Genomic DNA, 72,089 nt, shown 5'->3' with positions numbered 1-72,089 from the left:
TTGAAAAACTCTGGTAGCCTAATTCACTGAGATCATGCGGCCCCATGTATGGGGAATCTGATTGGTTGTTTACATCACACCTACTCGAGATTGGTAGATTGTAGCTCGCGACTGCCAACATTCGGTCTGCATGGCTAGTGGCTAACATTATTTAACCAGAGTAAATTCTCTATATGACTTTCAGAAATATTGCATTGTGGGTATTTATCCGTAACAAGTGAATAAATATGTTTAAAAAAAATACATAACTTTGTTCGTAGTTATACATAGGTAACCAGATCATGACTACAACTAAGTTACTAAGTATTTGACCACATGGTGTTGTTACTTTGACAATTAAAAACTCATGCTGCCTACCCTTCGAGGTCTGAAAATGGCCCCTTAATTAAACATATCAATATTTAAATAACAAGCACACAATACAGAGGATGTTTAAGAAAACATGTAACATTTCTGCCTCAATCCCATATCAGTAGTAATGAAGGAACAAAAATCCACTACATAAAAGCTGGCTGGTCCGGCCAGCTATTATGTATAAGTCAGAGCTCACTATCCCGGTTCCTGGAAACCTACTGTCCTGTAGGTCTTTGCTCCAACCCTAATCTAGTGAATGAAATGTTTGATATGCATTATGTCCTTTAAAATATTGTGTTGTGTGCTTATTCTTTTACTATTGATATGTTCTAGGCAAGTTTGAGCGCTCAACGAGCATCAGGTACTGCTGGAATGTCCATATTTTTTATAGAAATTACACTGGTCACTCAAAACATTTAATAAGCATTTATAAAGCATAAATAGCCCACATTTTAGATGAGGCTACGTGAAAATGCTTAATTAGTAAATGGTCTATAAGAACCTATTTTAAGCATCTTATGGAGTAATGATTAATAAGCTATTTACTCATCCATTATAAATGCTTTATTATGTGGAATTATTATAGTGCTACTGTATCATATTGCGTTCAATCTTGTCATACAGTTTTCCCCAAGGCTGATAAGAAGTCAAGTGATGATGTTTCATGTCCGTTTATCATTTCTTTGTGAGATCTGTCTGTCCGGGAAGTGTATTACTAGCCCTTATTTTTTTTTATTACCAAATCTGTAAGATGTACAATGATTATATCTGTAGATTGTGTTCATTAGGCACCAAACCCGAAGAAAACCGACTGGTAAAGGGGGGACTACCTGTACTTGTCCAATAAGAAAGACCCATTTTCCATTGCAAAAATGTTTTTACAACTTTTGTGTGCCTGAACGAACACAACCCTGGTTCAGACATACTATTATTATCCCTGTGAATTGACTTGATCTGAACTGTGGCTTTGATAGTGATCTTCCTTCCTTCCTGTTCATGCAGTACAGACTATGCAAACAAGGTGGCAATATTACAATAACTACTGCATGCTCCTCTCTTTCTTGGCTGCCTCCTTCCCTCTGTTCCGTCCACCTCCCATCCCCGTGTCCCTCCCTCCCCCCTTCTCTCATTTGTGGCGTTTCTCTGCCGTTTCTCTGCTCAGCCTCTAATGGATATGGCGTCTGCTTCAGCAGGGCTTAAAAACTTGTCTGCCTCCTCTCCATCCCTCCATCCCATACTTATTTAGTAATGAGACCACACAAGGCAGTGTCTCTATTCGTAATGGGGCCGTCTCGCTGGCTGTGTAAAAATCGTGACAGACAGTGGCAATGCACTTGGATAGATCTTAATTGAGAGATGAATGCAGCTTCTCTCTCTGCAGCTGATTGACTCAGGGAGCCGCGGTGGAATCGATATAACGTTTTCAGGCCGTGCTTGAGAAATCTGTCGAAAGGCAACGGCTCCGTTACTCTTGCCGTGCCGCCTAATCCGTGTGCCATAAACAGACCACAGCACTCACTCCTAAATATGGATATCTGAACAAACGATGTTGGCGGCGTGTTTGATCTCTCTCTCTATTTACATGAGAGAGAAAGACTGTCACTGAGCTGCCCAAATTACAAGCCTTTACCAGTCCAGCTACCGACACAGCCTGTAATTACTAGTAAAAAATGACTCCCGCTTTTGTTCATAAGAGCATTTGACACAAAGGATGCGCTGCGACTGTTTTAATGTGTAACAGGGGTGTGCCGGAATAGATTAATTATCGTATCTGGAGTGGTCTGACAGCGTTGTAGGTGTGCATTATCTCTCCGTCAGTGAAGGGTCTAGAATTCCACATGTAGTCACTTGGAGTATGATAATTGCACTTTGAGGCACTGTAATGTTCTTCAGTGCAAAGCTGGCAAATTAATTGCTTCAGAAATTCAGAGTCATTCTCATGACCTCGCTCCTCACAAAAAGTTCATACTGATGTACACTGAACAAAACTATAAACGCAGCAAGTAATATGTTGGTCCCATGTTTCATAAACTGAAATAAAAAATGTAATTCGCACAATATTATTTATCAACATTTTTGTGCACACATTTGTGTACATCCTTATTGAGCATTTCTCCTTTGGCAACATTTCTCCACTTGACAGGTGTGGAATATTAAGAAGCTGAATAAACAGTATGATCATTACACAGGTGCACCTTGTCCTGTACACAATAAAAGGCAACTTTAAAGTGTTCGGTTTCATCACACAACATAATGCCACAGATGTCTCAAGTTTTGAGGGAAGTTCAATTGGCATGCTGACTGCAGGAATGTCCACCAGAGCTGTTCTCTACTAATGTCGTTTTAGATCATTTGGCAGTGCATCCAACCAGTCTCACAACCACAGACCACATTTGACCCAGGACCTCCACATCCAGCTTCTTCACTTGCGGGATCATCGGTGACAAGCCACCCGGACAGTTTATGAAACTGAGGAGAATTTATGTCTGTAATAAGGCCCATTTGTGGGGAAAAACTCATTCTAATTGGATGGGCCTGGCTCCTCAGTTGGTGGGCCTACCTGCCAAGTGGGTGGGCTTATGCCATCACAGGCCAATGTTTAGTCCATAGTGTTGCTTGATCGGTGGTTAGGCTATTAGCTGGCCAAAATTAGGCTAAATAAAAAGTGCGTTAGTGTGGTTTTTCTGTTAATTTATGTGCCTTCAGAAAGTATTCACACCCCTTATTCCACATTTTGTTCCTGGATTTAAAATGGATTAAATATAAACTCAGCAACAAAAAAAAGTCCTCTCACTGTCAACTGCGTTATTTTTCAACAAACTTAACATGTGTAAATATTTGTATGAACGTAACACGATTCAACAACTGAGACATAAACTGAACAAGTTCCACAGACATGTGTCTAACAGAAATGAAATAATGTGTCCCTGAACAAAGGAGGGGTCAAAATCAAAAGTAACAGTCAGAGTCTGGTGTGGTCACCAGCAGCATTAAGTACTGCAGTGCATCTCCTCCTCATGGACTGCACCAGATTTGCAAGTTTTTGCTGTGAGATGTTACCCCACTCTTCCACCAAGGCACCTGCAAGATCCCATACATTTCTGGGGGGAATGGCCCTAGCCCTCACCCACCAATCCAACAGGTCCCAGACGTGCTCAATGGGATTGAGATCCGGGCTCTCCGCTGGCCATGGCAGAACAATGACATTCCTGTATTGCAGGAAATAATGCACAGAACGAGCAGCATGGCTGGTGGCATTGTTATACTGGAGGGTCATGTCAGAATGAGGGAGAAGGATGTCTTTCCTGTAACGCACAGCGTTGAGATTGCCTGCAATGACAACAAGCTCAGTCCGATGATGCTGTGACACACCGCCCCAGACCATGACGGACCCTCCACCTCCAAATTGATCCCGCTCCATAGTACAGGCCTCGGTGTAACGCTCATTCCTTCGATGATAAACGCGAATCTGACCATCACCCCTGGTGAGACAGACCCACAACTCGTCAGTGAAGAACACTTTTTGCCAGTCCTGTCTGGTCCAGCAACGGTGGGTTTGTGCCCATAGGTGACGTTGTTGCCAGTGATGTCTGGTGAGGACCTGCCTTACAACAGGCCTACAAGCCCTCAGTCCAGCCTCTATCAGCCTATTGCTGACAATCTGAGCACTGATGGAGGGATTGTGCATTCCTTTGGTAATTCGGGCAGTGTCGTGGAAATATTTGGTCAATCAAATTTCACAAATTCTGGAGCATGCGAGTTCAAATAGACTTTTTATTACTTCATAATAAAACCCGAGCTGGATCATGTGTAACGTCCTGACCAGAGTTCTTATGTGTTTTGCTTGTTTAGTGTTGGTCAGGACGTGAGCTGGGTGGGAATTCTATGTTGTGTGTCTAGTTTGTCTGTTTCTGTGTTCAGCCTAATATGGTTCTCAATCAGAGACAGCTGTCAATCGTTGTCCCTGATTGAGAATCATATATAGGTGGCTTGTTTTGTGTTGGGGATTGTGGGTGGTTGTTTCCTGTCTCTGTGTTTGTATTCTGCACCAGATAGGTCTGTATCGGTTTGCCACTTTTGTTATTTTGTATTTGTTTAGTGTTCACTGTAGTTTTTGTTAATTAAACATGTTGAGCACTGGCTACGCTGCGTGTTGGTCCGATCCCTGTTGCACCCCCTCTTCTAGTGAAGAGAGGGAAGGCCGCCGTTACATCATGAAAACAACTGCCTTACAGTCTTGGCACAGAATGCTGATACATGTGTCCTCCTTATGTCATAAGCATAGTAACTCCTCTTAATGGCTCATCACCTCTGGCATTTTAGCCACCGTTATCATATTGCCTTAATATTAATATTGTCCTTTACTTCCTGTCATAGTCCTTTCTGCTTGGTCAATGCCTTACTTGTTCACTCAATTCGGTCAATGCAGCAAAGGCTGTATAGTTAAGGAATCTTTGTTCGTTATAGTAAATGTAATTTATTCAGTCTCGGTTTTTGTAAGGTGATATCCAAATAAATATTTATTCAAATCCTGACTTAAATAAAAATAACATGAACACTTCCCACGCTGCGATTTCCACACCTAATTCAACAGACGATCGTTACAATACATTTGAAAACAAAAGATAACAAAAACCCTCATTGTTAACCCCTAGCTATCATCCAGTGAGTACTCTAACAACCTCCCTGTTGGAGGAAACTTAGAAATAATGTACCAGGAGCTTCCCACAGCCTAATAAATTCGAGCAGAGCCCTCACCGTTCAAAAGCAACTATTTTCTATATCCGAATCATAACTACAAAGATTTTATAAATTATTCAATCCAAATTCAGAATGACATACCTCAGTGCTTACTGTGGGACTAAGACTCAAATTCCTGCTTCTTAACTTATCACACATCATCCCGTTTAGAATGTACATTTGTAAACGGAACCTTTTATTGTCGTTCATAACTCTTCACATTACAACCTCCCTTCGTCCCTGGTTTCCTTTCGCAAGTGGCCTAGAAATAAAAGACCAGTTATCACTATGCATCCTTAGTCTTCTTATTCATAGTGAATAGACCCCTGTTCCCCTTTAGTCTTCCTTCTATCCCGGCACATATCATTCCAGCATGTCTATTTCAGATATAGTTCACAGGTCATCTTCCCAAAGGACACAGTTGTCCCTCACTCTTCAGCCGGTTAGGGAGGGTTTGAGGTTCACACACTGGTTGTGGTGAAATTATCCCTACCATGCATTAAGGCATGATCTGACGTCACCTTCCATGATAACTCCGTTATTCTACTACCTCTCAGACAAGTTACAGATCATGAAGTTATCAACATAACCCCTCGCAGAAACCCACACTCCAGTATCCCAATCTTGCGAATTCTGTATTGAGAACAAAAACACAAAAATTGAATCATCAATACACATATCACAATCCATTCCAAGTAACTGTCATCCCTTAATTTCATATATTTTCCCTTCCTTCTTCAGATTGAACAAAGAACCTCTGTATATTTACCAAAAGACCATGACCCCCAGGGAACTGGTACTTTTCCCTTAGAATACGTTAAATCAAAATAAACAATTTGAACAACTAATCAACTCAAATTATAAAGAGTTGTAATTCTAAGGACACTATTGTACACTTTGAATAGAGACTGGTGTTTCTTAGTCATTTTATAATTAAATCCCACCTGTTCAGATCATTTCTAGTGAGGTTGATCAGTCTTCACGAGAAATTGTAGGATTCAGGGCATTTGACACCATTAAAATATTTCCTCTCCCTTTTCTTTCCCTGTCCTTCAAAAACCACTTAAATACATTTCCATCCTCATGTATATCCAGTTTAAAACTGAATTGAAAAAAGTCCATCCAAAATAAATCCCACACTCCAGTGCCACCACCGATATCACATAACTTGTGTGTCTGTGCTGGTGTGTGTTTTAAAGCATATGTCAAAAATAAACCAAAATGGTCTTCCCATGCTTTATTTAGCATGCACTACACTTAGTCACAATGCACACCCATATGGTAATATATGATTGGTCTCTCACTATCATAATCATGTACAAATATTCTGGTATTGTTAAAAGACCAATTTCCGATCAACACATTTAATAGCTGTTTCCTGTCGCAAATGTAGTCACTTTCTCAGCTGAAGAAATCAGTGATATTTGATCCTAGGCATCTAATAAAAAGTTGTTTTAGACATGGTCACCTATGTCTCCCTTAACTTCTTTGGGGTAGGGGGCAGTATTTTCACGTCTGGATGAAAAGCATGCCCAGAGTAAACGGCCTGTACAAAGCCATAAAAGCTAGAATATGCATATTATTAGTAGATTTGGATAGAAAACACTCTGAAGTTTCTAAAACTGTTTGAGTTATGTCTGTGAGTATAACAGAACTCATATGGCAGGCAAAAACCTGAGAAGTTACACTTCCTGTTTGAATTGTTTCTGAGGTGGCAGATTTTCAACCAAGCTCTCATTGAAATTACAGCGAGATATTGATGAGTATTCACTTCCTACGGCTTCCACTAGATGTCAACAGTCAATAGAACTTTGTCTAATGACTCTAATGTGAAGGGGGGCCGAAGGAGACAGAAATTAGTCAGGTCTGCCACGAGCTGACCATGCTTTCACATGCGCGTTCACATGAGGGGGAGCTCCGTTCCACCGCTCTTCTGAAGTCAATCTAATTCTCCGGTTGGAACGTTATTCAAGATGTATGTTAACAACATTCTAAAGATTGATTCAGTACATCGTTTGACATGTTTCTACTGACTGTTACGGAACTTTTGGACATTTTGTCACGTTATAGTGGACGCGCTTTGTGACTTTGGAATTGTTTACCAAACGCGCTAACCAAAGTAGCTAATTGGACATAAATAACAGACATTATCGAACAAATCAAGCATTTATTGTGGACCTGGGATTCCTAGGACTGCATTCTGATGAAGTTCATCAAAGGTAAGGAAACATTTATCATGTATTTTCTGGTTTCTGTTGACCCCAACATGGCGGCTAATTTGGCTATTTTTCTGAGCTCCTTCTCAGATTATTGCATGATTTGCTTTTTCCGTAAAGTTTTTTTGAAATCTGATACAGCGGTTGCATTAAGGAGAGGTATATCTATAATTCCATCTCTATAACTTGTATTATCATCTACATTTATGATGAGTATTTCTGTTGAAACGATGTGGCTATGCAAAATCACTTGATGTTTTTGGAATTAGTGAATGTAACGCGCCAATGTAAACTCATATTTTTTGTTATAAATATGAACTTTATCAAACAAAACATGCATGTATTGTGTAACATGAAGTCCTATGAGTGTCATCTGATGAAGATAATCAAAGGTTAGTGATTCATTTTATCTCTATTTCTACTTTTTCTGAGTGCTATCTTTCGCTGGAAAAATGGCTGTGCTTATTGTGGTTTGGTGGTGACCTAACATAATCGTTTGTAGTGCTTTCGCTGAAAAGCATATTTGAAATCGGGCACTTTGGTGGGATTAACAACAAGATTACCTTTAAAATTATATAAGACACATGTCGCTAGCGTCCCACCTAACCAACAGCCAGTGAAATTGCAGGGCGCCAAATTCAAAACAACAGAAATCTCATAATTAAAATTCCTCAAACATACAAGTATGATACACCAATTTAAAGATAAACTTCTCGTTAATCCAGCCACATTGTCTGATTTCAAAAAGGCTGCACCTAGTCACAGAAAACCATACAGCCATTTTCCAGCCAAGGAGGGCTCACAAAAGTCAGAAAAAGCGATTAAATGAATCCCTAACATTTGATGATCTTCATCAGATGGCACTCATAGGATTTCAATACATGTATATTTTGTTCGATAAAGTTCATATTTATATCCAGAAATCTAAGTTTACATTGGCGCGTTATGTTCAGAAATGCATTGTCTCAAACAAACATCCGGTGAAAGTGCAGAGAGCCACATCAAATAATAGAAATACTCATCATAAACATTGATAAAAGATACAAGTGTTAACTTCTCTGGGATAGGTGGCAGTATTTTCACAAATTAAACATGTTGAACACTAACTGCGCTGCATTTTGGTCCTCTCCTTCATCCCAGGAAGAAAGCCGTTACAGAACCACACACCTAACCCGGACCAAGCAGCAGCAGCAGCAGCAGCAGGAGAGGCTGCAGCAGGAGAGGCTGCACTATTTGGAGAAATGGACATGGGAGGACGACCTAGACGGCAAAGGACCCTGGCCAGAGCCAGGGGAATATCGCCGCCCCAAAGAAGAGCTGGAGGCAGCGAAGGCGGAGAGGCGCTATTATGAGGCGCTAGCACGGCAGAGCGGCTGGAGGCCCGAGAGGCAGCCCCAAAAATTTCTTGGGGGGGGGGACACGGGGAGTGTGGCAGAGTCAGGAGTCAGACCTGAGCCAACTCCCCCTGCTTACCGTAAGGAGCCGGTCAGGGCGGAATTGGAGGTGAGCGACGCAGAGACAGTGAGGGAGTTAATGGGGAAATTGGAGGAGAGAGTTATGAGGGAGGTGCTGGTTTGGTGCATAAGGCACGACATCCGCCCGACTGAACGTGTCGGGGAGTTGATGTCACCGGGAACAGCTCTCCATACTCGTCCTGAGGTGCGTGCTGGCCGTCTGGTTAAGACTGTGCCAGCCTCACGCACCAGGCCTCCTGTGCGCCTCCCTAGCCCTGCACGTCCTCTGCCAGCTCGGCGCTACAGCTCTCCCAGCCGTGCTTCCAGTGGAGAGAGAGGGCGTCGTACCGGGCAGGCACTGTGTTATGCGGTGGAGCGCACGGTGTCCCCGGTGCGTGTGCTTAGCCCGGTGCGCAACATCTCAGCTCCCCACATCTGCCGGGCTAGGGTGAAGATCCAGCCAGGGCGGATGGTGCCAGCCCTGCTCTCAAGACCTCCAGTACGCCTTCACGGTCCGGTCTGTCCAGTACCACCAGTGCCTACACCACGCACCAAGCTTCCTGTGCGTCTCCAAAGCCCTGTTCCTCCTCCACTCACTCTCCCTGTGGTGCGTGTCTCCAGCCCAGTGCCTCCAGTTCCGGCACCACGCATCAAGCCTCCTGTGCGTCTCCAGAGCCCTGTACGCACTGTTCCTTCTCCCCGCACTCGCCCTGAGGTGCGTGCCCTCAGCCCGGTACCACCAGTGCAGGTACCACGCACCAGGCCTATAGTGCGCTTTGAGAGTCCAATGTGCCCTGTTCCTGCTCCCCGCACTAGCCTTGAGGTGCGTGTCTCCAGTCCGGTACCACCAGTTCCGGCACCACGCACCAGGCCTACTGTGCGCCTCAGCAGGTCAGAGTCGGCCGTCTGCCCAACGCCGCCTGCACTGCTCGTCTGCTCAACGCCGCCTGCACTGCTTGCCTGCCCAGCGCCATCTGAGCCATCCGTCTGCCCAGCGCCGTCTGAGCCATCCGTCTGCCCAGCGCCGTCTGAGCCATCCGTCTGCCCAGCGCCATCTGAGCCATCCGTCTGCCCAGCGCCGTCTGAGCCATCCGTCTGCCCAGCGCCATCTGAGCCATCCGTCTGCCCAGCGCCATCTGAGCCATCCGTCTGCCCAGCGCCATCTGAGCCATCCGTCTGCCCAGCGCCATCTGAGCCATCCGTCTGCCACGAGCCTTCAGAGCCGCCCGTCTGTCCCGAGCCATTAGAGCCGTCCGCCAGTCAGGAGCCGCCAGAGCCGTCCGTCAGTCAGGAGCTGCCAGAGCCGCCAGCCAGTCAGGAGCTGCCAGAGCCGCCAGCCAGTCAGGAGCTGCCAGAGCCGCCAGCCAGTCAGGAGCTGCCAGAGCCGCCAGCCAGTCAGGAGCTGCCAGAGCCGCCAGCCAGTCAGGAGCTGCCAGAGCCGCCAGCCAGTCAGGAGCTGCCAGAGCCGCCAGCCAGTCATGAGCTGCCCTCCAGTCATGAGCTGCCCTCCAGTCATGAGCTGCCCTACAGTCATGAGCTGCCCTACAGTCATGAGCTGCCCTCCAGTCATGAGCTGCCCTCCAGTCATGAGCTGCCCTCCAGTCATGAGCTGCCCTCCAGTCATGAGCTGCCACTCAGTCCGGAGCTGCCATTCAGTCCGGAGCTGCCATTCGTCCTGAGCTACCTCTCTGTCCTGAGCTACCTCTCTGTCCTGAGCTACCTCTCTGTCCTGAGCTACCTCCTAAATCATGTGGGGGCCTTGGGGAGGATTCTTAGGCCAAGGTCGTGGGCGAGGGTCGCCACTCAATGGACGCTAAGGAGGGGGACAAAGACAGTGGTGGAGTGGTGTCCTCGTCCACCGCCGGAGCCGCCACCGCGGACAGATGCCCACCCAGACCCTCCCCTTGAGTTTTAGGGGTGCGTTCGGAGTCCGCACCTCAGGGGGGGGGGTACTGTAACGTCCTGACCAGAGTTCTTATGTGTTTTGCTTGTTTAGTGTTGGTCAGGACGTGAGCTGGGTGGGAATTCTATGTTGTGTGTCTAGTTCGTCTGTTTCTGTGTTCAGCCTAATATGGTTCTCAATCAGAGACAGCTGTCAATCGTTGTCCTTGATTGAGAATCATATATAGGTGGCTTGTTTTGTGTTGGGGATTGTGGGTGGTTGTTTCCTGTCTCTGTGTTTGTGTTCTGCACCAGATAGGACTGTCTCGGTTTTCACGTTTGTTGTTTTGTATTGTTGTAAGTGTTCACAGTTCGTCAAATTAAACATGTTGAACACTAGCTGCGCTGCATTTTGGCCCTCTCCTTCATCCCAGGAAGAAAGCCGTTACAATAGGAAACACACTGAAGTTTCTAAAACTGTTTGAATCATTTCTGTGAGTATAACAGAACTTATTTGGCAGGCGAAACCCCGAGGACAAACCATTCAGATGAATTCTTTGTTGAGGTCACTCTCTTTTCATTGGGAATCCAGATTAAGGGACCTTCTTGCAGTTCCTGTCGCTTCCACTGGATGTCAAGTCTTTAGAAATTGGTTGATGTTTTTCCTTTGAGAAATGAAGAAGTAACACTGTTCAGAATGAGGGTAGAGGGAAGTGTACTCTTTGTTAGAGGCGCGTGACCTGAAAGCTAGCTACACTTTGTTTTCCTCCGGTATTGAACAAAGTATATCCCGTCTTCAATTTTATCGATTATTTGCGTAAAAAAATACCTAAAGTTGTACTACAAAAGTAGTTTGAAATGTTTGGACAAAGCTTACAGGTAACCTTTGAGATATTTTGTAGTCACGTTGCGCAAGTTGGAACCGGTGTTTTTCTGGATAAAACGCGCCAAATAAATGGACATTTTGGATATATATAGACGGAATTAATCGAACAAAAGGACCATTTGTGATGTTTATGGGACATATTGGAGTTCCAACAGAAGAAGCTCGTCAAAGCTAATGCATGAATTATATCTTTATTTCTGCGTTTTGTGTCGCAGACCACTGGCCTCTCATTGAAAGTACTGTATCTCCCTCATTTTTCAGAGTAAAAGCCTGACATAATGCCTAAAGACTGGCCACATGTAGAGGAAGCCATTGTGAACTGGGTCCTAAGTCTTTGTATGGTGGATAGGCTTTCAATGGAAAAACAGCCTTTCAAAATAATAGTACTTCCTGGTTGGATTTTCCTCAGGTTTTCGCCTGCCATATCAGTTCTGTTATACTCACAGACATTATTTTAACAGTTTTGGAAACTTTTGAGTTTTCTATCCAAATCTACTAATTATATGCATATCCTAACTTCTGGGCCTGAGAAGCAGGCAGTTAAATTTGGGCACGCTTTTCATCCAAAATTCCGAATACTGCAACCTACCCTTGTGAAGTTAAATGGCCCCACAAACCACGGACCCAGCTTCCGTCAGGGCAGGCTTCGGGTCGAGAGCCAGAACCGATCCCCTGGTGCGAACACCGGGGCCCCACTGCGGTGACGGTCTGCGCCCACTTTCTGGCGCAGCATGGTGCGCTGAAGGTGGACATGAGCTCCTCCGCGTGCCGGAATGTGCCCATGTCTCCTCCGAGTGCCGGAACCACCGCAGGAGCCTCGGTCTGACTCTGATGCCAAGGAGCCAGAACCGACTGATACCCCAATACACACTGGAAGGGGGTGAGGTTTGTGGAGGAGTGGCGGAGTGGCGGAGCGAGTTCTGGGCCATCTCTGCCCAGGGCACGAACGCTGCCCACTCCCCCGGCCGGTCCTGGCAATAAGACCTCAGAAACCTACCCACATCCTGGTTTACTCTCTCCACTTTCCCGTTACTCTTGGGGTGAAAACCTGAGGTAAGGCTAACCGAGACCCCCAGACGTTCCATGAACGCCTTCCAGACCCTTGAAGTGAACTGGGGACCTTGATCAGACACTATATCCTCAGGCACCCCGTAGTGCCGGAAGACGTGTGTAAACAAGGCCTCCCTAGTCTGTAGGGCCGTAGGGAGACCGGGCAGAGTGAGGAGATGGCAGGACTTAGAGAAACGATCCACAACGACCAGGATAGTGGTGTTTCCCTGTGAAGGAGGAAGATCAGTCAGGAAATCCACTGACAGGTGCGACCATGGCCGTTGTGGAACGGGTAAAGGTTGTAACTTACCTCTGGGCAGGTGTCTAGGAGCCTTGCACTGAGCGCACACTGAGCAGGAGGTAACATAAACCCTCACGTCCTTAGCTAAAGTGGGCCACCAGTACTTCTCACTAAGACAGCGCACCATCCGACCGATACCAGGATGACCAGAGGAAGGTGACGTATGGACCCAATAGATTAGCCGGTCGCGGACAGCAGACGGAATGTACATACGCCCAGCCGGACACTGAAGGGGAGCGGGCTCTGTACGCAACGCCTGCTCAATGTCCGCATCCATGGGAGTGGCATCCATGGGCCGCTCCTCTGTGTCATACAGCCGGGACAATGTGTCTGCCTTCACACTTTGAGAGCCTGGTCTGTATGAAAGGGTAAATACAAAACGGGTGAAAAACATGGCCCACCTTGCCTGGCGAGGGTTCAGTCTCGTCGCCGCCCGGATGTACTCCAGATTACGGTGGTCAGTCCAGATGAGAAAAATATGTTTAGCCCCCTCAAGCCAATGTCTCCACGCCTTCAAGCCCTTGACGACAGCCAACAGCTCCCGGTCCCCCACATCATAGTTTTGCTCTGCCGGGCTGAGCTTCTTCGAGAAGAAGGCACAGGGGCGGAGCTTCGGTGGTGTACCCGAGCGCTGAGAGAGCACTGCTCCTATCCCAGCCTCGGACGCGTCCACCTCCACTATGAACGCCAAAGAGGGATCCGGATGGGCCAGCACCGGAGCCGAGGTAAACAGAGCCCTCAGGTGACTAAAAGCCCTGTCCGCCTCAGCTGACCACTGCAAGCGCACCGGGCCCCCCTTCAGAAGTGAGGTAATTGGAGCTGCCACCTGACCAAAACCCTGGATAACTCTCCAGTAGTAATTGGCAAACCCTAAGAACCGCTGCACCTCCTTTACCGCGGTGGGAGTCGGCCAATTACGCACGGCTGCAATGCGGTCACTCTCCATCTCCACCCCTGAAGTGGAAATGCAATACTCTAGGAAGGAGACGGACTGTTGGAAGAACAGGCATTTCTCAGCCTTGACGTACAGGTCAAGCTCCAACAGGCCACCAAGCACTCTGTGCACCAGGGACACATGCTCAGCGTGTGTAGCGGAGTATATCAATATACACCACTACACCCTGCCCGTGCAGGTCCCTGAAAATCTTGTCTACAAAGGCTTGGAAGACTGATGGCACATTCATCAACCCGTACGGCATGACGAGATACTCATAGTGCCCAGAGGTGGTACTGAAAGCCGTCTTCCACTCGTCTCCCTCTCGGATACACACCAGGTTGTAAGCGCTCCTGAGATCTAGTTTGGTGAAGAAGCGCGCCCCGTGCCTTGACTCTATCGCTGTAGCTATGAGCAGTAGCGGGTAACTATACCTCACAGTGATCTGATTCAGACCCCGATAGTCAATACACGGGCGCAGACCCCCATCCTTCTTCTTCACAAAAAAAAAACTCAAGTAGGCGGATGAAGTGGAGGACCGAATGTACCCCTGATGCAGGGATTCGGAGACATACAGCGGGGAGAACAAGTATTTGATACACTGCCGATTTTGCAGGTTTTCCTACTTACAAAGCATGTAGAGGTCTGTAATTTTTATCATAGGTACACTTCAACTGTGAGAGACGGAATCCAGAAAAAAAATCCAGAAAATCACATTGTATGATTTTTAAGTAACCCAGATAAAGGTTCAACTGCAACAACAACTCCTGGCAGTTCGCAGCCCTCCCGTCGTACTCCTGGGGTAAGGAGAGACGGATTCCACTTGGTTCAGGCGGGAAAGTGGCGCTCAAGAGAGACTCCGGTTGGGCTGGTGGAGGCGCTGGAAAAACTCCCTGTCTCTCCCAGCGGTCCATAGTTTGGACAACGCGATCCATGGCGGTGCTAAGTTGGTAAAGCATTGCTGCATGCTCCTGGATGCGCTGCTCCAACTCAATGGCCAGGGTATCCTCTCCTGCTGACTCCATAGTGTGGTCAGAGATTCTGTAATGCGATGCGTGCTGGTGGCAGGGAAGTCAGGCGCAGGAGAATGAACTTGGTAAAAACGGAGCTGTTTAATAAACATTCAAAAAACCTCAGAAAACCAAAGTATACAAAAAATAACATAATAGGGTGCAAAACCTGTCGCACACCAGAAGAAAATAACACACCTACATGCAACAAACAATCTCTGACAAGGACATGAGGGGAAACAGAGGGTGAAATACACAAAATGTAATGAATGGAATTGAAACCAGGTGTGTAGGAAGACAAGACAAAATCAATGAAAAATGAAAAATGGATCAATGATGGCTAGAAGGTCGGTGAACACCACCCGAACAAGGAGAGGGACCGACTTTGGCGGAAGTCGTGACACCGGCAATATTCAATCAGACTTCGAGCATTTGTAAACTCATCAGTTATTCTCCACTCTGGTACACCCAAACTAGTGCTTTGAAATCCAACCAAAATAGCCAGAATGTCATTACCAAGCACCCCATTTTACACTATCCATTCTCAAAATAGTCCTGTTAGCGCAATGATGCTGATAGAACGCTAACTTCAATACGCTTAAATATTGAGCTTCTTATTCTGGTTTTATGTGATTGTTCCAATTCATAATTACCTCCCTGAAATCTTTATTTGATTTGAATTCCCCTGTTAATAGGGTAATGTTGCCCTACATTATCTAGTTTGCTCTTTCATATTCGAGCCAAATTGGTTGAATTTATGTGCGCTTCTTTCAGCATCACCATGGTTTTAAAATAACCATTTTTCAAGCTTCTCACTATTTTCCTGTGATGTTCATATTTATTCTTTGCTCCCTAGTTTTGCCTTATTGTGCTATTCCCTTTATTAAAACCACTTTATCTTATTCTTATATTACTCCCTACAGATCCTAAAAACTTTGACCAGACATTATTCTCTCCTATTTATATCCACGTTATTTTCCTATCTCTGATTATTGTACTCAGATTATTAGTTATTGCCGTTTCTAGGTTTTTATAATTGTTCTCGCTTTTTGAGTATATACTTACTACAAACGTTCCAATTTCTATAGACTGTACATTCTTGCAATTTTCAATGGCATTAACAGGCAATCGCTGATGTCTTCTTGGCATTTATTACTATAATATTCATGTATTTTACAATTGTTCAAACGTTTAGTATCATATTCCTTCAATGGGTATTTATGTACACATCACATTCACCTCCCCTAGGTCAGGACTGGTTGCGTCCCCTCCGTCAGACCAAGAGAGGCGCAAAGTTTTCATCCCACAACAGCAGAGAACTGTCACACAACTTTCACGCTTTCCTAAGCGACCTGAGTATACTCTTATTTCAGGGCGGTAACCACAGCTTTTTATCTAACTGTCTGAGCTGACCCCTATCTTCATTTTCAATGGCGGTATTCACTGATTTGACTTTTCAATACACTTTCCTAAGCGACTTTATTTCAGGATTGTATTAGTTATCTATCTATTTAAATGGCGGTATTCACCCTTATCTTTTCAGTCCCATTATCAAACTATCTGTCTATTTAAATGGCTGTATTTATGGATATGACCTTTCAATACGGTGTACTTACTATCCATCTATTTAAATGGCGGTATTTATGGATATGACTAGTAAATATCCATCTATGCAGTCCCATTATCAACTAACCGTCTATCCAGTCCCATATTGTTCCTTATCAAACACCTGATTATACAGCCTTTTCCTGATTCACACAGAAAAGGCAATATTACCCAGGATGTTGACCCATCCAAGCGTACCCTATCGATTTACATAAACAATAAGCGGTATTACAGGATTTCTATTTCATTTTATTCGACCCTACAGATGGACAGTTGCCACCTCAAACTAGATTGAACAGAACAGTTCAACAGGGAAAACAGATAACCTGAACGAGACCGATCACCCACCCCAGCTGAGCGACTGCGTGAGCCGGACGAATTGAATGACCCGCTGTCAAGGACAAATTGAATCAGACAAATGGGTTGTGTTTGGCACAACTCACACAGGTATAATCAAATATATCCCAGCCATACGAAATCAGACAACACAGTGACAACATAAACAGACTGAACAACTGGTCAGATGAACAATCTGAACAAATCAGATGAATAACCCCACCCAACTGAGCCAGTCAAAACAGATGGTGCACACAAACTCTCCCTGTCCAATGGTCACACACCAATTACTATACTTATATTCACACCAACAGGTGCATGTCTAATGGTGTCCAATGACATAGAGCACATAGAGTGTACTAGTTTTGCTGGCTCCTTCTGAAATAAATAATTGCCACATGTACTGAAGAATTCACAATTGCAGTTGTCATCTTGTACTTGCCCCGCAGGTGTGATGTTCAGATGTACCGATCCTGTGCAAGTGTTGTTACATGTGGTCTGCCACTGCGAGCACGATCAGCTGTCTGTCCTGTCTCCCTGTAGTGCTGTCTTAGGCGTCTCATAGTACGGACATTTCAATGTATTGCCCTGGCCACATCTGCAGTCCTCATGCCTCCATGCAGCATGCCTAATGCAAATTCACGCAGATGAGCAGGGACCCTGGGCATCTTTCTTTTGGTGGTTGACAGAGTCCGTAGAAAGGCCTCTTTAGTGTCCTAAGTTTTCATAACTGTGACCTTAACTGCCTACCGTCTGTAAGCTGTTAGTGTCTTAACGACCGTTCCACAGGTGCATGTTCATTAATTGTTTATGGTTCATTGAACGAGCATGGGAAACAGTGTTTAAACCCTTTACAATGAAGATCTGTGAAGTTATTTGGATTTTTACGAATTATCTTTGAAAGACGGGGTCCTGAAAAGGGACGTTTCTTCTTTTGCTGAGTTTGTTTTTCTTACCCATCGACACACAATACCCCATAATGACAAATTGAAAACATGTTTTTAAGAAATGTTTCCAAATGTATTGAAAATGAAACACAGAAATATCTAATTTATATACAGAGCCTTCAGAAAGTATTTTCGCCCCTTTACTTTTTCCACAGGTTTTAAAAACCTTTTAAAAACCTTTTTTTTCGCATTTTCGCAAATGTATTTTAAACATTGAAATAACAAATTTACATAAGTATTCAGACCCTTTACTCAGTACTTTGTTGATGCACCTTTGGCAGCGACTACAGCCTTAAGTCTTTTTGGGTGTGACGCTACAAGCTTGGCACATCTGTGTTTGGGGAGTTTCTCCCATTCTTCTCTGCAGATACTCTCAAGCTCTGTCAGTTTGGATAGGGAGCATTGCTGCACAGCTATTTTTAGGTTCTCCAGAGATTTTTGATCGGGTTCAAGTCTGGCCTCCTGCTGGGCAACTCAAGGACATTCAGAGACTTGTCCCGGCTTTGTGCTTAGGGTCGTTGTTCTGTTGGAAGGTGAAACTTCACCCCAGTCTGAGGTCCTGAGTGCTATGGAGCAGGTTTTCATTAAGGATCTCTATGTACTTTACTCCGTTCATCTTTGCCTCAATACTGACTGGTCTCCCAGTTCCTGCCACTGAAAAACATCCGCACAGCATGATGCTGCCACCACCATGCTTCACCATAAGGATTGTGCCAGGTTTCCTCCAGACGTGACGCTTGGCATTCAGGCCAAAGAGTTCTAACTTGGTTTTATCAGACCAGAGAATCTTGTTTCTCATGGTCTGGGAGTCTTTAGGTGCCTTTTGGCAAACTCCAAGCAGACTGTCATGTGCCTTTTACTGAGGAGTGGTTTCTGTCTGGCCACTTTAGCATAAGGCCTGATTAATGGAGTGCTGCAGAGATTGTTGTCCTTCTGGAAGGTTCTCCCTTCTCCACAGAGGAACCCTGGAGCTCTGTCAGAGTGACCATCGGATTCTTGGTCATCTCCCTGAAGTAGGCCCTTCTCCCCTGATTGCTCAGTTTGGCAGGGCTGCCAGCTCTAGGAAAAGTCTTGGTGGTTCCAAACTTCTTCCATTTAAGAATGATGGAGGCCACTGTGTTCTTGGGGACCTTCAATGCTACAGAAAAGTTTTGGTACCATTCCCCAGATGTTCATGTTTATCCTACAAAAAATCTCTAGTCTTTGCCGATGACAAACATACCCATAAAATGATGCAGCCACCACCATGCATGAAAATACAAAGAGTGGCACTCAGTGATGTGTTGTACTGAATTTGCTCAAAACATAACAACTTGTATTCAAGACAAAGTTAATTTCTTTGCCAATTGTTTTTGCAGTTTTACTTTAGTGCCTTACTGCAAACAGGATGCATGTTTTTGAATATTTTTATTATGTACAGGCTTCCTTCTTTTCACTATGTCAATTAGGTTAGTATTGTGGAGAAACTACAATGTTGTTGATCGATCCTCAGTTTTCTCATATCTTGGCCATTAAACTGTGTAACTATTTTAAAGTCACCATTGGCCTGATGGTTAAATACCTGAGCGGTTTCCTTCCTCTCCGGCAATTGAGTTTGGAAGGACGCCTGTACATTTGTAGTGACTGGGTGAATTGATACACCATCCAAAGTGTAATTAATAATTTCACCATGCTCAAAGGGATATTCAGTGTCTGCTTTTTAAAATTTACCCATCTACCAATGGGTGCCCTTTCAGAGGCATTGGAAAACCTCCCTGGTCTTTGTGGTTGAATTTGTGTATGAAGTTCACTGCTTAACTGAGGGACCTCACAGATACAGTTGAAGTCGGAAGTTTACATACACTTAGGTTGGAGTAATAAAAACTCGTTTTTGAACCACTCCACAAATTTCTTGTTAACAAACTATAGTTTTGGCAAGTCTGTTAGGACATCTACTTTGTGTATGACACAAGTCATTTTTCCAACAATTGTTTACAGACAGATTATTTCAGTTATTTCACTTGTATCACAATTCCAGTGGGTCAGAAGTTTACATACACTAAGTTGACTGTAACTTTAAACAGCTTGGAAAATTCCAGAAAATTATGTCATGGCTTTAGATGCTTCTGATAGGCTAATTGACATCATTTGAGTCAATTGGAGGTGTACCTGTGGATGTATTCCAAGGCCTACCTTCAAACTCAGTGCTCGTTGCTTGACATCATGGGGAAATCAAAATAAAATCAGCCAAGACCTCAGAAAAAACATTGTACACCTTCACAAGTCTGGTTTATCCTTGGGAGCAATTTCAAAATGCCTGAAGGTACCACGTTCATCTATATAAACAATAGTACGCAAGTATAAACACCATGTGACCAAGCAGCCGTCATACCGCTCAAGAAGGAGACGCATTCTGTCTCCTCGAGATGAACGTACTGTCGTGTCTTTGGCTATGCCGGATTAATTGCTATGACATGCTATTCTATAAAAATACTTTCTCCGTAATTAATATCACCTGCTTGAGCTAATCGGGTACATGTAATTAACTAGAGAGTTGGGCACCACGAAATAATATTTATAGAGACGTTATCTTCCGAATAAACTCTTAAAGATTTAGCAATATTTTACATCAATAGCAGTCAACATCGTCATCTTTCTTCAGTCTCATATTCTGAAAGTTGTAAATTCTTGGTTATCTGCAAGAATCCTGGCTAACAAGTTGAATCAGCAATACAAAATTGGGTTTAATTATTTATTTACTAAATACCTAACTAATCACACAGAATCACACATACACAATTAAATCATAACTTGATTACAAATTGCCGTCATAAAGGAAAACGTCCCTAGCGGGCGGAACAGATATGACAGCTTGTTACACAAAGGAAAGGGGGCTGGCTTTTAGTGAAAGAGTGGGAGACTGGAACAGAGGCGAAGCTGTGCTATCGTAAATACAGTATCTTATGCATCTTATGCAGTATCTTATGCAATAAATATTTACTCTGAGCTGCGCTTCAGTAGGTTGGTGGTAGATGGAAGACCGTGTTGCCAAACCGAGTCCTCTGTCCTTTGAAGAATGTCTCTGGTGGTCACTGGATACGTTGTAGTAACGTCGTTGTGTAGTAGACGGGATACTCTGACTGTCCTTCCTAACCTGCGTTTGTAGCAGCTGTTGATAACTCAACGGCTAGGAGGTATCACTTCTGTAGTGAATACGAGTTCAAAGTTCATACCATTCACAACCAAAGTTCCTGCTGATGTTGACTTAGTTCTGTAGTTATTATCTGAACCATTCTGACATGGGATCGTCACCCTCATATCCTCGGAACAGGAAGTTATATTTTTGTCAATGGCTTTATATAGTGGAGGGAGAGGGGTGTGTCTGAAAAGTTTGTAACCCATGTCTCTTCACAGGGGCGGGCCACTGGTTGAGCAGAGGCCCAAACTTATGAAAACCCAAATCTCTCATTTGGAAGCTAAAATTACATTTAATCTCTTCACAAATAATTTCATATTCAAACATTTGAATTAAACAACAATTCCATGTGAATCCGATACCTCTGATGTTTAGACTTTCCACAGTAGAGTTTGTCATCCTATCATTGATGAGAATGTCTCAGATGACAACCGAACTGACATAATATACCTTAAGTACCACCGCATATGTTCAGTTGGTCGGATTACCAGAATATAGTTCATTTCCCCCCAACTTCTGATGTTCCCAGAATCTCTATGTTAACCAAAGGGTTTTCTTATGTCACATCAGTATAGTAGGGAGAGGGAAAAAGGGGGAAAGAGGTATTTATGACTGTCGTAAACCTACCCCCTGGCCAACGTCATGACAGTACTTTGGTGCGAAAAGTGCAAATCAATCCCAGGACAACAGGAAAGGACCTTGTGAAGATGCTGGAGGAAACAGGTACAAAAGTATCTATATCCACAGTAAAACGAGTCCTATATCAACATAACCTGAAAGGCTGCTCAGCAAGGAAGAAGCCACTGCTCCAAAACCGCCATTAAAAAGCCAGACTTTGGTTTGCAACTGAACATGGGGACAAAAATCATACTTTTTGGAGAAATGTCCTCTGGTCTGATGAAACAAAAATAGAACTGTTTGGCCATGATTACCGTTGTTATGTTTGGAGGGAAAAGGAGGACGCTTGCAAGCCGAAGAACACCATCCCAATCGTGAGGCATGGGGGTGGCAGCTTCATGTTGTGGGGGTGCTTTGCTGCAGGAGGGACTGGTGCACTTCACAAAATAGATGGCATCAAGACGTAGGAAAATTATGTGGATATATTGAAGCAACATCTCAAGACAACAGGAAGTTATAGCTTGGTCGTAAATGGCTCTTCCAAATGGACAATGACCCCAAGCATACTTTCAAAGTTGTAGCAAAATGGCTTAAGGACAACAAAGTCAAGGTATTGGATTGGCCATCACAAAGCCCTGACCTCAATCCTATAGAAAATGTGTGGGCAGAGCTGAAAAAGCATGTGCGAGCAAGGAGGCCTACAAACCTGACTCAGTTACACCAGCTCTGTCAGGAGGAATGGAAAAATTCACCAAACTTATTGTGGAATGCTTGTGGAAGGCTACCAGAAACGTTTGACCCAAGTTAAACAATTTAAAGGCAATGCTACCAAATAGTAACTGAGTGTATGTGATGAAAGAAATAAAAGCTGAAAGAAATAATTCTCTCTACTATTATTCTGACATTTCACATTCTTAAAATAAAGTGGTGATCCTAACTGACCTAATACAGGGAATTTTTACTCTGATTAAATGTCAGGAATTGTGAAAACTGAGTATTTGGCTCAGGTGTATGTAAATTTCCGACTTCAACTGTACATTAGTGTCTAGTTGGAGAAACAGACGTCTCACAAATCCTCAACTGGCAGCGTCATTAAATAGTACCCCGCAAAACACCAGTCTCAACGTCAACAGTGAAGAGGCGTCTCTGGGATGCTGGCCTTCTAGGCAGAGTTGCAAAGAAAAAGCCATATCTCAGACTGGCCAATAAAAATAAAATATTAAGATGGGCTAAAGAACACAGACACTGGACAGAGGACCTCCACTTTGACGTTATGGGGTTCTTTAGGTGGGCCAGTGATTTAAAAATAAACATTTAATACATTTTAAATTCAGGCTGCAACACAACAAAATGTGGAAAAGTGGGTGTAAAACATTCTGAAGGCAATGTAAGTCATGAAGCTCATCAGATTGATCAAATTCAAATCAATATTTGTGTCTGGTCAATTGACAAACAGATACTGAATGCTGCTTACATGCGAACACAAACAGTACAAGTTTGCAGGCGAACACATGCGCACAAATCACTTACTGTCTCTCATGGCGAGCTCTGTGACCGCATTACAGTTGTCTAATTTAGATTCCTTCACTTCAGTATCTGTGGTAAATGAAACCGACAGAGGAGAGGAATTTGGCTTTCCTTGGGTTACGCATGCCATCATCTTTCTCTCATCTTTATCAATGTAAATGGAATGTACTGGAATGAGACTTCCTTTGTGCAAGCTTTTAGCTAGAAACAGGTTCCACCACCAGACAACTCTACAAGGACACGGAGCAGAACATTTTAAAAAACATTTTGCAAAAGAACAAACTACAAAAGGAAAATTAGTTTTTTATTGTACAAGTCCAGGTCGTCCCTCCATGTTATAGTCAGTTGTCTTCTGCTTGATGCCTAATGAACATGACCCGGCTCTGCCCTAATTCCTGCTAGAAACCCCATGCATGTTAACGAGGCCAAGGAATTGGTAATCAGACAAAGAGAAGGAGGGGACTCTGTTTAGAAAGCAGGTGCTTCCAGGGGGCTTGCTAAGGGAAGGTGAAGAAGGCCACAGGCAGTCTATGGGGATGTTAAAGTTTTGATGATTTTACATTGACCTCGGGCCAACCTCGGAGACTGGCAGAAAGAAAGCAGGGATCCGGCAAACAGGCGATCAATTACTGTTTTATAATTGGACAGGCCTTTAATGAGGCTGGCGGATGCAGCCTTGTGCCCCTCTGTCAACCCAGAGCCTCGCACAAGGGTGGCACTATCGCTTAGCATAAGCCCCAGCATGCAGCGCTCGGCTTGGAAAAGGACAACGATCCCAATGGAGAGCCCTCCAGAACTCTTCATTTCTATGTATGCTGTGTATTTTAGGAAAACTCTTAAGTGTAGGCATGTTTTCTTGTATTCTCTATGGTACAGCTTTTTCAAGTTGCCAACTCGAAAACAGTTTGTGGTTCCCAGAGCTTTCCGAGCACAAAATCTCTAGCAAAGCTTTCACAACTCCAGGGGGACATTCCTTGAGTGTTGAATTATAACACTGGAAATGTTAAAGTTATGACATATTCCTTTGACTTTGTGAAACCATTTCTGGAACATTGACTATACAATTATGATCAGGGAATCTTGCAATGTAATTTCTTGCAAGTCAGAAAGGTGGCTTTGGAGTTTTATTCCCCTCATAATGCATGCTGTTTCTTGAAATCAAATGTGCCTGTCTCATAGCAATAGGTCTTGCTCTCTGAAAGTACACAATGTGCAGTGGCGGCAGGTCTCTCTCTGTCTTTCCCCTTCTCTTGCTCACTCTCTTTCTGATAGACACACACACAGCTCAAAGTGAATGCTAAATTAATGTGCAAATGGATCTTACTGAATCATCCTCAGACGGACTAATGTTTTATCATTATGCCGTCATTAATTCCGGCCTAATGCAGACGAGGCCATCAAGTGGGTTGTGTTCCCTTCCATACGCAAGCTAGTGATCATGAGGAGGAAATAAGCTTCCTATAATTTCTGTGCCTTTCAGAGACTTGATCTGAGCTTCAAACAAGTCCGTCAGAGTCAGTCGAGAGAGAAGTCGGTTGGGTTTATTGTATGATTCATGGATTCACCACATGGCCTGACTGCAAATTGCCACCAACCTGAACCTCCTGCTCCCTGCCAAGTTTTTACAATCACATTCAGTATCTAACCTGTGTCATTAGAGTTGAAGTTTTACATCAGGCTTAGATAGATCACTTAAATACTATTTAAAACCATAATGTGCTCCACAAGTAAGAGCAGACAGACACAGACTGATTGTATATTTATGGGTGCTTTTAAAATATAGTCTGTTTTCTACAGTCTGTACCTTAACGTTAAACCAAAATAAGTTGACACGTTTTCAGTCTCAAAAGCTTAAACTACATTATGTCCAAGGTCAAAGACAACTGGTGTCACTCCTACCTGCTTTATTAATATGAAGCGCACCACCCTGTTTGACTGTCAGACATTAATGGTAATGGACAGGGATATTTGCAGAGCTTAACAGCAGAGCCTAGGTGTAAAAAATGCATAAACAGAACAGCGGAACAAAGTGAACAAAATGCAAATGTGACACACTTAGTTGCAAAGTACCAAATTCCCAGAATCTTAACCGAAGCTTCCATTGGACAAATACCTTTTAATCCTTTATTTATGCATACAATCAAGCTGATTAAATATCACTTGTCTATCAAGCCCGGAAAACCTGAAATCGTAGATTTGCAGCCTGGTGCACACTAGGTGTTTTTTGTTAGGTTTAACAATGAAACCTCAGGCTCATTAGCTTGTCTTCTTGAATCTTCTCCACTGCTGCTAAAGGGCATCTGCGAATCATATCTGAAGTGGCAAATAAGACAAGGGCTATTAAACATGGGGGATTCAGTCGACTCTGTGATAAAACTTTGCTCCAGAAAACTTAGAGGAAGTACCAGAATGTTTGATGTCCAGAGAGAGGGGTGGTGGTGCACACCACCATGCTGCCTCCAGCCCCCGGGAATTGTGGGTTGTCTCCTGCTGGATCCAGGTAAACTGATAGGGCAAATCATTACCGACCCGGCACTACACTCTGGGTAGAGGGACAGATAGAGGGAGTTGTGCCTTGAGTCATGCCTCTGCTTGGCTGTCCGCATCTGCAATTCAGATGGTTGGCTTCCTCATGCTCCTGCGACATGGGGGTGTGTCGGGTGTTGCACATCTGTTTTGTATCTCTCCCGGACGCTTCGTGGCGTGACAGCAGGTGAGGATGCAGCCCAATTAGAGGAGGGATGTTGGGGGATGATGAATATGCTTGCCTTGTGGGGGACAGGGAGGACGATAGGCAAAGGCGAAAGCAGGCAGGCACTGGGCTGGGCTGCCCCACAGCTGTCTCGCTGAATGAGACTAAACATGCTGAGGGCCTCGTCCATACAGAATAATGTATCCAGCATCGCCAGGGCCTGTTTGTGCTCTCCTGTCTCCTCTCGCCTGGCTCTCTTCTCGTTCTTATAGATTCTGACAGCTACGCTCTTCACCACCTATGACTGGCAGGCAGGGCCCTGAACTAAAGTTAGAGGTTCATACAGGCTGACACATGTCCCCATGTTGATTGCGGAAGGAGAAACGTAAATACAGTACATTTTCTCTGCAGAGTGACTGCATGTATGAAAGCCTAATGCAGGGGTATGGTGTGGAGAGCATAGAATTTTATTAAGGTTGTGCTATAGGCACATCTTTCACCTGATGCTAGGGGAAATGGACATCCTGCCCATGTAATGACAAGCTACTATGTTCTCTTATGAAGAGTTGGAGGGTTCAGAAATAACATGAAAAAAAGGTACAGCAAAGTTTTGATTCTCTTTTAGAACCTTATACCTGCTTCAATAATAATTTTTCCATTTTCTTATCGCTTTTTGATGCCGATTTTGTCTCGAAAAAGGAAGAATTTAATCAGTGCTTACTAAGAACCTTCTTTCAAAACAAGTCGAGGTATAAAATCAATTTGAAATCTCACTGAGGCAACAAAGCACACTTGGAAATAGGATTCAGTAAAATGGCGTGTGCAGGGTTGAATCTTTGATTTGACAAAAAAGGGGATTATCAAACTCTATAAGATGTTGAAACCTGAACTGAAAAAGAGATAGAGATATCAGGGCCCCGGCACAGCATCGACATCAGGAATCCATTCAAACTTTTCATCAAAGAGAAGATTAGGACTGTTTTATAATTACATTCTTTACTGTATGAAATACGAAGGGACTATTGGAGACCATCAGTCTTTCCCTGTTTCCGTACTTTTACCTTAATCCTTCAGAGCCAGGAAAGAAAGACACTTAGCTTACGTTCCCCCCCATAGCCTTGGTTGGCTTCAAATGTTAATTTATTTACTGTTGTATATGAACCCATTGATCTGTGTAGTGAGAGAGACGTTTCAATTTAAGATGGTTTGAGATTTTAGTTGAAGAGTCATACAATAGTGGTGCCTGAGTGATGATTTTCACCTGCTGATTCCCACGTTACCTTGCGTTGCATCATAGAGCGAGAGAGAAAGAAAAACTATCAACTGCCTAAAAAAACGTTTGAGTATTGCCTGTGCCTTATCTCAATACCTGCTGAGAAGAGTATGCCTAGTCTGTCTAAATTCATGCAAGGACAACCGCAGAATGGATGAGAAACAAAGACAATCATTATGTAGATTCTGTCCACTTATTATCTTGTTCCTTAAAGAGTGTGAAATGTACACTACCCACATTCACCAAATGGCAAAAAAGGACACCTTGTGGAGGATGCATTAAGAACAAACCATAAAAGATACTAGTATTAATAATCATGTTTATGATTTTAAATATCACGACATAGCTAGTATATGATTGCCACAAAATATACACTGAGTGGACAAAACATTAGGAACTGCTCTTTCCATGACATAGACTGACCAGGTGAATCCAGGTGAAAGCAATGATCCTTTATTGATGTCACTCGGTACCGGTACCCCCTGTATATAGCCTCGTTATTGTTTTACTTTTTACTTTAGTTTATTTGGTAAATATTTTCTTAACTCATCTTGAACTGCACTGTTGGTTAAGGGCTTGTAAGTAAGCATTTCACGGTAAGCTGTACACTTGTTGTATTCGGCGCATGGGTTTTTCACACTCAACAGTTTCCCATGTGTATCAAGAATGGTCCACCACCCATAGGAGATCCAGACAACTTGACATAATTGTGGGAAGCATTGGAGTCAACATGGGCAAGCATCCCTGTGGAACGCTTTCAACACCTTGTAGAGTCCATGCCACAACAAATTGGAGGCTGTTCTGAGGGCAAAAGGGGGTGTAACTCAATATTAGGAAGGTGTTCCTAATGTTTTTGTACGATCAGTGTATACTGTACACTATTCCCTACTATGGAATTTTAACATTAGTCCACTCTATAATGAGCCCCACCACATACCCACCCAGTCCCCCCCACCTGCAGACACTTCCACAGGGGTGAAGGTCGAGGCCTTGCCTCGTCTGACAAGCCTAATGCCCTCTCCAAAATGTTTGTGTCCAGACACTAATCAGAGCCAATGGCGTGATTGAGTGACCCGTCTCCAACCCCGGCTAATTTATGTGCGCAGAGAGGAGAAAGCTTAAGAACAACTGGAGGTGTCATCAAAGTGATGCATCTCTCACCTCACATTCCCTGCACCCTTTGCCGTGCGTGAGCTTCATGTACTGAAGTTACAACCCCTAGCTCGTGCACCCCACCCTCTGCACTAATGAGCTTTAGCGTCAAGTGGCCTATTCCTAACCAAAGGGCTTTGTCCACTTCCTGGCTCGATGCCACCGCTCTGGACTCCCGGGCCTATCTGCTTAAGTAGAAAATAATGATTTGCCAAGCTATTTACAGTATGTATGGTGGAGGAATCTGTGCTGATAGTAGCTAGCATCCTGATATGTTATGACATTTGTGTAGAGTAATATTTTCCATCTGCAAAATTGCACTGGCAACATGGAAGTCAATCTTTTCAGAATGGACATCAGGGTGTGTATAGGTAATTGGCTAATTCTAATCATTTTAGCACAGGGTTATGTTTACTTGTGTACAGTAGTATGCATGAAGGCCTCTTCCATCTGGTAAGAAGCCTTGTATCACTATCATCACATAGTGGTTCATATTACAGGTCATTGTGCTGTTCCTTGTAGCCGAAAGCAAAGGTTGTTTATTTATCTTGTTCTAACGGGGACAGCACCAAAACGGACAGCACCACCTGGTGGTAGACTAGGACCTGAAATCACGAAGCGGGTCACCGTAGTAGTGTTGATCTGGTCATAGATCAGTTCTCCTACTCTGAGACACTTTTTGAATGAGCCATGATGAGATGACAGATGAGCCCAAGGTCCCATCCCCAATGGCATTAAATTCACTCTGCAGTGCACTACTTTTGTCCAGAGGATAAGAAAGTGGTGCACTATATAGGGAATAGGGCGTGCTTTCATATTGTGTCCCAAGATAAACAATTCTCAAGTAACGTTCACCAAGCATAAACACCAAAGGCAAATGTCAACCTGCTCCAGAAGTGACTGTTTGCAGAATTAAATGACTAATGAAACTACAAAGCAAAACAGTTTCCTCTCTCACATCCTCAGTTGCATTTCTCATCAATCACTGCCACCTGAAAACAACTCGTGTGTGTTGTTGTTGTAACTGTATTTTGAGCATGATTGATTCGACCGCTTTCCGATTGCAGGAGAATAAAAAAAAAAAAATCACACAATTCAACGGTAGCGTGTGATATTAGCGACCATATCAGACAAATTGTTTTCATGCACTCTTCAAGTGGCATCGCATTCCTACAACGACACAAATATAATTGGTTTAATGGAATCAACATTATCCCCCCCAACCAAGGGCTTAAATAAGCAAAAGCTTTGAGAGACACTGCACAAATAAACCAGAGAGACAAATAACTTTTGGACAGCGGCGCTCCACCACAATCACCACCACCAACAACAAATACAGTATATACTGTGGCGGCGACCAGTTGCACAGAAAAAAAGTGAGGCGAAAAAAAATCCCTGTACTTGTTTCAGCCCAGTGGGGTCCCTTCTCCCGTCCTGCTGCTCAATCTTTGTTGATAGCAACCGCTTTTTAATCCAGCAGTAAGAAAATCATCCCAATTCCCCATTCATGCTCCTTCAAATGTGAGTGTCTGGTAGCTGCTAATGTAAATAATTATGATGTTCCCTAGCAAAAAGCCCCTAGCTGTGAACTTATGAAGAGGAAGTGCTGGGTATGGATACTGTACAATTTTTCTCTTGACATAGAGAAAATAAGACTACAGAGATTAAGGATAAAATACCTACACGCTGTCAATGCAAATTGCAAATGAAATGAGCAATGTATATTGTACAATGTACATACAATTCACAGCAGGTGAGCGATATGCCGCAATAAAGAGCTTTTTACCATCAAAGTCTCTATTTTGGGACATTTCCAGGTATGTATTTGATAGTGTGTAGGTTTCCAGTCTCTCAATTCAGTGTACATATGTCAAATACATTGTATGCACCTGAGGCCAAAATTGGTTAATCGAAAACAAAGCAACAGACAGCCTCCAGCCCTCCACTGTCGCCTACCACGCACGTGCACACACACACACTTGCTAAAACACAGGCCAAGGAGCAGCGGTGGCTCTGCTACAGCTCATTCTACAAAAGCACTGATCACTGCTGCAAAAATGTATATAACATTTACAGTTGAAGTCGGACATTTACATACACCTTAGCCAAAAACATTCAAACTCAGTTTTTCACAATTCCTGACATTTAATCCTAGAAAAAATCTCTCTCTTAAGTCAGTTAGAAACACCACTTTATTTTAAGAATGTGAAATGTTAGAATAATAGTAGAGATAATGATTTATTTCAGCTTTTATTTCATTCATCACATTCCCAGTGGGTCAGAAGTTTACATACACTCAATTAGTATTTGGTAGCATTGCCTTTACATGTTTCAACTTGGGTCAAACATTTTGGGTAGCCTTCCACAAGATTCCCACAATAAGTTGGGTGAATTTTGTCCCATTCCTCTTGACAGAGCTGGTGTAACTGAGTCAGGTTTGTAGGCCTCCTTGCTCGCACACGCTTTTTCAGTTCTGCCCACAAATATTCTATAGGATTGAGGTCAGGGCTTTATGATGGCCACTCCAATACCTTGACTTGGTTGTCCTTAAGCCATTTTGCCAAGTATGCTTGAGGTCATTGTCCATTTGGAAGACCCATTTGCGACCAAGCTTTAACTTCCTGACTGATATCTTGAGATGTTGCTTCAATATATCCACATAATTTTCCTACCTCATGATGCCATCTACTTTGTGAAGTGCACCAGTCCCTCCTGCAACAAAGCACCCCCACAACATGATTCTGCCACCCCCGTGCTTCACGGTTGGAATGGTGTTCTTCGGTTTGCAAGCCTCCCACTTTTTCCTCCAAACATAACAATGGTCATTATGGCCAAACAGTTCTATTTTTGTTTCATCAGACCAGAGGACATTTCTCCAAAAAGTATGAGCTTTGTCCCCATGTGCAGTTGCAAACCATAGTCTGGCTTTTTAATGGCGGATTTGGAGCAGTGGCTTCTTCCTTGCTGAGCGGCCTTTCAGGTTAAGTTGATATAGGACTCGTTTTACTGTGGATATGGATACTTTTGTACCTGTTTCCTCCAGCATCTTCACAAGGTCTTTTGCTATTGTTCTGGAATTGATTTGAACTTTTCGCACCAAAGTACGTTCATCTCGAGGAGACAGGATGCTTCTACTTCCTGAGCGGTATGATGGCTGCATGGTCCCATGGTGTTTCTACTTGCGTACTATTGTTTGTACAGATGAACGTGGTACCTTCAGGCGTTTGGAAATTGCTCCCAAGGATGAACCTGACTTGTGGAGGTCTAGAATTTATTTCTGAGGTCTTGGCTAATTTCTTTTGATTTTCCAATGATGTCAAGCAAAGAGGCACTGAGTTTGAAGGTAGGCATTGAAATACATAAGCCTTGGTTTCATGCATGTTGACATCAGAAGCCTCCTCCCTAAGTTTGTTTTACTCACTGCTTTAGAATGCACCGCTGACCCGGATGTCCTTGCCTTTGTGTGAATCCTGGCTTAGGAAGGCCATTCTGAGAATTCTGAGAATTCCATTCCCAACTACAACATTTTCCATCAAGATAGGAGTCGCAATCTACTCCAGAGATAGCCTGCAAAGTTCTGTCATACTTTCCAGGTCTATGCCCAAACAGTTCGAGCTTCTAATTTTAAAAATGAATCTCTCCAGAAATAAATCTCTCACTGTTGCCGCCTGTTATAGACCCCCCTCAGCTCTCAGCTGTGCCCTGGACACCATATGTGAATTGATTGCCCCCCATCTATCTTCAGAGATCGTTCTCTTTAAGTGACCTAAACTGGGATATGCTTAACACCCCGGCAGTCCAACAATCTAAGCTAGATGCCCTCAATCTCACACAAATTATCAAGGAACCCACCAGGCACAACCATAAATCCGTAAACATGGGCACCCTCATAGATCCTGACCAACTTGCCCTCCAAATACACCTCTGCTGTTTTCAATCAGGATCTCAGCAATCAGTGCCTCATTGCCTGCATCCACTATGGGTCCGTGGGTCAAACGACTACCCTTCATCACTGTCAAACGCTCCCTAAAACAGTTCTACGAGCAGGCCTTTCTAATCGACCTGGCCCGGGTACCCTGGATGGATATTGACCTCCTCCCGTCAGTCAAGGATGCCTGGTCGTTCTTTGAAAGTAATTTCCTCACCATCTTAAATAAGCATGCCCCTTTCAAAACATGTAGAACTAAGAACAGATAAAGCCAATGGTTCACTCCAGACCTGACTGCCCTCGACCAGCACAAAAATATCCTGTGGCGGACTGCAATAGCATCGAATAGTCCCTGCGATATGCAACTTTTCAGGGAAGTCAGGAACAAATACACACAGTCAGTCAGGAAAGCAAAGGCTAGCTTTTTCAAACAGAAATGTGCATCCTGTAGCTCTAACTCCAAAAAGTTTTGGGACACCGTAAAGTCCATGGAGAATAAGAGCACCTCCTCCCAGCTGCCCACTGCACTGAGGCTAGGTAACACCACTGATAAATCCACGATAATCGAGAATTTTAATAAGCATTTCTCTACAGCTGGCAATGCTTTCCTCCTGGCTACCCCAACCCCGGCCAACAGCTGCGCACCCCCCGCAGCTACTTGCCCAAGCCTTCCCGGCTTCTCCTTCACCCAAATCCAGAGAGCAGATGTTCTGAAAGAGATGCAAAACCTGGTCCCATTCAAATCACCTGGGCTAGACAATCTGGACTCTCTCTTTCAAAAAGTATCCGCCGCCATTGTTGCAACCCCTATTACCAGTCTGTTCAACCGCACTTTCGTATCGTCTGAGATCCCTTAAGATTGGAAAGCTGCCGCGGTCATCTCTCTCTTCAAAGGGGGTGACACTCTAGACCCAAACTGTTATAGACCTATATCCATCCTGCCCTGCCTTTCTAAAGTCTTCGAAAGCCAAGTTAATAAACAGATCACTGACCATTACGAATCCCACCGTACCTTCTCCGCTGTGCAATCCGGTTTTCGAGCTGGTCACGGGTTCACCTCAGCCACGCTCAAGGTACTAAACAATATCATAACCGCCATTGATAAAAGACAGTACTGAGCAACCGTCTTCATCGACCTGGCCAAGGCTTTTGACTTTGTCAATCACCGTATTCTTATCAGCAGACTCAACAGCCTTGGTTTCTCAAATGACTGCCTCGCCTGGTTCACCAACTACTTCTCAGACAGAGTTCAGTGTGTCAAATCGGAGGGCCTGTTGTCCGGACCTCTGAAGGTCTCTATGGGGGCACCACAGGGTTCAAATCTTTGGCCGACTCTTTTCTCTGTATATATCAACGATGTCGCTGCGGGTGATTCCCTGATCCACCTCTACGCAGACGACACCATTCTGTAAACATCTGGACCTTCTTTGGACACTTTGTTAGCTAACCTCCAAACGAGCTTCAATGCCATACAACACTCCTTCCGTGGCCTCCAACTGCTCTTAAACGCTAGTAAAACCAAATGCATGCTTTTCAACCGTTGGCTGCCCGCACACGCCCGCCCAACTAGCATCACTACTCTGGACGGTTCTGACTTAGAATATGTGGACAACTACAAATACCTAGGTGTCTGGCTAGACTGTAAACTCTCCTTCCAGACTCATATTAAACATCTCCAATCCAAAATTAAATCTAGAATCGGCTTCCTATTTTGCAACAAAGCCTCTTTCACTCACGCCGCCAAACATACCCTCGTAAAACGGATATCCTACCAATCCTCGACTTCGGCGATGTCATTTACAAAATAGCTTCCAATGCTCTACTCAGCAAACTGAATGCAGTCTATCACAGTGCCATCCGTTTTGTCACCAAAGCCCCTTATATCACCCACAACTGCGACCTGTATGCTCTAGTCGGCTGGCCCTCGCTACATATTCGTCGCCAGACCCACTGGCTCCAGGTCATCTATAAGTCTATGCTAGGTAAAGCTCCGCCTTAACTCAGCTCACTGGTCAAGATAACAACACCCACCCGTAGCACGCGCTCCAGCAGGTATATCTCATCCCCAAAGCCAACAACTCCTTTGGCCGCCTTTCCTTACAGTTCTCTGCTGCGAATGACTGGAACGAATTGCAAAAATCGCTGAAGCGAGACTTATATTTCCCTCACTAACTTTAAACATTAGCAATCTGAGCAGCTAACCGATCGTTGCAGCTGTACATAGCCCACCCAATCTACCTATCTCATCCCCATATTGTTTTTATTTACTTTTCTGCAATTTTTGCACACCAGTATTTCTACTTGCACATCATCATCTGCTCATCTATCACTCCACTGTTCATTTGCTAAATTGTAATTATTTCGCTACTATGGCCGATTTATTGCCTTACTTCCTCACGCCATTTGCACACACTGTATATAGACTTTTTTTTTTCTTTTGTGTTATTGACTGTACGCTTGTTTATTCCATGTGTAACTCTGTGTTGTTGTTTGTGTCGCACTGCTTTGCTTTACCTTGGCCAGGTTGCAGTTGCAAATGAGAACTTGTTCTCAACTAGCTACCTGGTTAAATAAATGTGAAATAAAAAAAATAAAAAACATCCACAGGTACACCTTCAATTGACTCAAATGATGTCAATTATCCTGTCAGAAGCTTCTAAAGCCATGACATAATTTTCTGAAATGTTTAAAGGCACAGTCAACTTAGTGTATGTAACCTTCTGATCCACTGGAATTGTGATACAGTGAATTATAAGTGAAATAATCTGTCTGTAAACAATTGTTGGAAAAGTTACTTGTGTCATGCACAAAGTAGATGTCCTAACCGACTTCCCAAAACTATAAATTTGTGGAGTGGTTGAAAAACAAGTTTTAATGACTCCAACCTAATTGTATGTAAACTTCAGACTTCAACTGTATGTTAATGCTGGTGAAAAGCTTTTGAGTTATCGCTTGAGCGGTCAAACGGCTGCAAGAGATGAGGCTAAGCTAAGAACATAAATGTTTAACAAGAAGTCTGTATAGTTTCACCTCCCTTCAAGCCTCCAGCTGTCCACTGAATTATTAAGCTAGAAAAAGATTGCTCAAAGTTCTCCCCAAGATGCTATGTTTTTGGCATCCCTTGATCCGAAGCAATGGGATCTACCAATGTGAAATGTCATAATACCCTGCACTGGTGCGTTGAGTGCCAAGATCTGAGGACAATTTAATTTACAACAGTCACAAAAGGGGAAGAAATCTTTCACAGCATATGGCAACAAATCTAATCTGTTGTGAGTTATGTAGGTCTATGACAGCTAACTGAGCAATTAATAATTGTTCTGTTAAACTACAATTAGGCTGTTGGGACAAAGACTCTTGGAGCGTGCAGAGCGCACACTGGACACTCTGGCTGAGGAGTATGGTTGATCCGAGCGTTCTGACTTCACAATGGCAAGCTAACCGACTAACGTTGGCTAGCTTGCTTGCTACTTCCAGACACAAATGAGAGAACACCTCACTCTGACCATTTTACTCGCCCTAGGAGAGCCGGTTAGGCTGTTTTCACGTTAGCTAGAGCTTTGGTGACTATCTGTGCTGCTGGCAACAATTAAATTACCTTTTTTTGCCTACGTTTACTGACACTGGTCATATTCAACGGGTGTTGCGCTCTCGTAAATTCATCAGTTATTCTGAGAGTGAATTTAAGAACACACCCAAAGTTACAAGGTGTGCTGTCTCATATTGTATTCTAGAATGATGCTACATTGAGATCCCTATGCCTCTCAGAAAACTTATTGTGAGCACCTGTGAGAACAAGCTCAAGGTCGAGCCTCAATATATTTTATGTCCAGTCTAATATAATGAGGTTATCTGTCACTATCAATAATTTATATGCAACCTGGATTACTGATGCTATGTATTGGCCAGTGAGAGGCTTTGAAGCAACCATTTGGCCATTTTGGCACTCCCCAGAAGGAGCAGTTCTCCATAGGACTTAATGTAATTATAATGTCAACTAAATGTCTCAAGGGCAAAATTACATTATTTAAGTCTTTTTTTGTTGTTGTAGTGGGGACGTAATATTATACAATTGTGTTTAGGTCACATAATAACATTTTAAAGTCTGCATTAAGGTGTCTATAATATAATATATAATGGCAAAAACAAATGTAGTCATTAATAAATACATTTCTATAACTTAAACAATTTTTTACAATGGTGGGAGAATGCCAAGATGAAGGCGCGGTGGCTTTAAATCAGCACACTCTGTCAGACATCTAGCATATACAGTGCATTCGGAAAGTATTCAAACCCCTGGACTTTTTCCACATTCTGTTACATCACAACCTTATTCTTTTCTCATCAATCTGCACACAATGACCTATTGTCATGATGAGACCAAGGCGCAGTGTGCATAGAGTTCCACATAATTTTTATAAAGAGAAACTCACTTAAACAAAAAACAACAAAAGCACAAACGAAACTACTGGAGTGCACAAAGGCAACTTACTGTAGACAAGATCCCAACAACACAAACGAGGAAAATGGCTACCTAAATATGATCCCCAATCAGAGACAACGATAAACAGCTGTCTCTGATTGGGAACCATATCAGGCCAACATAGACATACAAAACCCCTAGTTATACAAAACTAGCGTACCCACCCTAGTCACACCCTGACCTAACCAAAATATATAGAAAAACAGATATTTAAGGACAGGGCGTGATAGTACCCCCCCCCCCCCCCCCACAACAGGTGCGGACTCCCGGTCAGGGCGTGACACCTATAAAGACAAAGCAACATTAAAAAAATATGAATTAATAAATAAAAAAAACGAATATTGAAATATCACATTTACATAGTGGCAAGAAAAAGTATGTGAACCCTTTGGAATTACTTGGATTTCTGCATATATTAGTCATAAAATTTGATCTGATCTTCATCTATGTCACAACAATAGACAAACACAGTTTGCTTAAACTAAATTATGTATTCAATAATTTGTGTGTTATTAGTTTAAGCAAACTGTTTGACTATTGTTGTGACATAGATGAAGATCATAGATGAAGTTCACATACATTATTCAGCCTACACTGTGAATGTTTAAATGATGTATTCAATAATTTGTGTGTTATTAAACATTCACAGTGTAGGCTGAATAAAGTATGCTAAAGTAGGCTAATGACTTCTACAAAAGCTAATTGGAGTCAGGAGTCAGCTAACCTGGAGTCCAATCAATGAGATGAGATTGGAGATGGTGGTTAAAGCTGCCTAACCCTATAAAAAACACTCACAAAATTTGAGTTTGCTGATGTTGCCTGATGTGCATTGCCTGATGTGAACCAATGCCTCGAACAAAACAGATCTCAGAAGAAGAATTGTTGACTTGCATAAAGCTAGTAAGGGTTAAAAAAGTATCTCTAAAAGCCTTGATGTTCATCAGTCCATGGTAAGACAAATTGTCTATAAATGGAGAAAGTTCAGCACTGTTGCTACTCTCCCTAGGAGTGGCCGTAAGGGAAAGATGACTGAAAAAGCACAGCGCAGAATGCTCAATGAGGTTAAGAAGAATCCAGCTAAAGACTTGCAGAAATCTCTGGAACATGTTAACATCTCTGTTGACGAGTCTACGATACATAAAACACTAAACAAGAATGGTGTTTATGGGAGGACATAATGGAAGAAGCCACTGCTGTCCCAAAAAAACATTGCTGCACGTCTGAAGTTTGCAAAAGTCCACATGGATGTTCCACAGCGCTTCTGGCAAAATATTCTGTGGACAGAAGAAACCACAGTTGAGTTGTTTGGAAGGAACACACAACACTATGTGTGGAGAAAAAAAAGGCACAGCACACCAACATCAAAAACGTATGGTACGGTGGAAGGAGCATTTATTTTTATTTAACTAGGCAAGTCAGTTAAGCACAAATTCTTATTTACAATGACGGCCTACCTAAAGGTCTGCTGCGGGGACGGGGGCCTGGGATTAAAATAAATAAATAAATACAATATAAATATAGGACAAAACACACATCACAACAAGAGAGACAACACTACATAAAGAGAGACCTAATACAACATCATAGCAAGACAGCAACACAACATAACAACAATTCCTGACAACAACACATGGTAGCAGCACAAAACATGATACAAACATTATTGGGCACAGTCAACAGCACAATGGTCAAGAAGGTAGACAACAATACATCACACAAAGCAGCCACAACTGTCAGTAAGACTGTCCATGATTGAGTCTTTGAATGAAGAGATTGAGATAAAACTGTGCAGTTTGAGTGTTTGTTGCAGCTCGTTACAGCGAACTGGAAAGAGGCGCGACCCAGGGATGTGTGTGCTTCGGGGACCTTTAACAGAATGTGACTGGCAGAACGTGTGTTGTATGTGGAGGATGAGGGCTACAGCAGGTATCTCAGATAGGGGGAGTAAGGACTAAGAGGGATATATAAATAAGCATCAACAAGTGGGTCTTGCGACGTGTATACAGAGATGACCAGTTTACAGAGGAGTATGGAGTGCAGTGATGTGTCCTATGAGGAGCATTGGTGGCAAATCTGATGGCCGAATGGTAAAGAACATCTAGCCACTCGAGAGCAAACTTACCTGCGGATCTATAAAGGATGGTCATCTGAATCAGGGTTAGTTTAACTTTAACCTGCTGAGAGAAGGACAGTGAACCGTCTAGCCATACTCCCAAGTACTTGTATGAGGTGACTACCTCAAGCTTTAAACCCTCAGAGGTAGTAATAACACCTGTGGGAAGAGGGACATTCTTCTTAACAAACCACATGACCTTTGTTTTGGAGGTGTTCAAAACAAGGTTAAGGGTAGAGAAAGCTTGTTGGACACAAAGAAATCTTTGTTGTCGAGCATTTATCACAAAATCCGGGGTTGGGCCAGCTGAGTATAAGACTGTATCATCTGCATATAAATGGATGAGAGAGCTTCCTACTGTCTGAGCTATGTTGTTGATATAAATTGAGAAGAGCGTGAGGCCTAGGATTGAGCCTTGGGGTACTCCCTTGGTGACAGGCAGTGGCTGAGACAGCAGATTTTCTGACTTCATACACTGCACTCTTTGAGAGAGGTAGTTAGAAAACCAGGCCAAAGTCCCCTCAGAGACACCAATACTCCTTAGCCTGCCCACAAGACTGGAATGGTCTACCGTATCAAAAGCTTTGGCCAAGTCAATAAAAATAGCAGCACGATATTTCTTAGAATCAAGGGCAATGGTGACATCATTGAGGACCTTTAAGGTTGCAGTGACACATTCATAACCTGAGCAGAAACAAGATTGCATACCGAAGAGAATACTATAGCTTTCAAGAAAGCCAGTCAGGTTTTCCAACGCTTTTGATAAACATGGCAAAATAGAAATAGGCCTATAACAGTTAGGATCAGCTTGATCTCCTCCTTTAAATAAAGGACAAACTGTGGCTGCCTTCCGAGCAATGGGAAGCTCCCCAGAAAGGAAAGACAGGTTAAAAAGGTTGGAGATAGGATTGGCGATGATAGGGGCAGCAACCTTAAAGAAGGATCTAGGAAAAACAAATTCCCAAGGTTATCAAGACATTTTGCTGGAGAATGTAATGCTATCTGTCTGCCAATTTAAAGCTCAACAGAAGTTGGGTGACGCAACAGGTCAACATCCCAAAACACAGAAGTAATTCAACAATAGAATGGTTTCAACAGAAGAAAATACACCTTCTGGAGTGGCCCAGTCAGAATCCTGACCTCAACCAAAGTGAGATGCTGTGGCATGACCGCAAGAGAGCACCAGACATCCCAAGAATATACTGTACTGTACAGTTGAAGTCGGAAGTTTACATACACCTTAGCAGAATACATTTAAACTCAGTTTTTCACAATTCCTGACATTTAATCCTAGTAGAAATTCCCTGTCTTAGGTCAATTCGGATCACTACTTTATTTTAAGAATGTGAAATGTCAGAATAATAGTAGAGCGAATTATTTATTTCAGCTTTTATTTCTTTCATCATATTCCCAGTTGGTCAGAAGTTTACATACATTCAATTAGTATTTGGTAGCATTGTCTTCAAATTGTTTAACGTGGGTCAAACAATTTGGGTAGCCTTCCACAAGCTTCCCACAATAAGTTGGGTGAATTTTGTCCCATTCCTCCTGATGTAGCTGGTGTAACTGAGTCAGGTTCGTAGGCCTTGCTCGCACACGCTTTTTCAGTTCTGACCACACATTTTCCATGGGATTGAGGTCAGGGCTTTGTGATGGCCACTCCAATACCTTGACTTTGTTGTCCGTAAGCCATTTTGCCACAACTTTGGAAGTATGCTTGGGGTCATTGCCTATTTGGAAGACCCATTTGCAACCAAGCTTTAACTTCCTGACTGATGTCTTGAGATGATGCTTCAATATATCCACATAATTGTCCTACCTCATGATGCCATCTATTTTGTGAAGTGCACCAGTCCCTCCTGCAGCAAAGCACCCCCACAACATGATGCTGCCATCCCCGTGCTTCACGATTGGGATGGTGTTCTTCGGCTTGCAAGCCTCCCCCATTATGGCCAAACATTTCTATTTTGGTTTCATCAGACCAGAGGACATTTCTCCAAAATGTACGATTTTTGTCCCAATGTTCAGTTGCAAACCGTAGTCTGGCTTTTTTATGGCGGTTTTGGAGCTGATGAAACCAAAATAGAAATGTTTGGCCATAATGGGCTTCCTTGCTGAGCAGCCTTTCAGGTTATGTTGATACAGGACTAATTTTACTGTGGATATGGATATTTTTGTACCTATTTCCTCCAGCATCTTCACAAGGTCCTTGGCTGTTGGTCTGGGATTGATTTGCACACCAAAGTACGTTCATCTCTAGGAGACTTAACACGTCTCCTTCCTGAGCGGTATGATGGCTGCGTGGTCCGATGGTGTTTATACTTGTGTACTATTGTTTGTATAGATGATTGTGGTACCTTCAGGTGTTTGGAAATTGCTCCCAAGGATGAACCAGACTTGTGGAGGTCTACAATTAGTTTTCTGAGGTGTTGGCTGATATCTTTTGATTGTCCCATGATGTCAAGCAAGAGGCAGAGAGTTTGAAGGTAGGCATTGAAATACATCCACAGGTACACCTCCAGTTGACTCAAATGGTGTCAATTAGCCTATCAGAAGCTTCTAAAGCCATGACATCATTTTCTGGAATTTTCCAAGCTGTTTATATGTCAGGAATTGTGAAAAACCAAGTTTAAAATGTATTTCGCTAAGGTGTATGTAAACTTCAGACTTCAACTGTATATTTTGAACAAGCTCACCTGAGACGGTTTATGGGCACCTCTGAGACACAGGTCCCGACGACAACCCAACCTAGGTCTAGCTTCTGGGCGAATGGAGCGTCGTCTGAACCGTTGATTTGTTCCTGACTTTATGTACTCTCAAGACATCTCTGCCTAAGAGGAGAAGTATGTCTGTGTCAGGATCCAAAATTTGGGATCTCGTCTATAATGCATCTTAGGTGACTGTGGTGGCGAGCTGCGTATGGAGTGGGAATTTCTGAGTGGAGGGAAACTGGGTGGATTATTGACTGAAGCGCGCCAGCTAAACTCAGTTATGGATATAAAGAAGAACATTATCGAACAAAATAACGATTTGTGATGTAACTGGGACCTTTTGGAGTGCCAACAGAAGAAGATCATTAAAGGTAAGGCATTTATTATATCGCTATATCTGACATTCGTGTCGCACTTGCCTGGTGACGCTACCGTCCCACCTGCCCATAAGAAGTTAACTTCCATGGAGCTGGGCCGGGATGTACTGCTGAGAGGTGCCGGCCGCTTTCTCTGCATTTCACCATTACCTTACAGTTCTAGGGACATGGTTTGTGGAAGAGTAGCACTGAAAACACAGAGTTTTCTTTGAGGGACTGTTTGCGGTCTTCCAGGGACTTCTCTCTGAAACCTCTACTCTTCTTTAACGGATGAGGCTTGTTGTGGATGGGGCAGTGCTTATTCAAATCCACTGGTTTCTTCTGATACACCGTGTTTTCATTTGAAAAAACGTGTGTCTTGTGGACAGATATTGTCTTCCCATGTAACACTATGTTCTAGCTAGCTATTTGTGTAGGTAGCTATCAAGTAAACACAATGATATAGTAACTTGTTGACTTAACTCTAGAATGCCTACTTCAAGTTTTTTAGTACTAGTCTGTAATCTCAGGACTTAACCTATGCCTTTTTTTCCCTGCAGGCCATACGGGAGCTTCTCTACGATAGGGCTCATCCCTTGGGATGTGTCCAGGTACGATAGGCCAGGTAGGTAGCCATTACTTTGCAGCTTCGAGCTCCAATAGTAGATCTCCAAGGTCACAGAGTCTCTGGGGTCCTGTATTTGTTACCTTGGGGAAGTTCTCCAAATTGACAGAGGGTCCTTTCAATGGCTTCGGGTGAGCCATAGCATTCCTCAAGTCTCTCCCAGAGCATCGTCAGCGCAGCTGGCAGATATCTGACATGGATTGCCTTTATCCTGCGTGCCTGCTGGGAAGACTTGACGAGCAGGTCAAGCTCTTCTCCTGCTGAAAGGCCTAGCTCTGATGTGGTATTATGGAAGGAGGCTTTCCAAGCTCCTTGGTAGTTCTCAGGTTTGTCATCGTATCTGGTTAACCCCGTAGTGACCAACTGTCTGCGGGCAAGGTACTTGGCAAGGTCGTAGGTGGTGGGGGTTACGCCATGGTCACCTTGAGTAGGGGTTCCCATGGGAAAGAGTAGGAGACTGCTGGTGACTTTCTTCTTTTATCCCTCCATTCCTCTGGTTGTTGGCCTTGGTCGTGCTGGCGAGGGTCGTATGACCTGGTGTAGGCTGTTCGTCTGTCTGTGTTTGGTTGGTGGCACAGAGCACGTTACCTGATGTAACTGTGTCGGGAGAGTCACGTGGTTCTTCATCCCTCACTCTGTTGAACTGCTGACTTGCACTAAGACTAGCATGGTCTATCACAGTCTAAGGTGCGCTGAAGGTGTTTCTGACGTGGGACTGGGGGTGAGACCCTGCCGGCCAAACCAAGATCTACTTCCTGTAGAGCTGCCTCCAGTATTTCTGCCTCAGTTAGTGCAGCATCTTTCTCTTCCTGCAGGGCATCAAAGGTAGCTTCGAGGCGGGCCTTCTCAACCTTAATGTCTATCTCTCTCTTAGCATAAGCTGCTCTGGCTTGGGCTGCTTCTGCTTTGGCTCTCGCTTTGGCGATGACTATAGTATCCCTTGACCTGGCTGACGATCTCAAACTGACTGATGATTTGTAAGAGCGAGAACTTATAGACTGTGCATCAAATGCGCCATGTTTCTCTTCAATTCTTTTGTCTTGCTGCGTAGCATTTTCCTTACTACTTTCTGCCATGATGATGTGAGGTAAGTGTCCCACGTAGGGTGAAGACTTAAGCTGGGGATGTTGTGATGGCTTGCTCTGTGCCAAGATAACAGCCCCGTAACTCTAGAATCCTTGCTGCTCCATGTGGAGGGTCCTCTCTCACGGGTAGCTGTTCCTGTCTTTTCACTATACTGGACTCGCTAAACGTACAGTAGCCCTTATCCAGCTATCCAGTTAGTTAAACACTCATTCAAATAACTCTGAGAAGCAGGGTGCCATTTTAGAAGTTTACTTGAATCACAGTGTGAAACTGCAGCAAACACAAAAGTACATGTTTTCAGTTACAGTAATATAGAGCACATAATGTCTCCCACAACAACTGCACTACATGTACGATATAAGGAATTTGAGTACTCAATCTAGAGTTAAATCTAAAATACATTTACTAGAATGCAACTGTTTGCTTGATATTGCTCAGCTACGTGTCCCTAGGGAGAAATAGCACTGAAGCTAAAGCAAAGTAGCTAACAGCTAACTAAATTCTTCATATTTTACAGAAACATGAAATTATATGTGATAAGCATGTATCTTGTGTTAGTAAACAAATGTACTTACAGACATTGTGTCTGACAAAGCAGGATGTTGAAGGATTGTAACTACTCTATCACCCTTGCACATCTTACACATTGCTTCACTTCTGAAACTGCTTCCTGTCACATAAAACAGACAGGTAAATGCTACGCTGCTGCACTTAAACTGACACTAGGGGGTGCTAAACAACTAACAGGTCCAGAACATTATCAGCATCAGCCCAAATAAATGCTTCACAGAATTCAAGTAACAGACACATCTCAACATCAACTGTTCAGAGGAAACTGCGTGAATCAGGCCTTCATGGTCAAATTGCTGCAAAACAAACACTACTGAAGGACACCAATTAAGAAGAAGAGACTTGTTTGGGCCAAGAAACACGAACAATGGACATTAGACCTGGTGAAATCTGTCCAAATTGTTTTGATTTTTGGTTCCAACCACTGTGTCTTTGTGAGACGCAGAGTAGGTGAAAGGATGATCTCTGCATGTATGGTTCCCACCGTGAAGCATGGAGGAGGAAGTGTGATGGTGTCCGTGTGCTTTGCTGGTGACACTGTCTACAATTTATTTAGAATTCAAGGCACACTTAACCAGCATGGCTACCACAGCATTCTGCAGCGATACGCCATCCCATCTGGTTTGTGCTTAGTGGGACTAATATTTGTTTTTCAACAGGACAATGACCAAACACACCTCCTGGCTGAGTAAGGGCTATTTGACCAACAAGGAGAGTGATGAGTGCTGCATCAGATGACCTGGCTCCAATCTCAAACCAATTGAGATGGTTTGGGATGAGTTAGACCGCAGAGTGAAGGAAAAACAGCCAACAAGTGCTCAGCATATGTAGGAACTCCTTCAAGACGGTTGGAAAAGCATTCCAGGGGAAGCTGGTTGAGAGAATACCAAGAGTGTGCAAAGCTGTCATCAAGGCAAAGGGTGGCTACTTTGAAGATTCTCAAATATAAAATATCTTTTGATTTGTTTAACACTTTTTTGGTTACTACATGATTCCATATGTGTTATTTCATAGTTTTGATATATTCACTATTATTCCACAATGGAGAAAATAGTAAAAAATAATGAAAAACCCTGGAATGAGTAGTTGTGTCCAAACTTTTGACTGGTACTGTATGTTTTCTCAACAACAGGTTATGGTCAATAATATCAAAGGCTGCACTGAAATCTAACAGTACAGCTCCCACAATCTTCTTGTTATCAATTTCTTTCAACCAATCTTCAGTCATTTGTGTCAGTGAAGTACATGTTGAGGACCCTTATCTTTAAGCATTCTGAAAGTCTGTTGTCAATCTGTTTACAGAGAAATAGTGTCGTATTTGATCAAACACACTTTTTTTCCAACAGTTTGCTGAGAGCTGGCAGCAAGCTGATAGGTCTGCTGTTAGAACCAATAAAGGCTACTTTACCACTCTTGGGTAGCAGAATGACTTTGGCTTCCCTCCAGGCCTGAGGACAAACACCTTCCTCTAGACTCAGATTAAATATATGACTGATAGGAGTGGCCATAGAGTCAGCTATCATCCTCAGTAGCTTTCCATCTAAGTTATCAATGCCAGGAGGCTTGTCATTATTGATCGATAACAATAATTTTTCCACCTCTCCCACAGTAACTTAACAAAACTTACAATGCTTTTCTTTCATTACTCATTTTTTTATGCATGAATACAATGGCTCACTGTTCGTTGTTTGGGCACTTTGTCAATTAAGTAATCATTAAAATAATTGGAAACATCAAATGGTTTTGTAATGAATAAGCCTTCTGATTCGATGGAAGATGGAGTTGGAGTTGTCCATCATTTTTAATACAGTATCATTGATCTTGGCTTCATAACAGTTTTTTCTTCTGGCCACTTTTGTTGAATGGGAAAACTGAAGTGGTATCAGGGGTATGTGTCACGGCGGGAATCGGAGATGGAGTGCACTACATGGTGGGGAGAAGTACAGTGTCACACACACACTGTGCTTGGCACTCAGCAGTGAGAGCATTGTAGACAGTCATAAATACACCCAGCTTCCCCAGGCACTGGTCCAAGTTAAATATGTTGGTGGCCTGCCTACCTCTGCTGCAACAACAGAGCAACACATTTCAATTGGCATGGATTGTACTTGCTATTGGATTGGCTGTCTACTTAGTGTTGTTGCCTAAGGGGTTTGCATTGATTTTTAAATATCTACAATAAAGACATGTGCATGGCTAAACGTTGTATCATTCACCTTGTTGTAAAGGTCCAATCTCATTTAGGTGGAACAGCAATGTGATGTACTGGATGGAAAGGAGTTAATTCACAGTTAGATGTGCACAGTATAAGGAATTGACTGAAGCACCGCAATTAATGTGATTTAATGTGATGTTTTACTGAGGAAGAGTAATGGGTGTCACTTATAAGGGTCAGTGCTATCCGGAATCCTTGGGACGTCTCTACCCCCAACCCTAAACCCTAACTTTACTCTAACCCCAGAGGCACAACTTTCACTGGGGACGGGGGGGGGAGGGGCATAACCCTCCCACATTCTGAAATTGCATTTTTATCATTGCACTGGGATATTAAACCTGGCACCGTGTGGTTTAGGACCATGCAGATGCCTCAGAGCAGTTGGGGTAGGCTGTTTTCTGGTTTCAGGAACGCACTGACAACACAGAGTGTGCAGACAGGCTGTGTGAAGGCAAAGCTTCTGAAGGGCTGGCCTATAGAACCAGCACGGGAGAGATGAACAGAGGCAGCTGCTGTCTGTGTTGAGCTTTTTCTCAAAGTTGTAAAAGCAAGCAGAGCAGAAACTGACAACTTTTGAGTTGACTGATCTAGCTGGCAAAGTATCTGCTGTTTGACAGAAACAAAAGTTTTTATTAGTGCTGAACTAGTAGTGTAACTGACACGTTATGTTAGCCAATGTTTCATCCCCTCTCGATTGAAGTGAATTAGCGACTAGCAGCTAGTTAGCTGGCTAGTAGCTACCACAGCCAGTTCAGCTCTAACCTCTAGCTATCTTTCAGGTAACAATATCTAACAGCTGTTGTGTGTATGGAAATGTTTTGTAGCCTTTGTTTTGTCCCATTTCAACAGAAGTAAATTTGATGATGTCCCATTGTACCATTAGCTAGAGCTAGCCAAAAGTTCGCTAACGTTAGCTGGCTAGCTCACTAACTTTAGCTATTATTTTTGCCTCAATCACACTACACCTGAATCAAATGATGAAACCAGCAGACAAACGATTGAAGACTGAGTTTTTATTGGTCAGTATAGCAATGCAACGTTATTGATCTGTCAGTTTCCCATGCCATAATTTTCACACTGACAGTATACACGCTCTACAGCCTTCACTGTCATGGTGCACAGTCAGTACACAACACTATGCTTATCATGTCTTAGCAGGATCAGATGGTGACAGGTCTCCCTGCAGTGCATGACAGCTAGGTAAGACCATGTTACAAAGCTCATGTGAATTTTGCAGTACAGTGCATTCAGACCACTTTACTTTTTCCACATTTTGTTACGTTACAGTCTTATTCTAAAATGTATTTTCTTTTTTATTCCCGCATCAATCTACACACAATACCCATAATGACGAAGCAAAAACATGCATTTTGTATTTTTAGCAAATGTATCAGAAATAAAAAACTTAAATATCACATTTACATAAGTATTCAGACCCTTTACTCTGTACTTTGGCAGTGATTACAGCCTAAAATCTTCTTGGTAATGACGCTACAAGCTTGGCAGACCTGTATTTCTTCTCTGCAGATTCATCCAAGCTCTGTCAGGTTGGATGGGGAGTGTCACTGCACAACTATTTTCAGGTCTCTCCAGAGATGTTCGATCGGGTTCAAGTCCGGCGCTTTGGCTGTGCCACTCAAGGACATTCAGAGACTTGTCCTGAAGCCCCTCTTGCTTTGTCTTGGCTGTGTGCTTAGGGTCGGAGTTTCATCAGACCAGAGAATCTTGTTTCTCATGTTCTGAGAGTCCATTAGGTGCCTTTTGGCAAACTCAAAGCGGACTGTCATGTGCCTTTTACAGAAGAGCGGCTTCCGTCTGGCCACTCCACTACAAAGACCTGATTTGTGGAGTTCTGCAGAGATGGTTGTCCTTCTAAAAGGTTCTCCCATCTCCTCAGAGGGACCATCAGGCTCTTGGTCACCTCCTTGACCAAGGCCCTTCTCCCCCGATTGCTCAGTTTGGCCAGGCGGCCAGGACTAGGAACAGTCTTGGTGATTCCAAACTTCTTCCATTTAAGAATGTTGGTGGCCACTGTGTTCTTGGGTACTTTCAATGCTGCATAATTTTGTTGATGCCTTTCCCCAGATCTGTGCCGCGACACAATCCTGTCTCGGAGCTCTATGGACAATTCTTCCGACCTCATGGCTTGGTTTTTGCTCTGACATGCACGGTCAACTGTGGGACCTTATATAGACAGGTGTGTGCTTTTCCAAATCATGTCCAATCAAATTAATTTACCACAGGTGGACTCCAATCAAGATGTAGAAACATCTCAAGGATGTTCAATGGAAACAGGATGCACCTGAGATCAATTTCAAGTCTCATGCAAAGGGTCTGAATACGTATGTTAATAATGTATTTGTTTTTGTTTTTTAAATATTCCACAATTTCTAAATATCTGTTTTCACTTCGTCATTATAGGGTATTGTGTGTCGATTTATGAGGATTTATATTTATTTAATCCATTTTAGAATGAGACTAACGTAACAAAATGTGGAAATAGTCAAGAGGTCTGAATACTTTCCGAATGCACCATATATTATAACAATCAGTGAATGGATACAAAGTTCCATCTTGAGTTGATAGGTAGGCTACAGTCTGGGTGTCACGCCCTGACCTTAGAGATCCTTTTTATGTCTCTATTTTGGTTGGTCAGGGCGTGAGTTGGGGTGGGCATTCTATGTTTTGTTCTGTGTGTTGTATTTCTATGTGTTTGGCCTGTTATGGTTCCCAATCAGAGTCAGCTGTCAATCGTTGTCTCTGATTGAGAACCATACTTAGGTAGCCTGTTCCCACTTGTGTTTGTGGGTAGTTGTTTTGTGTATTGCACCTTGCAGAACTGTTCGTTTGGCGTTTTTTGTTCTAGTATTCGTTTTTATCAAAAGGATTATGAATACTTACCACGCTGCACCTTGGTCTTCTCCTTCTCCCGACGATGTTCGTTACACTGGGATCTGGGAATAATGGTTCTTTCAAATATTGAACCATTGATTTTATTATTGGATATTATAATGTATAAACGTACACCAAGGTTATTCTTTGTCATGCCTCATCTGAGGAGGACCAGATTGTGAAAAGTTCAGGCAGCCAGGGAAGACCAGTCTGTGATGGCACAGAGGTGAACTTTTGCAGATAAACTGTCTTCTTTGTTGTCCAGCAAACACTGGACAAGCCAGAAGCTTCAATGAATTAAACTATTTTAAGGCAGTCTGACAAACCTCTAAAGTTGATTTCCAAACGGTTTCAAGGGTTGATCGTTGTTTTCAAAGCGTTAAAAAAAATGTGAGGAAGACCTGGGAGACGCTATTGATCATGGTGAATGGATACAGATATGTTAGAATGCCCAGTAATGTTCATATAATCTCAGACATAAACTACCGTAATTTAAGACAATCCATAGAACATACAATATGCCAGTTAAACGGAATATCATGCGCTCAGAAATGCCATTAGTCTGGTAGAGGTGTAAAACACAAAAAGGGACATATTTGCATATGTTATGATCTGATGAAGGCTGGGTGAATTCTGGGAAAGAGTGTGTTCTTTTATCTCAGCATGTCTACAGATTCTCCCTGTTTTTGTTGGCTTGGAAATGTTGATACTGGAGACTGTCATCAGAAGAAACTATGTAAGCTTTTATAATAGCTAGGAAATGCATTGCCATTAATTGGAAGGTTGTTTATCCTCCCACAATGTCACAAAGGATGGCAGAAATGTCAAGTTATGTATCACTAGATTTGATTTATTACGAGATTAAGGGTATACTGTGCAACTTTCATAAGGTCTGGATTCCTTATATGGAATAATGTACAACATAAGGAGTCTGTATTAAAAACATGCCCACGTCAGGGGAAATACCTATTCAGGCAATCCCTAGATGCTGGGCTGCTCATTCCTGGCCCTGGGGTCTTTTGTAATGTTGGTTGTCACACTGGCCTTGGCCTAACACACCTGACACCAATAATGAATGTTTCATTAGGATCCTAAAGCTGAGTGGGGTGCTTTGGGTTGGGGTGCTGCATGTCAGTGGACACTTAGGGGCAGGACGGGGTGACCCAGCTTTATTGTGTGCAAGTAAAAAGAGCTCTACAGTACTAGGCCTATGATATGAAATATATGAAGGATTGTCACGCCTTGACTTTAGTTATATTTGGTTAGGTCAGGGTGTGACAAGGGTGGTTTGTTTAGTTTTTGAATTGTCTAGGGGTTTTTGTCTTGTCTAGGTTTTTTTGGTTATCTATGGGGATTTTTGATTGTCTAGGGGTATGTAGGTTTATGGTGGCCTGACTGGGTTCCCAATCAGAGACAGCTGTTTATCGTTGTCTCTGATTGGGGAGCCTATTTAGGTTGCCATTTTCCATGTTGGTTTTGTGGGTAGTTGTCCATGTTTAGTTGCCTGTGAGCACTATGTTGGCGGCACATGTCGGTTGGTTGTTTATTGTCTTGTTGGCGGCACATGTCGGTTGGTTGTTTATTGTTTTGTTGGCGACATCGTTTAAACAAGTATGTACGCTCAAAACGCTGCGCCTTGGTCCACTCCTTTAAACGGCCGTGACAAGGATGTAGTGTTGCTGTGTGTAGGAGGTGTGTGTTTTCATTAAACTATTGATTTCTATTGACTATTGACTTTTCACTTGAGACATAACATTTTTAAAAAGATGGAAAGGAATTTGTGTTGGGGAGAACGTTGAGTTATTGACTAGACTGGTTGGTCTTAATAAAGACAATCAAAATTAAGTCTTGGTACTTTTTGTAAGAGTTGATCATTTGTTATGCTATTGGTTAAAGGTGCAAAGCAATATTGATTATTGAAATATCATTGATCTACTTCAGTCTTATCAATCACTTAAACATATTTAATAATTGTCTCTTACAAATCAAATCAAATGTTATTTGTCACAGCCGCGGAACAGGTGTACTACACCTTACAGTGAAATGCTTACTTACAAGCCCTTAACCAACAATGCAGTTTTAAGAAAAATACAACACAAAAAATAACTAATGTAACAAATAATTAAAGAGCAGCAGTAAAATAACAATAGCGAGGCTATATACAGGGGGTACCGGTACAGAGTCAATGTGCGTGGGCACCGGATAGTCGAGGTAATTGAGGTAATGTATACATATGGGTAGAGTTATTAAAGTGACTATGCATAGATAATAAGTGAGTAGCAGCAGTGTAAAAGAGGGGGGGCAATGCAAGTAGTCTGTTTTGATTAGATATTTGATTAGATATTCAATAGTCTTATGGCTTGGGGCTAGAAGCTGTTTAGAAGCCTCTTGGACCTAGACTTGGCACTCTGGTTCCACTTGCTGTGCGGTAGCAGACAGAACAGTCTATGACTAGGGTGGCTGGAGTCTTTGACAATTTTTAGGGCCTTTCTCTGACACCGCCTGGTATAGAGGTCCTGGATGGCAGGAAGCTTGGACCCAGTGATGTACTGGGCCGTACGCGCTACCCTCTGTAATGTCTTGCGGTCGGAGGCAGAGCGGTTGCCATACCAGGCAGTGATGCAACCAGTCAGGATGCTCTCGATGGTGCAGCTGTAGAATCTTTTGAGGATCTGAGGACACATGTCAAATCTTTTCAATCTCTTGAGGGGGAATAGGTTTTGTCGTGCCATTTTCACGACTGTCTAGGTGTGCTTGGACCATGTCAGTTTGTTGGTGATGTGGACACCAAGGAACTTGAAGCTCTCAACTTGCTCCACCACTTCCCCGTCGAAGTGAATGGTGGCGTGCTCAGTCCTTTCCTGTAGTCCACAATCATCTCCTTAGTCTTGATCACGTTGAGGGAGAGGTTGTTTTTCTGGCACCACATGCCCAGGTCTCTGACCTCCTCTATGTTGTCTCGTAGTTGTTGGTGATCAGGCCTACCAATGTTGCGTCATCGGCAAACTTAATGATGGTGTTGGAGTCATGCCTGGCCGTGCAGTCATGAGTGAACAGGGAGTACTCACCTAGTTTGATATGTTCTTTTGTTCTAAATAGAGACGACTGGAAGGTCCATGGGTCATATTAGATTGTGTAGAAATTCAGGAAATGAGCTTTAGATGCCCCAAAAGATAGTTGTGCCCCTGCCTAACCTTAACCCTTACCTTAACCCTTCCCTTAACCATTTTAAATTTCAACTCTAATGGGGTAGGGATTTCCCAAGGATCCCTGATAGTGGGAACCCACTTATAAGGGCACCTACAGCCAGTTTGTTTTTTAAACAATTCAACGTTTCGATGACACTTTAACAGAGAGGATTGATATGTACATCTGCCAATACAGTCTGAAATACCAAGTGTCGTCTAATTACTTGGTCTTAATTGTAATTACACACAGCCTTCCTTCTCCAGGGTTCTCAGAACACCAACTCCCAGAAGCCTCTGTGGCTGCAGATGTGGCCCTGTCATGTTGCAGTGCCGCATGGAGCCTGTGTAGCAGTACCTGTCTGTTTGGTGAGGGCTTAGGGTGCAAACAGACAGGACTAATCTCTGACAAATTGCTGCACTGCCAAAACAGCTGCAGCAGCAAGCAATACATGACACTGGATTTAACTTTATGGGACTTTAATTGAAAGAAAGTAATTTAGTTGATTGAAACGCCAATTTTAGACAACATGCTTCTTTTTGCGCCATTCTCAAATTGACACAGTAGTTAGTTCCTTGCTGTTTGTTGCTATTTTCATTTGTCTTAAGGATGTTTTAAGGCTGCTTAGAGCTTTGCCACATCTAAAAACTCAGCAACAGATACAGTAGGCTACACACACACCAAACTCCCCAAAAGGGATAATGCCCCTTAAAGGGATGAGACACAAAAATGTTTTGATTGCCACTGAAAATAACGCTGTAAGAAATATCAGATAATCTACATTACATCAACAGTAAAAAAAAGAATGTAATTATTAGTTTAAGAATTTGAATGAGTCCAATCAAAGTTTGAACCACTCATAACCATTTCCACACCACTCCATGCAGCTTAGTCATCGTCGTGAGTCATTTGAAATAAAAATCCAGAAAAGACTGCCTGCTGTGCATATTTAGATTACCATAAACAAGGTTCATATGACTCCATTGACCATTATCAAGACATTGGTTAACCATTGTGTTGTCTTAAGGGTCAAAAATGTTTAACAGCAGAGAAAACCCCCTAAATGATATTTTTTAATTTTGATGACTTTTCCTAGAGTGACCCCAACATTAGAAAAAGTGAAACATCGCCTTTGTTAATATTTCCATGAAAGCTGTATAGCACCAGGGTACAAAGATTGTTTTAGGGTCATTTTTGACCCGGCAGTTACAAAATCATTTACACACCACAAAGACACACACACACACAATGAGAAATTGAGATTGCGTGCTACTGATTGAACCCCTCCACGACCTCAGACATGACTCAAGTTCACAGAGAAAATAAATATCTTGAAAGCATTGTTTACTAATAGGGAATGCAGTCAGAGTCTATAAAGGTGCTGCAGATGACAGTCCCCCCAGTTTTCTCTTTGCTGAAGCTATGAGTGCATGTTTCAGGTCCTTGTCACCATATGACAACCAGGGCAGGATGGCAGCACAATATGTCATAAGGATGACCCCAGGGCCCACAAGACATGAGGTTGCCAATGCCCAGGACATTCTACATGTTCATCTCACCAGCCATCGAAAAAAATCATCCTGGAGATGACAAATTTGGAGGGTTTCCGTAAATAAGGAGACAACTGGAAATAAATGGATAAGATTGACCTTTGTGCCTACATAGGGCTGCTAATCTTAGTGGGTGTGTATAGGTCCTGAGGCGAGGCTACATGTAGTCTCTGGGATGCAGAGAGTGGAAGGGCAATTTTCCGTGCCACGATGCCACTGAAAGTCTTCCACACTTTCTCAAGAATGCTAAGATTTGATAACCGTGAGTTAAGACCTGCAAGACGTGTGAAAGCCAATCTGGCGGCCATAAGAGTGGTCTGGGAGAAGTGGGTGGAGTGTCTACCATACTTCTACAACCCTGGGCCTGAAGTAACAGTGGATAAGCAACTGGTTCCATTCAGATTATATTTTCATATCTGTAATGTAAAAATAAAACAGAACTTGAGCGTGCATAACTATTCACCCCCCCCCCCCCCAAAGTCAATACTTTGTAAAGCCACCTTTTGTAGCAATTACAGCTGCACGTCTCTTGGGTATGTCTCTATAAGCTTGGCACATCTAGCCACTGGGATTTTTCCCCATTCTTCAAGGAAAAACTGCTCCAGCTCCTTCAAGCTGGATGGGTTCCGCTGGTGTACAGCAATCTTTAAGTCATACCACAGATTCTCAATTGGATTGAGGTCTGGGCTTTGACTAGGACATTCCAAGACATTTAAATGTTTCCCCTTAAACCACTCGAGTGTTGCTTTAGCAGTATGCTTAGGGTCATTGTCCTGCTGGAAGGTGAACCTCCGTCCCAGTCTCAAATCTCTGGAAGACTGAAACAGGTTTCCATCAAGAATTTCCCTGTTTTTAGCACCATCCATCATTCCTCCATTCTGACCAGTTTCCCAGTCCCTGCCGATTAAACACATCCCCACAGCATGGTGGTGGCAGCATGATGGGATGAGAGGTGTTGGGTTTGCGCCAGACATTTTCCTTGATGGCCAAAAAGCTCAATTTTAGTCTCATCTGACCAGAGTATCTTCTTCCATATGTTTGGGGAGTCTCCCACATGCCTTTTGGCAGACACCAAACTTGTTTTCTTATTTTTTTCTCTAAGCAAAGGCTTTTTTCTGGCCACTCTTCCATAAAGCCCAGCTCTGTGGAGTGTACAGATTAAAGTGGTCCTATGGACAGATACTCCAATCTCCTCTGTGGAGCTTTGCAGCTCCTTCAGGGTTATCGTTGGTCTCTTTGTTGCCTCTCTGATTAATGCCCTCCTTGCCTGGTCCGTGAGTTTTGGTGGGCGGTCCTCTCTTGGCAGGTTTGTTGTGGTGCCATATAGGGTTAGGGTTAGGGTTAGGGTTAACCCTAACCCTAACCCTTTTTGAATAATGGATTTAATGGTGCTCCATGGGATGTTCAAAGTTTCAGATATTTTTTTATAACACAACCCTGTCCCTGACCTGTTTGGAGACCTCCTTTGTCTTCATGGTGTCGCTTGCTTGGTGGTGCCAATTGCTTAGTGGTGTTGCAGACTCTGGGGCCTTTCAGAACAGGTGTACATATACTGAGATCATGTGACACTTAGATTGCACACAGGTGGACTTTATTTAACTAATTATGTGACTGAAGGTAATTGTTTGCACCAGATCTTATTTAGGGGCTTCATAGCAAAGGGGGTGAATACATATGCACGCCCCACTTTTCCGTTTTTATTTTTAATTTTTTTATTTTTTAAACAAGTAGTTTTTTTAATTTCACTTCACCAATTTGGACTACTTTGTGTATGTCCATTACATGAAATCCCAATAAAAATCCATTTAAATTACAGGTTGTAATGCAACAAAATAGGAAAAACGCAAAGGGGATGAATACTTTTGCAAGGCACTGTATTATCTCTTTTTATTTGTATTTATTGTATTGTTTATTCACCTTGTGGGTGGGGGCAATGGTTCAGAAAATGTAGTATTTGTAGTTCAATTCCTCATTGTACAGTATATATGAATATATCATTATGTGGCCAAAAAAGTTCAAGACTTATTGTTTCCCTTCAATAAAATGCATTCAAAACTACTTCCTGCACATTTATTCTACTTTCTTAGGCTATACAAGTGCTATCTCTTGCTAAAAAAATATGTTTACACCTATGCGGTACCTTTAGCAATAATAATAAACTTCTACTTTAGTAAAGAAAACAATTATGGCTGGTGTGTTGTAATAAAAATGAGTGTTGTCCACTGGTTAAATGCAGTCTTTCTGCATTGTGAAGAGGGAAAACACAGATATTCACAAAGTTTGTGATGAATGACAGGTTGTTTCTTCATGCAAAATAGATTTGGGGTTTAAAATTCAATTAAGCTGCTTTATTTTAGGGGTTTAGTGAAGGCGGGTCATTTTTTTACCCTTAGGACAAGGGAGGTATACAGAATGTTAAGACTACACAATTAAAACAAGCCTATTGGTATGAGAGGAAATTAAATAATGGTACAATGATATGTAAAAGCAGTGTGAGGTGCATAATACAGTACAGGTCGTGACATTTGTATTAGCATTGCTACACCTATCCTCCCTATCATGATATCTAAAATTATAATGAGTTCTTTTATATATTTTTCAACATTTATGACTATAGGGACAGGATCTTTTCCTGACCTACTTGGTGTACAGCAACCAGGGAGAACTCCAGGCCCTACGCAATACACAAGTGGGGAAACTATATGGTAGCTACCAGTATAGCCATCTGGCTGTGTTCATTTTTGATGTTCAGAATTTTCCAAGTTTAGACTCTGATTTACATTGTCAAATGTGTCTTCCTACACGGATACATCCCTTTAACAGTTTTTAAAAGCAGCACACTGTTAAAATCTTTGCCCTTCTTTTTGAGGATAATTAGGGGTGAACATTTTACAGAATATTCCATGCACCGTGTGTTAAACCGGGACATCCCTAAATTATTCTACTTGTGCTGCATAGTTAAGGATAAGCAGCAAATTAGTTGCGATTGGTGTGGGAGATGAAAAGCGGGGTGAGGAGGACTGAGCGTGAGATGCAGTTTTGATACCTAGGGATACAAAGGGGCCTGAGGCCAATGGTGCTCCAGCACTGCAGTTTACAGGGGAGATGAAGTCAGCATTAGAGAGAGGGGTGAGAGAGAGCAAGAGCGAGGGAGAGAGGAGGCCTCAACTCCAACTCCACACTCTCATGATTCTCTTTCAACTCGCGTCCAATTTCTTTGCTACGCACGCTCCGCGCAGAGCTGAGCCTCTGAGCCCAGACTGGTGTCATAGACTAGACCAGCGGTTCCCAAACTAGGAGTCACAACCCCATGTGGGGTCGCCTGATATGAAAATGGGGTCACGGTAGGTTTTCCAAAATCCTGGTAAAAAAGAATAATAATAATGATAATAATATTGTCTTTGTCTCTGAAAATCATTGTAATGTGGTTAACCTTAAAAACTAAATAAATTATTCATATAAAAAAAGTAAAAATTCAACCAGAGAGCTTCCTTAGATCATGGGAAAAGTCTGCGCGCTATGAAACCACACAGAGACTTTGATATTACCGGCCACAACTTATATGGTGAAAACAATGTGTGAGGAGGCAGAGGCACAGAAACTCACATCAATATCTTTGACAGATAACACAGTGAAGCTAAGAATTAAAACTATAGCTAGCAATCAAGAGGAAACTGACAGAATTACTCAAACCCCCCACCTCATGGTCTCCAAATGGATGTTAGCTGTGAGGGCCGTTATGCCCATGCATTGACTTTTATTTGCTACACGTTGGGGGATGCTATTCTCAGGGATATATTGTTCTGTCTTTCCCGAGCATGAAACGGCACAGGGGATGTTCAGTGTGCAGCGTGGCTGTATTGACGAAAAACAGATTCCAGATCCCACTGTCTATCACGGGACTGCGGGCAGGCCTCTGCACTCTAGTTATGAATGTGTCTCCCTCTGCCATGTGGATGCATTGTATGATACACCCACTGAGCTATATGGATACACCGAGGGTAACTGGCGGCAAAAATAGCTGATTACAGAACTCAGAGATACTGTATGCAGCAGGTAACTTTGATTGTAAACTACATCACACACACATGTTCGTAAATCTATGTGGAGATATGGGATCAGAGCATGACAATGTTCTATTTCACACAGAGGCTTGGTGGTTATCGAGGGGGATTGTTGGAGAAAAAAAAATAATCGAGAGAGGAACTGCATCCAAATCTGCAATGGATGTAAAAAAAAACAGACTTTGTTGACTTTCTGTATAATGAAAATAAAATGTGTCTCCTTGCCTATGTAACAGACTTAACTGAGAAACTGAACGCACGGAACTCAAGCATGCAGGGGAAATACAAAAGAAATCTACGGATGAGTGACCGAATCAGCAAAATCCATTTTTACTGTGATCCTGAAATCGAACAGCTGATTTAGTTGTCATGTGACCGAATGCTGCAGACAATGCATTCACTGGTCACGAAGAATGAGTTTTTGTTCCTGACTTCAAGGGAATACTGTGCTATCTCCCTCTGAGCATTAAAACTCATGGTATGCTGATTCAGTGCTCTCGTCTACATTTAAAAACAAATATCGATCCAGGTTGGATGTGACAGGAGAGATGAGGTGCGCACTGTCGACCACACCCACTGACTTTGAGATGCTCCGACGGGACATGCATCAAGGATGGTGGTGAGATAAGAGAAATGATGTCAGACTCATTTGCAATTGACTGTCATAGCCCCACCTTAAAAGTATATGACGGTGAGTTGAGAATGCAATCAGAAATACTATTAGAATGTTTTGGAATTGACTGCCATATCCCCAATTAAAAAATGTAACATTGGCTGTTATTACATTTTTTTTACATGGTTGGGTCAGGAGAATTTTCAGATATCAAAATGGGGTTGTGGGCCAAAAATGTTTGGGAACCCCTGGACTAGACATAACATAGTAAATGTAAATCTGGGACACTCAAATTAGTATGATATGTTACGTTTGGTATGGTTACTTAAGGAAAAAAAACGAAAGGATGGCTGTTGGTCGGAGTGGATTGGTAGTTTTATAAAGCCAAGTTTGAGTGTTCGAATTTCATCACGGACAACGTTTGCATTTTAGTTAATTAGCAAATTTGCAACCACTTACTACTCTTTAGCTAATTTGCAACTACTTACCCTAACGCTAACCTTAACCCTTTTAGCTAAACCTTTCCCTAACCCTAATCATATCCATTTAACCTAACTCCTAAACATAACCTTAACCCCTAGCCTAGCAAACATTAGCCAGCTATCTAATGTTTGAGTTAGCCAACGTTAGCCACAACAAATTGAAATTTGTAACATATCATATGTTTAGAAAATTTGTAACATATTGTAATTCATAACATATACAAAATGGATGATGGACATCCACAAATTAATAGATACAGTACCATAACAAATCTAACATGAAATGAAGTGTCTCGGATTTTCATACATAATAACATGAAATGCTCTGAGAACACGTTACAGAGCCAAGAGAGAAAGCAGCCGCTTCCTAGATCTGGCCCTATGCTCAACCTTTTCAGCTCACCACTGATTGCGTTTCTCAACAGCCTGCCTCAGAATAGAACCAGGGACCAGGAGGACAGATAAAGTCCTTCTTTTGACACACCCCTGAGCTCAAGTTAGCTCGTGTCCAGTACCCTTCCCTCCCCCTCCCCTTTTCACCTCCTCTCCACCAATTCTACATAGTGTACCAGAGGGGTATCCTATGAAGCAGGTTTGAGGAGTTAGCGAGGTAACTCTGAGTTCGACTCGGGATAATCGGTCATACGAAAGTGGCTCACCTTTTAGTCAAGTACATTTCAATGGCAATGAATCCTTCAGAGCTAACCTGCTATGGGGCAAGCTAACTCACAGCTAACTCCACTTACCCTGAATGAAATGACTGAGTCACGAGTTGAGGACCAATGAAATCAGATGTTTCAGCATTGTCTCAATGAAAAGTCCAGCGTTTGACTAGCCATGAGTGACATGCACGTGCAATTACAAGCCTGCTAGCGTTAGCGGAATGTGTAGTAGGGATGAAGCCTGAGCTGGAAAGTAAACAGGAGCTGGTTAGCTTTAGAAAACCCTGAGTAGATCTGGCTTGCTTCGTAGTATACCCCTCTGGTATGGTGCAAATATAATTGGGCCTGTAGAGGCTGCTGCATGTCAGTGTAGCTGAGTGGAACTTCTCAAACAGAATTTACTGAATGGCATATTCAGGACCCATGACTCATACTTTGTTGTATTATGAACAAACCATCTGATGCCTTCCTTCACCACTATTTTTTACCAACTACTTTCAAAGTTGCGATGGGTCCTTCCCGATCACAATTACGCTTCAAGGCACCTAACTTGATAGCTTTTTCAGGACTGATAGCTCCTGATAGCTATTTCAGTCAATACTGTCAACACTGATTTGTACCCCACACTAGTTGTAAAATAATCAAAATTGTTTCCGTTGTATCGGAATTCCCTGTCTGATTTACGCAGACAGTTGGCATAAGTCCATTCATGACTCAGTTAAAGCTGTGATCACTGGACCTCCAAATGAATTTTTGCCACTCCACTAAAATAATAACTTTGGAAGACATTGTAAATTGATGTTGGAAATTGGCCAGTGTATAACGTGAAGCAAATGTTGGCTAATGCATCAGCCTAAGGTAAAATATGAACGTTGGGATTTATATACACATAAAACACTTCTCTATAAGATTTAATGGGCATTACAGTACACTTTAACCATTAGAATAATTGTAACGGTTTAAGTGCTAAATGTTATGATTCAGAGAGTTATAGACACCTTTCGTAGCCATATATACATATGGACGAGCGATGTCAGAGCGGAACAGACTAAGATACAGCAGAAAAGTATGTAAAACAGTATATACATATGAGATGAGTAATGCAAGATGTGTAAACATTATTAAGTGAATGAGATACTGGAGAATTGTATAGAAAACAGTATATATACATGAGATGAGTAACGGCAGATATGTAAACATTAAGTGACTAAGATATCGTAGAATAGTATAGAATACAGTATAAACAGTTTGAAGTCGGAAGTTTACATACACCTTAGCCAAATACATTTAAACTCAGTTTTTCACAATTCCTGACATTTAGTCCTAGTAAACATTCCCTGTTTTAGGTCAGATAGGATCACCACTTTATTTTAAGAATGTGAAATGTCAGAATAATAGTAGAGAGAATGATTTATTTCAGCTTTTATTGCTTTCATCTCATTACCAGTGGGTCAGAAGTTTACATACACTCAATTACTATTTGGTAGTATTGCCTTTAAATTGTTTAACTTGGGTCAAACGTTTCTGGTAGCCTTCCACAAGCTTCCCACAATAAGTTGGGTGAATTTTGGCCCATTCCTCCTGACAGAGCTGGTGTAACTGAGTCAGGTTTATAGGCCTCCTTGCTCGCACACGCTTTTTCAGTTCTCCCCACAAATGTTCTATAGTACTGAGGTCAGGGCTTTGTGATGGCCACTCCAATACCTTGACTTTGTCGTCCTTAAGCCATTTTGCCACAACTTTGGAAGTATGCTTGGGGTCTTTGTCCACTTGGAAGACCCATTTGCGACCAAGCTTTCACTTCCTGACTGATGTCTTGAGATGTTGATTCAATATATCCATCTATTTTGTGAAGTGCACCAGCCCCTCCTGCAGCAAAGCAACCCTACAACATGATGCTGCTACCCCCTTGCTTCACGGTTGGGATGGTGTTCTTCTGCTTGCAAGCCGCCCCCTTTTTCCTCCAAACATAACGATGGTCATTATGGCCAAACAGTTCTATTTTTGTTTCATCAGACCAGAGGACATTTCTCCAAAAAGTAAGATTTTTGTCCCCATGTGCAGTTGCAAACTGTAGTCTGGCTTTAATGGCGGTTTTGGAGCAATTGCTTCTTCCTTGCTGAGCGGCCTTTCAGGTTATTTCGAAATAGGACTCGTTTTACTGTGGATATAGATACTTTTGTACCCGTTTCCTCCAGCATCTTCACAGGGTCCTTTGCTGTTGTTCCGTGATTGATTTGCACTTATCCAAAGTATGTTCATCTCTAGGAGACAGAACGCGTCTCCTTCCTGAGCGGTATGACGGCTGCGTGGTCCCATGGTGCTTATACTTGCGTACTATTGTTTGTACAGATTAACGTGGTACCTTTAGGCATTTGGTAATTGCTCCCAAGGATGAACCAGACTTGTGGAGATCTACAATGTTTTTTCTGAGGTCTTGGCTGATTTATTTTGATTTTCCCATGATGTCAAGCATCGAGGCACTGAGTTTGAAGATAGGCCTTGAAATACATCCACAGGTACACCTCCAATTGACTCAAATGATGTCAATCTATAAACAATTGTTGGAAAAATTACTTGTGTCATGCACAAAGTAGATATCCTAACCGACTTGCCGACTTTAATCATTCTCTTGTTACGTCCGTCGTTAGATGGATTGGACCAAGGTGCAGCGTGGTAGGTGTACATCTTTCTTTTATTGATGACACAAAAAAATAAAAAATTCAAAACGAAATGCACAGTTCTGTAGGGCTGGAAAGCAACAGTACAAAAACAAGATCCCACAAACTCAGGTGGAAAATAGGCTGCCTAAGTATGATCCCCAATCAGAGGCAACGATAGGCAGCTGCCTCTGATTGGGAACCATACCCGGCCAACAAAGAAATAGAACACATAGATTGCCCACCCTAGTCACACCCTGACCTAACCAAAATAGAGAATAAAAAGGTTCTCTAAGGTCAGGGCGTGACATCTCTCTACTATTATTCTGACATATCACATTCTTAAAATAAAGTGTTGATCCTAACTGACCTAAGACAGGGAATTTTTACTAGGATTAAATGTCAGGAATTGTGAAAAACTGAGATTAAATGTTTTTGGCTAAGGTGTATGGAAACTTCCGACTTCAACTGTATGTAAACATTATTAAAGTGACTATTGTTCCATTCCTTAACACCTTTTGTCAATAGGGGGGCACTATTTTAACTTTGTAAAATATCGTGCCCAAATTAAACTGCCTCGTACTCTATTCTTGCTCGTACAATATGCATATTATTATTACTATTGGATAGAAAACACTCTCAAGTTTCTAAAACCGTTTGAATTATATCTGTGAGTAAAACAGAACTCATTTTGCAGCAAACGTCCTGACAGGAAGTGAAAAATCTGAAATCGAGGCTCTGTTCCAGGGCCTTCCTATTCATTTGCTTGAAATCTATGGATATACATGCACTTCATACGCCTTCCACTAGATGTCACCAGGCAGTGGGAGGTGGAATGGGGTGTCTAGCTTGATCTGAGGTCAAACAAGAGCTCTTGGAATGACGTGACCCCAATTTCCTTTGTCTAGCAAGGCGCGGGAAGGACATCGACATTGGCTTCTGAAAAGCGTTCGGTATAGACGTCTAATAACTTCGGCTTTGATTTTATTTGATACATGTGATAATATCATCGTAAAGTATGTTTTTTCAATATAGTTTTATCAGATTATTGAACGTTTATCGGGAGTTTTGGCGTTTTCCGTTCTCTGCGTTTGGTGAAGATGGACATCTTCGCGCCACTTGGCTAGCTAAGGTTGCTAATTCGACAGGCGAAGAGGACATTCTAAAACCAAACAACGATTTATTCTGGACAAAGGACTCCTTGTACAAGATTCTGATGGAAGCTCAGCAAAAGTAGGAACCATTTATGATGTTATTTCGTATTTCTGTGGAAAATGTTTAGTTCTATTTTCCGCCCTCATTGCAGGCGCTGTCTCGCTATAACGTAAGCTGTATGTCGTACTAAAGTTATTTTTAAAAATCTAACACGGCGATTGCATTAAGAACTAGTGTATCTTTCATTTGCTGTACAACATGTATTTTTTAGTAAAGTTTATGATGAGTTCTTTGATTAGATTAGGTGACTGTCCAAAATATCTCCGGATAATTTTGTGCAGTTTGGCTACGTATTCACATTGTAAAACCACGATTTGTACCGCTAAATATGCACATTTTCGAACAAAACATATATGTATTGTGTAACATGATGTTATAGGACTGTCATCTGATGAAGTTTGTCAAGGTTAGTGAATCATTTTATATCTTTTGCTGGTTTTTTGCGATCGCTACCTTTGCGGTGAATGAATGCGGTTGTGTGGTTGGCTATTGTGGTAAGCTAATATAATGCTATATTGTGTTTTCGCTGTAAAACACTTAAAAAATCTGAAATATTGGCTGGATTCACAAGATGTTTATCTTTCATTTGCTGTACACCATGTATTTTTCATAAATGTTTTATGATGAGTATTTAGGTATTTCACGTTGCTCTCTGTAATTATTCCGGCTGCTTTGGTGATATTTTTTATGGTAGCTGCAATGTAAAACTATGATTTATACCTCAAATATGCACATTTTCAAACAAAACATAAATTTATTGTATAACATGTTATAAGACTGTCATCTGATGAAGTTGTTTCTTGGTTAGTGACTAATTATATCTCTATTTGGTCGGTTTTGTGATAGCTACCTATGCGGTAAAAAAATTGCGGTTGAGTCTTTTGCTATTGTGGTTAGCTAATAGAAATACATATTGTGTTTTCGCTGTAAAACATTAAAAAAATCGGAAATGATGGCTGGATTCACAAGATGTGTATCTTTCATTTGGTGTCTTGGACTTGTGATTTCATGATATTTATATGCTAGTATTTACTTGTGGCGCTATGCTAGGCTATGCTAGTCAGCTTTTTTACTGATGAGGATGCTCCCGGATCCGGGATGATGACCAAGTAGAAGTTGAAGTGGCCAGTGATTCCTGGTCTATGCCTTTAGGCAGCAGCCTCTAATGTGGTAGTGATGGCTGTTTAACACTCTGATGGACTTGAGATAGAAACTGTTTTTCAGTCTCTCAGTCCCAGCTTTGATGCACCTGTAAAGACCTCGCCTTCTGGATGATAGTGGGTGAACAGGCAATGGCTCGGGTGCTTGATGTTCTTGATGATCTTTTTGGCCTTCCTTTGACATTGGGTGCTGTAGGTGTCCTGGAGGGCGGGTAGTTTGCCCCCGGCAATGAGTTGGGCAGACCGCACCACCCTCTGGAGAGCCTTGCGGTTGTGGGCGGTGCTGTTGCCGTACCAGGCGGTGACACAGCCCGACAGGATGCTCTCGATTGTGCATCTGTAAAGATTTGTGAGGGTTTTAGGTGACAAGCCAAATTTCTTTAGCCTCCTGAGGTTGAAGAGGCTCTATTGCACCTTCTTCACCACACTGTCTGTGTGGGTGGTCCATTTCAGATTGTCAGTGATGTGTACGCCATGGAACTTGAAGATTTCCCCCTTCTCCACTGCGGTCCCAGTGAGTTAGATAGGGGGGTGCACCCTCTGCTGTTTCCTGAAGTCCGCGATCATCTCCTTTGTTTTGTTGATGTTGAGTTTTCCAGGCCACCCTTTGCCTTGATGACAGCTGTGCACACTCTTGGCATTCTCTCAATCAGCTTCATCAGGTAGTCACCTGGAATGCATTTCAATCAACAGGTGTGCCTTAAAAGTTAATTTGTGGAATGTATTTCCTTCTTAATGTGTTTGAGCCAATCAGTTGTGGTGTGACAAGGTAGGGGGGTATACAGAATATAGCCCTATTTGGTAAAAGACCAAGTCCGTATTATGGCAAGAACAGCTCAAATAAGCAAAGAGAAATGACAGTCAGTCAATACGGAACATTTCAAGAACTTTGAAAGTTTTTTCAAGTGCAGTCCCAAAAACCATCAAGCGTTATGATGAAACTGGCTCTCATGAGGACCGCCAGAGGAGAGGAAGACCCAAAGTTACCTCTGCTGCAGGGGATAAGTTCATTAGAGTTACCAGCCTCAGAAATTGCAGCTCAAATAAATGCTTCACAGAGTTCAAGTAACAGACACATCTCAACATCAAATGTTCAGAAGAGACTGTGTGAATCAGGCCTTCATGGTCAAATTGCTGCAAAGAAACCACCACTAAAGGACACCAATAAGAAGAAGATACTTGATGGGGCCAAGAAACATGAGAAGTGGACATTAGACCGGTGGAAATTTGTCCTTTGGTCTGGAGTCCAAATTGGAGATTTTTGGTTCCAACTGCCGTGTCTTTATGAGACATGGTGTGGGTAAATGGATGATCTCTGCATGTGTATTTCCCACCGTAAAGCATGGAGGAGGAGGTGTTATGATGTGGGGGTGCTTTGCTGGTGACATTGTGATTATTTAGAATTCAAGGCACACTTAGCATTCACAACATTCTGCAGCGATAAGCTATCACACCTGGTTTGGGCTTAGTGGGACTAATATTTGTTTTCAACAGGACAATGACCAAACACACCTCCTGGCTGTGTAAGGTCTATTTTACCAAGAGGGAGAGTGATGGAGTGCTGAATCAGATGACCTGGCCTCCACAATCCCTGACCTTAACCAAATTGAGATGGTTTGGGATGAGTCGGAACGCAGAGTGAAGGAAAAGCAGCCAACAAGTGTGGGAACTCCTTCAAGACTGTTGGAAAAGCATTCTAGGTTAAGCTGGTTGAGAGAATACCAATTGTGTGCAAAGCTGTCATCAAGGAAAAGGGTGGCTACTTTGAAAAATCTCAAATAGAAAATATATTTTGATTTGTTGAACACTTTCTTGGTTACTACATGATTCCATGTGTGTTATTTCATAGTTTTGATGTCTAAAAGTGAAGTAGAAGTGGAGGAAGCGCTCACTCAGGTCAGATACAGTATACTCCATAGGGAGTTGGGGCAGGAACACAGTATTACCGAATTAGAATACCACTACTGGCGGCAGCGTAGCCTAGTGGTTAGAGCATTGGACTAGTAACCGAAAGGTTGCAAGATCAAATCTCCGAGCTGACAAGGTACAAAATCTGTCGTTCTGCCCCTGAACAAGGCACTGTTCCTAGGCCGTCATTGAATATATGAATTTGTTCTTCACTGACCTGCCTAGTCAATTAAATAAATAAAATGTTTCCTTTGCTTAAAAATATGGGTTAGATACAGTAGCATAATATAGATTCGCTGTTGAATAAAATGAACAACACGGTTAGGTCACAATCTCATTGGTTGACTACTCATACAAGGAACAGAACAGATTTTTACGGTGAAAATGTCAAGCCCACTGGGCAGACACTGGTTGAATCAACGTTGTTTCTACGTCATTTCAATGTAATTACGTTGAATTGACGTCGTTGCCCAGTCGGTAAACTTCAAATTGACATTTGGCATCGATGGTATTTGATATTGAATAGAATGACAATTTCAAAAGGTGAGTTGACAATCACACCAAAATATTGAAAGCCATGACCATGCCATACTACTCATTCAAAATGAGTGTGAATCCTTTTCACCGTAAAGCCAATGAGCTGGTTTAGGTAGAATATAATTTTAAGGATCTGGTAGAAAGGGGACACTTTGATAGGGGTTTAGGCACAGACTATAGCATAGTAGACTTGGGCCAAATACTTAAACACTTGAGGTTTAGTTTGCTTGGTACAAATTAAATCCTTAAAGTCCCCTGTTTTGGGGACCTGCATGGATCTAGTACCAGTTAAAACTGCTATTTTTGATTATAAATCAATCTATGGACACCATAGATCGAAATGGCTTGCATTGAGCAGTAGCCCTGATTCTCACGGACACAGGAGTATGTATCTTTTGCCTGTGTGAAGCAGAATGTGAAATCTGACACCACTTGAACCTGGGATGTCCCTCATACCACTTCATTAGCTCTTCCAACTGTCCATCAACTCCTGGCTGAACCCTACGTCACAGCCACTAATAACGCATATGCCTGAAGTCCTTACATTATAGCGCAGCAGGAGAGAGCTATTGCACATTCAGAGATCGATTTATAGCCAGTAATCTAAAATAATTCATACATTTTAAACACAAAACACTTTCTGTATTAATATGAGATGAAAAGCGAGTTCCTAACATGTTCAGGAAGCCAAGCTGGAGCTTTGTGAGACGTTCACAGCGATGGGGGCAGACGTGTTGATCAAGAGAGACCTTTCAAAAATATGCACATTTTCTCAAACACATACAAACATCTATTTTACAGTTATAAGGAAGGTGAAATCTTTATAGTTAGGTGTTTTATAGATTGATTATACTATATATGGAAAGCATATCCTTAATTTCAAGCCTTACTCATACAGTTTTGTTGAATAGGAAATACATCAAATAAAATATTTTACTGTTCTATATTTCTAACATATTTGTACTGTGTTCTTGAGCTTGTGTCCTTGAAAGTGACTACACCTCAGCATTTTATAACTATTTTTAGCAGAAAGGTGAGATTTTAACCTTTCTTGGAGTATGCAGCATTTTCGAGTTATTGTTTATGGCCCTCTCATGATAAATAATTATTTGGGGGGGATTATGTAGAATACATTTTCGATTACATTTAGTTACATTTAACTGGTTTGGAGAAGGTAATAGTCCCAAAAGTGCAAAGTCCAGCACACCTCAAATAATGATGAGTTCATTTCACCCAGGTCTGTAGCCTGCACTCTTAGAAAATAGGGTTCCAACAACCATCAAATTCTCTGCAACAGTGCACTCTTAGAAAAATGTGCTATCGTGAACCAAAAAGGGTTCTTCAACTGTCCCCATAGGAAACCGTTTGAAGAACCGCTTTTGGTTCCAGGTAGAGCCCTCTGTGGAAAGGGTTCTCCTAGATAACATTTGTTTGTACTGTTGCAGGAGAATTTGACGGTTGTATAAATACAATTATATTTCTATTGCACACCACCAAATGGGGTACTGAACAAAAGCAGAGGCGACGTGTGTTATCGACATTCTGTACAGCTCATATAATGACTTTAGAAAGGGCTTCTTCCAAAATATTCTCTACTATACAATCAGTCCCAATATCATGCTGTTGATGCCATCACAGAACATGCCAACATGTTCTTGAAATGAATGCCTATATGACACAAACATTTCACAATAGAGCTACAATACTCTGCCCTTGGTGAATTCAAATAATTGTCCGCACATGCGGCAGAGAATGGATTACTTGGCGAAGAAAACAAGCTGTAATTCAATCTGGTTGAAGTTGATACTCTGGGAGGCTGAACACCCACTATCAGACCCCTACATGGGATATAGAGCACTTATTTTTTACACTGCCAGCATAGTGAAAGGAATACTCTATTAGAAATCACTCCATTAAGTGCCCTCTGTGGAGGATTTAAGTGGCCTTGTGGTAATGCCAGGATCATGCCTGCTTTTGTCTCCTTCTCAGCTCTGACATTCCCTGAAAGCCCTAGAAAGACATTTGTCTCCAGTCTCTTTCAAAGGAGGAATGACTTCTCTCTGACTTCTCTCTATCTCGGTCTCTCTATTATTCTATCCTTTATGCATATCTTAGGCGGTTAAAATCGAGGATGGAATTTAGTAGGGCCGTTTTGTATTCACTCGGGCCAGCTTATGTTAGGGATATAGGCAGATCAGTGCCGTTACTCGAATGTTTGATAGATTCAGAAATATTCTTAACGGAAATGATTATGGATTCCGGAGAGGAATCTGGGGTTGTTTGAATAGGCAGAGCTGTAGGCCGATTCCAGTTGCGCGAGAAGAACAGAGGAGATCAGGCCTCATTGTCAGCAGCTGACAAGATTAAGCCGACTGAAAGCTGATCTATCCAAGGGAAATTCTGCAGGCATGGCAGGGCTGGGTGGTGGCTTGCTGCTGCCGAAACAGCAGCTCTGACTTTGATGAGGAAGGAGGCTCATCTCACTCTTATAGTGACAGACAGGGGCAGTTACCGGATAAACCCCTCCCACCACACCAGAGACACGACCACCTTGTGACCATGAAATTCTTATTTGCCTCACCTCAGTGCTGGTTTATATTGCCTATCACCAACAGTGGAAAAAGTACCCATTTGTCATATTTGACTAAAAGTAAAGATACCTTAATAGAAAATTACTCAAGTAAAAGTGAAAGTCACACAGTAAAATACAACTTGAGTAAAAGTCTGAAAGTATTTGGTTTTAAATATACTTATGTATCAAAAGTAAAAGTATAAACCATTTGACATTCCTTATCTTAAGCGAACCAGACAGCATGTTTACTTGTTTTTTTAATTTACTGATAGCCAGGGGCACACTCCAACACTCAGACATCAATTTACAAACTAAGCATTTGTGTTTAGGGAGTCCGTCAGATCAGGGGCAGTAGGGATGACCAGTGATGTTTCTTGATTAGTGTATGAATTGAACCATTTTCCTGTCCTGCAAAGCATTCAAAATGCAACGAGTACTTTTGGATGTCAGATAAAATGTATGGGGTAAAAAGCACATTCTTTTCTTCAGGAATGTAGTGGAGTAAAGTCAAAGTTGTCAAAAATAAGTAATTTACACCACTGCCACTCAGTAAAGTGATTATTGTGAATTCAGTGACAGGCTGTCAGAGTGGTGGGTGTAGCTGGAGTATGCAGTCAGGCGCAGGAGAGCAGAGAATTGGGAGCAACGTAACTTTACTCAGAATAATGAATGGTGCAAGGTAAAACAATACACTTGCCCAAACACAAACACACAAACATCAACTTTTACGCACGGGCAAGAAACAGCACACGTCGAAATAACCAGTCACCAACATTACCGAACATGACATAAAACAATCCCGCACAACACCATGGGGGAAACAGAGGGTTAAATTTATGAACAATAATAGGGGAATGAAAAACAGGTGTGTAGAAACAAAGACAAAACAAATGGAAAGTGGATCGGAGTGTGTCCCTGGTTATCCGTACATTTTTTCAATAAGAATATGGTGCCGTCTGCTTTGCTTAATATAAGGAATTTAAAAGTACTTATACTTTTACTTTTACTTTGATACTTAAGTATATTTTAGCAATTACATTTACTTTTGATACTTAAGTATATTTAGAACTGAATACTTTTAGACTTTTACTCAAGTAGTATTTTACTGGGTGAAATTCACTTTTACTTCAAATCAAATTGTATTGGTCACTGTCACGACTTCCACCGAAGGTGGCTCCTCTCCCTGTTCGGGGGGCGCTCGGCGGTCGTCGTCACCGGTCTACTAGCTGCCACCGATTCCTTTTTCTTTTCTTTTGGTTTTGTCTTGATTGTTTTCACCTGTACCTTATTTGTTGTTATTTCGGCGCTATTTAAACTTCCAGGGCCCGCCTGCTTTTGTGCGGGCTTATTCCTCTCTGTCAGTGGTAGATTTTTGTTTTGCTTATACGTATTTTTGCTGTTCGTTATTTTCCCTGTTTTTTATTTTATTTCACTTTTACTATCAAATGGAATTTCAAATCAGATGTTAATGCAAGTGTTGCGAAATACTTGTGATTCTAGTTCCTACAGTGCAGTAATATCTAACAAGTAATATAACAATTTCACAACAACTACCTTATACACACAAGTGTAAAGGGATGAATAGGAATATGTACATATAAATATATGGATGAGCGATGGCAGTGTGGCATAGGCAAGATGCAGTAGATGGTATAGAGTACAGTATATACATATTAGATGAGTAATGTAGGGTATGTAAACATTATATAAAGTCGCATTGTTTGAAGTGACTAGTGATAATTAATAATTGGATGTAATAAATGTATCAACTTCTTTGGGATAGGGGGCAGTATTTTCACGTCCGGATGAAAAGCATGCCCAGATTAAATGGCCTGCTACAAAGCCATAAAAGCTAGAATATGCATATTATTAGTATATTTGGATGGAAAACACTCTGACGTTTCTAAAACTGTGTGAATGATGTCTATGAGTATAACAGAACTCATCAGGCAGGCAAAAACCTGAGAAAAAATCCAACCAGGAAGTGGGAAATCTGAGGTTGGTCGATTTTCAACTCAGCTCCTATTGAAGATACAGTGGGATATTGGTAATGTTGCACTTCCTAAGGCTTCCACTAGATGCCAACAGTCGTTAGAACCTTGTCTGATGCCTCTACTGTTTAGTGGGGCCGAAGGAGAGAGGAATGAGTCAGGTCTGCCATGAAGTGACCATGCTCTGACCATGCGCGTTCACGTGAGAGCGAGCTCTGTTCCATCGCAATTCTGAAGACACAGGAATACTCCGGTTGGAACATTATTGAAGAATTATGTTAAAAACATCCTAAAGATTGATTCAATACTTCGTTTGTCATGTTTTTACGGACTGTAATATAACTTTTTTAAACTTTTCG

The sequence above is a fragment of the Salvelinus namaycush genome, chromosome 17 (genome assembly GCF_016432855.1).
Source record: "Salvelinus namaycush isolate Seneca chromosome 17, SaNama_1.0, whole genome shotgun sequence".
Classification (NCBI taxonomy): Eukaryota; Metazoa; Chordata; class Actinopteri; order Salmoniformes; family Salmonidae; genus Salvelinus; species Salvelinus namaycush.
The sequence above is the reverse complement of the archived record's forward strand: the minus strand, read 5'-3'. Positions refer to the sequence as shown.